Raw genomic sequence first — 72,089 nt, forward strand, 5'->3', positions numbered from 1 at the left:
ACCCAGAAATGGATATACCTAATGTAGTCCCGGTTTGGGTTCGCTTGCCCCATCTCCCTCTTCATTGCTGGGGAGATGAATCGGTCAAAGCCATTGGGAACACTGTCGGAAAATACATCGACAGATGCGAACCAAAGGACAACATGCACACATGTGCAAGGATCTGTGTTGAAGTCGACTTAGGAAAGGGCCTTCCGGAAGCAATCAAGATCAAAGTGGACCAATGGACCCATATTCAGCAGCTGGACTACGAACAAATCCCGTTCAAATGTAAGGTATGCCATGAATATGGTCATTTTGCTAATAGGTGTAGTAAACTAAAAGAAAATGAAATGAATGAAAATGCTGAAGCCAGTGAAGACACATGGGAACAAGTCAAAAAAAAGAAAGCAAACCCCAAACAGTCTGGCCCAAAACCAAAGCCTCCCCCAGAAATCCAAGCTGCATCCTTCTCCTCCCCTCCCATCTTGACTCAGCCATTACCCTCTACATCAAACCCCTTCAAATCTTTGGAGGAAGAAGACCCCTCATCCCCCCACTCTCCTCCTGATCCCCAGGAGCCCCCTCTCCCTGAAAGCCAATGCCAAGACACTATCGAATCCTCATTGCCTCTTACTATTTCCTCTCAGCCTCTTCTTGATCCTCCCCTCAACAGAATCACCAGAAGCTCATCTAAAGATCACGGGGGTTCTAGTGAACCCTCCAAGAAACCTGGCCTAGGCAGGAAATCTGCTAAGCAGCACAGGGATGAGAACGCGCAAAAGGACATAGCAATGGGAACGCAGACACCCATAGAAACTTATATCCTGGGGCAGCATGACAAAAAAGCAATCAACAAGGACCAAGGGGGGTGAGCACCTCCCCGCATACCACATATCCAATGATGAAAATATTATCTTGGAACATCAGGGGACTTGGGTACCCCTCTAAGGTAGCAGCCCTAAGGGATCTTATCATTTCTGAGAAGCCAAGAATTATTATGTTACAAGAAACAAAAAAAAACCACAAGGAAATGAATAAAGTCATTGAGCAGCAGAGACAGTATAGAGGAAGCATTAGTGAGGCAAGAGGAGCCTCAGGAGGAATAGCAACAATTTGGAATCAAGGTATATGGAACTGTATTTCGGAAACAATAAATCAACACTGGATCAAAACAACTCTGGAAAATAAAGCAGACCAGCAAGCCATTATCATATACAACATCTATGTGCCAAATCACTGTAGAGATAAGGATAGTTGTTAGCATGATCTAAAAGACAGTCTGGACAAGCGTCGCCTTTATCCTCCCAAAGTCTATAATCGAAGCCGCACTTGCCGTAAGCTGCCACAAAGGTTGTTGCATTAAGTGAAGTATGTGTTATATGTTCTGGATGGTCTATGTTGTATCGATAAGTTTTCAAGTGTGTGATCGTAGTGAAGTTTTATCACTATTCACATAAGTTCCATTGATCCCACACTTAGCTAAATTTCGGAGTTTCCTTAGAAACCTAGCCTCATCCAACTTCCCTGACCTACATGATGAGCCCCAATTTTTGGTACAATTTGGGCTCATTTGGCCTACTTGCTCTGCTCAAACGATTCATTTTTTATTTCTTATGCATTCATTTCTTGGTTTATTCGTGTTGTTAGTAGGAAGAAGGGTAGGCATTCTATCTACGTGACTAATACATGATGATTTCAGGTTTTTGGCATTAAAAGGGAGCAAAGACCACGAGAAAGGAGACATTAAGGTGGCACTGCTCGTTTTTAGGAGAGGATGTCCACGGTCTTGGGGACCTTCCTCGTGATTCCCACCATAGCTCCGAGCTCCAACCAATCTCCCCACCGAGCTTAGAGGCAGCCAACTGTTCTACAGGAACAACAGTTACAACTGTTCTACAGGATCAGCAGTTTAAACTTCAGTTGGAAAGCCGAGCTCCACAAATCAAGGAAACCCGTTGGACTATCATTTTGCATAAATACTGAGGCCGTAGCCTTTGATGGGAGCTTTTTGAACTTTTGCATTACTCTTGTAATTTGGAAGTACGAGCTACAGCTCGGTGTTGGTTCTTTTTGTAAGCCATTTTTGGCATGACATCAGATTTTTGGTTATGAATAAAGGCAGGCAGATTTTGATCTCATTCTGAGTTTCTAAGGGAGCTATAGCTCTCAAGTTAGGGCCCAACCTGAGAGCAATAGATCTCCTCGGTGTTGTAATGTTATTTGCCTTTCGTTCCAGCACTTTGTTTCTTTACTTTGACATGCAATTCGAATTTACGGTCTGTTGATTTAGTTTTTCTGTGATTGAGTAGGATTAGCTTATGGTTACTTTGCTTTCAGTTGCTTAGATTCGATAGGAGGTTTGTAATACAGAGGAGCTCCAGAAAAAGGTTGTTAGAGCTCACTGCCATCTCTGCTTAGGGATTGAGGTGCAGTCCATATCAACCACCAAAAAGAAACGCAGTTCTTCTCACGTTCATACAAGCTGCAACAGTTACTTTAGTCGTAGATCCATCCATGCACTTTGGTCTTGATCATTACTTCTCCATTCCACTTCCATGCACGAGTTTCTTTCACAAATTTCACTGCTGTTCATTGGTTCAAAATAGCACAGTTAACATAGGTTAAAGAGTTCTCGTTTTGGTGACATTCATAGACAATTTGTTTCATCTACACTGCTCCACACCATTCCATTACCTCCCTTGTCTTTTCAACCACACCTGAAGCCACTCAACCGACCTCTGCTCAGCTCGTTTACCTTCCAGCTCTCCCATTACTCACATGGCTCCATTTACTTAACCTTTCGTGATCCCATCCTTCCAGCCATCAACCCACTGCATGCACTCTTCCTCCATCTGACTTCTCTGCTCCTGAGCCATCACCAGTTCCATCTCCATCTCACCTATCCTCCCACACCACTCCAACACTTCACCATCTCCCAAAACTTCCACGGTCAAACATCCTGTAGAATTGCACAGACTTCCTGTAGAATCCCTGAGTTTCCTGTAGGATCCCCTGCAGACTTCCTGTAGAAGCCTGCAAACTCGGTTGCTGAGCATCCGAACGTGGTAGACTTCTGTGGACTGATGCTAGAGACCCTCTGGGACCTCCCCTAGCCATCCTGACCTTGCCCATGCTTTCCTTCCATTCAAACCGCTCCTGCACAACCAAACCCTAATCAAAAGCATCATCACAATAAATCCAACCACTTAATGAAAAAATACAAAAACATGTCTTTTCAGATGCAAGTAGCTTAGATGCATGTATTTCAGCTCACTACAAGTAATGGCATTATTGGTAGTAGTTTCATTCACAGTTTTGCATTGTAAGGGCCTAGCTAGTCAAATTAGGGTTTACTAGGGTTTTCATGCTTTGTTGGCTTTCAGTTTCTTTCTGCAAATAGACTAGTCTCCTTTGAGTTAGCTTTCGTCCATCATTCATAAAGCTTATTCTGTGAGCCTATAGAAGTTGGCTTGAGCCCTAGCGGACTTGTGCCAGCTGACCAAGTGACAGCTGCGACAAGAGCTAGTACTTGTGCATACAGCACCGTCGCTTCCAAGTTTGTACGAACTACCGGGTTGATAAAATTAGAGATAGGAAGCTCCAGGAGTTGTAGCATTATTGCTACAATACTAGAGCCCACCATATTTTTGGCGCCTTTGCCGGGGAAGCGGCAGAGTATTGGTGATTGTTGCTATTCTTCTATTTTCTACTACAACCTTCTGCTAAGTAGTTTACTTCATTTCCATTCTGCAAAAGTAGCATAGTCATTTCCTGCTTTCATAGATTAGCATTTCCTGCTTTCATAGATTAGCATTTCCTTTCTGCAAGCGTAGACTAGCATTTCCATTTTTGCAATTTCATTTGAGCAAAGTAGATTAGTTCTTTCCTGCTTTCAGTTTAATTCTGCATCTTTCATAGTTAGTTGTAGATCAATCTGTCTCAGTTTTGCAGGTACCAAAAGAAAAGCATAGCAAAAACAATCAAAAGAAAAAGAAAGTCTTTTCCATTTCATGCCTCGTAGGAACCGAGATAGATCAGGCAAATTCCTACCAAACACCCCCACCACATCACTGAGTCACCCTTCTCTCTTCTTTGGTGACAGTGAACCAGAGGAACCTATAGGTGAACATCCTGAGATATACAAAGATCCTATAGTAGAAGAAGAGTTAGAGACCACTCCATCTGAAGCTATGGCTGACAATAGAAGAGAAGATGAGAGAATAGAAGGTGCCTTCCCCATATGAGAGACCAATGGAGAGATGAAAATGAAGAACATTAGCCCCTCCGCCTTACCTCACTTCCATGGGCTGACCACTGAGGATTCAGATACCTTCCTGTTAGAGTTTGCTGTCCTTTGTAGAACCTATGACTATACTGAAGATGAGCAAAAGCTGAAACTTTTCCCTTCCACTCTTAAGGATGCAACATTACGCTGGTTCATGGGCTTACCTGGGAATAGTATCACCACTTGGGCTCAGATGCAGCAAGCTTTCAATACCAAGTACCGGGATTACTGTAGGTCCAAGGAAACAAAGGGGGAAATCTTTCAGATGACCATGGGAAATGATGAGTCCTTAGAGGATTATGAGGAGAGGTTCCAACTAAGGTATAAGCGGGCCAGGTGCACACTTGACCCTGAATCCCTCAAGTTGGTCCTGCTCCGAGGAGTCCCTGAAGACCTCTTAGATACCCTTCACATGTTAGCTGGGGGGGACATTTACCAACTGCCTTATGAGGACATCAAGACTGTGTTTAGAAACCACTCCAGGGCAGCTCGGAAACGAGGAAGAGGAAATCACCTCTCAACTAGTGTCCCTTTCTCCAAACATGAGCTTGCAAATCAATTAGAAGATCTTAAGAGTGAGGTGAGACAGACCATTGCTATGCAGCTTGACACATTCAGGATTCAGCAAAAGAAAGAAGAAGCTGAGAGAGCCTTGGCTGTCTTCTGCCCTAGGTGCACAAGGAGACACCCTAAGAACGAATGTCCATTGCATTCGATTGAAGTGTGTTTCGTTTGTGAGGAGGACCATCCCACAAATCAGTGTCCAACCTTGCCTGGGTTTAAAGCCATGTACCAAGGGGTAGAAGCTCCCACTGAACCTCTCTATTACCTCAACCAAAGGAGGCCACAAGGATCTAGACCTTATCAGCAGGGGATGCAAGGGGCATCTCAAGCTTATTACAGCCCCAACCAATCGACTCCTATGCCTTCTGGGGTCCCCCTGCTCATCCTTCATGGTCCATGCCTCCTCCATGGTCTTATCCACCTCAGTACCCCACTCAACCTACTTCTCATTCATATCACTCACATGCCCAGCCACAGCCTCAATGGAATGCACCTCAGTCGGGGTGGAGGCCCCAATACAACACTCCTCCTGCCATCTTGCCTCCACCACCAGTTTAACCTCAGCCATTACCTCCTGCTCCTCCAAGGCAACCTCAAATGCCTGCTCAACCGAACCCGAACCCCAACAATAGACAGGCCCAGCAGGTATACACTGGGGAAACCTCATGCCCTACCTATGTTGTGGAGATCCAGGAGATCAATCTTCGATCTGGAAAGACTCTACCAGATCGCCAACCTCCTCCCCTAGAGGATGAGGAAGATAAACAGGGAAGTGAACCGAAGGTTATTCCACCCTTCCTGAGAGACTAACAGCCACCACACAACCCAACCCAGAGGAGGATGAGCTTTTGGGTGAGCTCAAGCAGTTGTGTGTAAAAATACCACTTCTCCAAGCCATCAAGGATGTGCCAATATACAACAAACTGGTTAAGGAGAAGTGTTTCAAACACCCAGGCAGACAAAAGAAAGATGCTTCAACTATCAATGTCATAGGACAACTGTCTGACCTTATGTTAGGACAAGTCATCTGCCCAAAGTACCTAGATCCTGGAAGTCCTGTAGTAGATGTTCACATCAATGGCACCATTATACCTCACACCTTGATTGATCTGGGGGCTGCCATTAATGTGATGACCAGGGATACCATGCTTAAACTTAATCTTCAGGGTTCCTTGAGGAAGACCTCGACAGTACTGCAATTAGCAGATCGCTCCACCGTGACTCTCGAAGGGATTGTGGAGGATGTCTTGGTATCTATTGACTCTTGGGAATACCCTGCAGACTTCCTGGTTCTGCAACCAAAGGCAAAGCTTACTGGATATCCTCTCATTTTGGGAAGGCCTTGGTTAGCTACTGCAGATTCTTACATAAGTTTTCGTGCAGGAAACATGACCATCAAAAATGGTCCCATGTCCAAGAATCTAGTCCTATACCCTCCTGCCCAACCCTCCTTAGAGCATGACTTACCACTCTGGTTGGAAGAAGGAGAGGAAAACGAGGTGTACTCAGCACCTCTATGCACCTTAGATACCACTAGAAGAGACCCCCCAACCGAGGATGACTTGATCGAGACCTTGATCCAGAATCCACCTTCCAGTGCACTACCCTTAGAGAAATTGGTGGAGGATGCCCAAGCCAGCACCTTAGTGGATCTTTGTACAACCAACCCTGTTACTCCCAGAGTCAAGAATGTGGAGTTCGGCCCTGAGAAAGCATTGAAGATCAGCTCCTCCCTATCTCCTTCCTAGGAAAAGGAGCTGTGTAGTCTGTTGGCCAACCACCTAGATGCTTTTGCTTGGAGCTATAAGGAAATGAAAGGAGTCCATCCTTCGGTCTGTACCCATCATATATACATCAAAGAGGATTGTAAACCGGTTAGGCAACCTCAGAGGAGAATGAATCCAGCCCTTAAGGACATTGTCAAGGAAGAATTGCAAAAACTGTTGGATGCCGGGTTCATCTACCCCATCTCAGATAGTGAATGGGTGTCCCCTCTAGTGTTGGTTCCCAAGAAAAATGGGAAATGGAGAATCTGTGTGGACTACCGAGAACTGAAAAAAGCTACCAAGAAGGACCATTTCCCTCTACCTTTCATAGATCAAGTGTTGGATGGACTGGCAGGAAAGAAGTTCTTCTCTTTCCTGGATGGGTTTAGTAGGTACAACCAAATCCAAATCAGCCCGGAAGACCAAGATAAGACCACCTTCACTTGTCCTTGGGGTACCTTTTCCTACCGAGTCCTTCCCTTTGGGCTATGCAATGCTCCTGCTACCTTCCAGAGAGCTGTCTTGAGCATCTTCTCGGAGCTGGTCCATGATGCAGTAGAAATCTATATGGATGACTTTACTCCTTATGGGGCCAACTTCCAGGAAGCATTGTCCAACCTGGGAAAAGTCCTAACCAAATGCACCGAGATGAACTTGTCCCTTAGTCCTGAAAAATGTGAATTCCTAATGACTGAAGGGACCGTGCTAGGCCATACCATTTCTTGCCAAGGGTTGCAGGTGGATCCTAACAAAATTGCTCTCATCAAGAGGGTTCCACCTCCTCAAAAGGTAAGGGATGTCCGGAGTTTCTTGGGATTAGCAGGATACTACCGGAGATTCATTAAAGATTTCAGCAAGCTAGCCTCGCCATTGTTTGGCCTGTTGGCAAAAGATGTGGAGTTTAATTGGACTGACGATTGTCAGAGGGCTTTAAATGAATTGAAGGACAAGTTGGTGTCAGCCCCAATCCTGAGAGGTCCAAACTGGGCCCTACCTTTCCACATCCACACTGATGCCTCGAACAAAGCCATAGGTGCAGCTTTAGGACAAGTTGAGCAAAAACTTCCATATGCCATTTACTTTGTTAGCAAAAACTTGTCCAAAGCTGAGCTGAATTACACTGTAACCGAGAAAGAATTCTTGGCTGTGGTCCATGCACTGAACAAGTTCCGACATTATATTACTGGTTACCAGACCTTTGTACATACTGACCATGCTGCAATTAGATATTTAATGAATAAACCAGATGTGAATGCTCGTATTATTAGATGGTTACTTTTATTGCAGCAGTTTGATTTGACCATTGTTGACAAACCAGGTAGAGAAAATGTTGTTGCTGACTTTTTATCTAGATTGGATTTGTCTGCAGATGAGGATGGAACAGTGGATGACCAGATGCCCGATGAACATCTGTTTGCTATTTCAGTACTCTCTCCATGGTTTGCTGATATAGCAAACTATCTTGTTTCAGCACAGTTCCCTCCGCACCTATCTTCCAGAGAGAAGAGCAGAATCATCAGAAAAAGTGCCTCATTTACTTGGATCGGGGGCAATCTGTTCAAGCTTGGCCCCGATCAGATCTTAAGGCGTTGTGTAAGGGAGGAGGAAGTCTTTGATATCCTCCTCACTTGTCATGATGGGCCTTGTGGAGGACATTTTGCAGCAAAGAGAACTGCCTTCAAAATCCTGCAGGCAGGCTACTATTGGCCCACACTTCATCAAGATGTCAGAAGATATGTCAGTCAGTGTGACCAATGCCAAAGAATGGGGAAACCGACCCAAAGGGATGAGATGCCTCTCCAACCTCAAGTGACTCTTGAGCCATTTGAGAAGTGGGGCATGGACTTTGTGGGCCCAATCAACCCCTCTTCGAGGCAAAGGACTTACATCATTGTGTGTACTGACTATTTGACAAAGTGGGCAGAGACCAAAGCAATCAAAGCAGCAACAGAAGAAAAGGTGGCCGAGTTCCTAAGAGAAAACATCTTCTATAAGTTTGGCTATCCAAGAGAGCTGGTCACCGATCAAGGGAGCCAGTTCACCTCCAACCTGGTTGAAGATCTACTAGCTCATCACAAGATCAAGCATAGGACTTCCACCCCTTATCACCCTCAAGCAAATGGGCAGGTGGAAGTCACCAATAGAGCATTAGAAGGGATCTTGACTAAGGTGGTGAGCAGCAGCAGAAAGGACTGGGCAGATCGCCTGGTTGAAGCCACATGGGCTTACAACACCACTTGGAAGACCACCACCGGCTTCACACCGTATGAGCTGGTCTATGGGAAGAAAGCTTTGCTGTCCATTGAGTTTGAATACAACACTTTGAGGATGGCAGCTCAGCTGGACCTAGATCTCAGCCATGCACAACAAGAAAGGCTACTGCAGCTGAATGGCCTGGATGAGCACCGAATGCAGGCCCTCCTTCACTCAGAAGTGGTTCAACTTCAGAGAAAGGTGTGGCATGACCAACATCTCCATGACAAGCAATTTCAGCCAGGAGATTGGGCTTTGTTGTATGACTCCAGATACAAAGATTTCAAGGGGAAGCTGAGAACCAGATGGCTAGGACCATATGCAGTGGAAAAATGCCATGACAATGGATCTGTCCTCATTCGAACCATTGATGAGGAAGCCATTCCCATGCTTGTCAATGGGCATCGATTGAAGATCTACAGGAGACCTCTCTCAAGACAAGAGTTCATCAAAACTATGGAGAAATCTGTATTGGTCATAGAGAGGGTTCTGCCTCTGCTTCTGGCATACCCTGAGGTATATATAAAAAAAAAAAAAAAAAAAAAAAAAAAAAGAGAAAAATAATAAAGATCCTTGGGTGAAAACCTCTCTGAGGCGCCCAAGGCAGGTGGTAGGGGTGAAAACCTCATTGAGGCGCCCCTATTGTCTTTCAAAAAAAAAAAAAAAAAGAGAAAAGTTTGAAAAAGATCCTTGAGTGAAAACCTCTCTGAGGCGCTCAGGGCAGATGGCACGGGTGAAAACCTCTTTGAGGCGCCCCTGTTATCTTTCAAAAAAAAAAAAAGAAAAAAAAAACAATAAGCAAAATATGGTAAAATTGCATGCAGGTTGCAGATGTTCTATGGAGGAGAGGAAGCCCTTCAACTCAAAGCCAAGGGTCCTTATCATGCTGTCAAGAGACCTCACCAGCACCTCCTCCAAGGGTACCCATGTTTTTTCAAGGTATGTGCAATTTTATCATGGTTTGAGTCCTCTACAGGAAGATGCAGTCTTTCTACAGGAAGATGCAGTCTTTCTACAGGAAGATGCAGTCTTTCTACAGGAAGACGCGGATTTTCTACAGGAAAGTGCAGACTTTCTACAGGAAGCCCGAACTTTCTACAGGAAGCTCTGTGTTCTACAGGAAACTTCCTGTAGAAGTTTGGGACGGCCCAGAATTCATCTTAAAAGGAGATTTAGCGACTACGGATTGGTTTGGATGCATGCAAGCCTCTGTTGGCACCCTTGCACATTGCTGTCACCTTGCTCCACCATCCTTGTCGACATGCAACCGAGTTCCTTGCACCAACAAAGCAGATCGATGAGTTCTCGTGGGAAAAGCCATTTTCAAAGATAAACAAGTGCTGAGATCTCATACCACAGGCATCAGAAGCTCCGGGAACGTGATCGAAAGGCCAGATCCTCCGTCGTGCAGCATGCACCCAAGGAGGAAGAACTGTTACGAGACACCCCGCGGGGATCCTGTAACAGTTAAACCTGCTAGAGTGGATACCATTCACAGCACCGCCATCTGCAATGAAACGCGGGCGCATGCAACCAAAGCATCCACTCCATCGTCGGCAGCCTGTAACCACGAGCCTCCGGGTCTGTGTAAGTTCGCATGCAGCAGGTAGATCCACTCACCATCGTCCAATAACTGGAAAAATCGTGTGCAGCCACGCAGGTAAGTGTCTCGACCCTTCCTTCCATCAAATCGCATGAATTTTACTTTGAATTGTTTGCATAGCATAAAAGTGAATGGTTGAGCGGCCGTATGGCCAGTCGATTGGCCACGTCGGCTAGTTATGGTGTAATTGGATGTTTGGGTGGCGGCCACGACAAAGAGAATGAGCGGCACGCACGTGAGAACACTCCCGTCGGAAGCAATGAGTTTAACAGAAAAAGGCGGCGGAAGATCTGTGGGAATGGATGCGGCAGCAAGTGAATACGCAGGCGAATGATGGATGACGTCGCCCAACGGTCCGGCGGGGACAGCTCACCCCCCACGCCACGGATTGCGCCGATTCAAAATCTAATCGGCTAGATCATGCGCATGCATTTATCAACCACCACTTCAAACTCGGGTGGCTATTCTGATCTCCTCTTCACTTTGATACACCGAGCTTTTGGCTACCAGAACGCCAGTGAAGCACACCTCAAGCGCAAGCCAACTACAGTCCTCCCTGAAAATTGCGCACTGCTCCTACAGGAACACAGTTTCTACAGGAACGCAGTCTCTACAGGAACGCAGTCTCTACAGGAACGCAGTCTTCTACAGGGAAGCGGGTGCCTCACGAAAAAAGGTGGCCAATTAAAGAGGTAACCCTGAACTCTTCATGCAACTGGTTAGTAAGAGGGGCAAGATCCTCGTCCACAGTCTTGTCATAAAGATATCGGTGAAATTGTTGTTTGCTGTGCCTATACTGTCGTTCTACAGGATGTCAGTATAAGTAGACTGTGTTGAATTTTGTGGATTATGTGCATGCTCTGTCTCAATAGACCAAATCTCTTTCGCATTTTCCACCTTTAGTTAAAACAACCGTGTTCATCATGCCGGGTGGGTTTATAAGACGGGAACCCACTGATTCAACCAAATTAAGGGAAAACCAGGCAGTGGTAGAGCTCTTCACACGAGCACAATGGATGTCTTTTTGTGATAAGCTGCAGGGTTACGATGATGAAGTGGCCGAAGAATTCTTGCAGGCTCTGAAGCCGAAATCCCAGACACTGGCCACAGTGAACTTCAGAGGCCTAAGCCTCAAGCTCACCCCGCAACATATCAGTCGGATCACAGAACTTCCTATGGGTTTGCCGTGGGATAAGGAAGAAAGAAAGCTGAGCCAGCAAGCAAAGAAAGAATTCTTCCCACCTGAGGAAGAATTCTCGGAGGACAAAAATGGGGTGCGAAGAACGAGCCTGTTGCCACCATGGAATGAAGTCAGTTTGCAAATCATGAAATATATCACTTGTGAAGGCCGTTTTAGCATCGTGTATGCATATCACTTTCGGCTGCTCACTGAATTGAGGCACCGGATTGATCTTCCTGTAGAACAAAAACTGAGCATCCCCTATTTTCTATTGCAGTCTCTAATGGAGTGTGCCACAAAGCTAAAAGAGGGCATACCAGATCAGATAGCCCACCATGGGTTGATCAAGCTTCTTGTGGAGGATGCGCTGCATTCATATAAGGTTCCCCTCTCATGGGAATCCTTCCGAAATTTGACAAAAGATGGGGACATTAAAATGTTGATCGAAGAAACAGGTTCCTCCAGCGGTGAGGAACAAGAAGCAGTGGCCGAGGGACAGAGAGAAGAAAGCCAGAAGACCCCGACCACAGTACAGAAGAAAGAACAAAGGAAGAAGCATGAGGAAAAGGAGGACAAAGAAAAAGGTGGCACACCTATCTTGTCAGCAAGAGAAAAGAGGATGAAGAGCAGAATGGACAAAGCTGAGGTGGTCCACGTCAGCCCAAGTACCTCAACAGCACCTGCACCCAAAGCAAAAAGCAAAACTCAGGCAGGCAAGCAAGCAGAGGTGGAGACACCTGTGTCTACAGGAAAGCAGAAACAGGCTTCTACAGGAAGCCCGAAAACAAAAACAAAGGCTTCTACAGGAAGCCCGAAAATCATTGAGAAATAGGCTTCTACAAGAAGCCCAAAAACAAAGACAAAGGCTTCTACAGGAAGCCCGAAAATAATTGAGAAACAGGCTTCTACAGGAAGCCCGAAAACAGAGACAAAGGCTTCTACAGGAAGCCCAAAATTGCAGAAACAGGCTTCTACAGGAAGCCCCGAAAAGGCAAAACCCAAAGAGAAGAAGGTGGACATTCTGGCATGGGAGGCAGCAGCTGTATTAGCTGGCCTCAGCACGCCACCTAAGCCAAAAGAAAAGAGGAAGAGGGAGACCCCTCTATACTTTAAAGCTCGAAGAAGTTTTAGGATAAAGACGGGCAAGCCACTGCCTCAATCCAGTAGCCCGATCGTCATCGAAGATACACCTGCTTCTCCCAAGGAAAAGTCACCCTTCAGGATCACAGTTACCTACGAGAAGGGGAGTCCAAAGAAAAATACGTGGCAAGAAAGGTTAGACCTGTTGACCGAAAAAACTCGGCTACAGGAAGCTGAAAATGTTCTACAGGATACTCTGGCCCGGCTACAGGAAACGGAAAAGAGGGAAGGAGAAGGACTCTCATCACCACCAAGGGAGGGTGAGGTAGAACCACCTGAAGAGATAGAAAGGGAACATATACCAGAACCTAGCCCTTTGCCTAATCTGAATTCATACTATACCTTTTTAGAGGCGGGCAAAATCATACCGCAGAAATTTACTGTGCCTCAATTTTTTGCACTAGAGGAAGAAAGAGTCTGTTCCCACACCTGGATGCAGATCGCCAAATCAAAGGGTGTGGCGGACATAGGCCCTTTACAAGAGCAACTCAAGGAGGTCAGGAGTGAATTCACCATGGCTAAACATGTGGCTAATTGCCAACGTGTGCTTCTACAGGAAGAAAATCAGAAGCTGAGGTTGCAGCTACAAGAACTAAGGGCAGGGGCAGGAACATCCTCCAAGGACATCACAAATGAACAAAAAAGCAAAAAGGAGCTGACCACCAGCCTTGAAGAGCCAATGACACTTCTACAGGAAGCAGAACAGCAAACAAAAATTGAAGTGCAAGCCCTAAGAGAACAACTGCAACAAAAGGAAGCACAATTGGCCTGCATGGCCAGTTGGGCCATGGAGGCAATTCAGTGCAGACCACCTGCAAAATCCTATGGATTGTTCTTAAAAGATCAATGGCTGCAGTTCCAAATAAACACCTTGGCACAAAGAGGTATTTCACATATCCAAAACCCACAACAATTTTCTGAATTGTGTAGTACTAGTTCGTCAGAGGACAAAGCCAAATTAGCAGAGTTTTACCTCCACAATTTGGCTTTGCCTAATGAAGTCTCCTGGGATCCCAATATTGCCTTGGGTGATATGCAATTGATGGCGTTCGCCTCATGGTTAAACCATGAGGATCAAAGAGCAGCTGAAGCAAAATCGGTCATGAACCGAGAAGTGAGCGAGCCACTGTTCATTCGCCCAGAACTAGAGGATCCGGTGGCACTCATCTCAGCCCACCAACAGTTGGCTACAGATCCCACAGCTTCCTTGAGATTTATGGACCAACAGGCCCAAGCCATAGCTCACTTTGAAGAAATGGAAAGGTTGTTGGGAGAAAATGCTGCCCAAGCATGTGCACGCAGATGGAATACCCTAGCACACAGCTTGAAAATTAGAGAGTACCATACCCCCATTCGGATGAGGGAAGCTTTGGCAAGGGTTGAACTTTACAAGAAGTCCATGCAAAGCCTCCAGGCCAGCTGGATTGGCCTTAAACTCAGCCCACCACTACTGCTAGGATTGACTGAAGGCAATACCGAGGAGGATGACAGTCAACAATGGGAAGAGGTGAACAGGAAAGCAGGGTTTCATATCCACAGAGAAGACACTACCACAGAGCCTTGGGATGCAAGGGAAGCAGTGAAAGCAATGAAGGATGAAGATTTGGACTAAGTTGCTCAAGGATGAGCAAATAGTTTAGCTGGGGGGTGATGATGAGCCCCAATTTTTGGTACAATTTGGGCTCATTTGGCCTACTTGCTCTGCTCAAACCATTCATTTTTTATTGCTTATGCATTCATTTCTTGGTTTATTCGTGTTGTTTGTAGGAAGAAGGGTAGGCATTCTATCTACGTGACTAATACATGATGATTTCAGGTTTTTGGCATTAAAAGGGAGCAAAGACCACGAGAAAGGAGACATTAAGGTGGCACTGCTGGTTTTTAGGAGAGGATGTCCACGGTCTTGGGGACCTTCCTCGTGATTCCCACCATAGCTCCGAGCTCCAACCAATCTCCCCACCGAGCTTAGAGGCAGCCAACTGTTCTACAAGAACAACAGTTACAACTGTTCTACAGGATCAGCAGTTTAACCTTCAGTTGGACAGCCGAGCTCCACAAATCAAGGAAACCTGTTGGACTATCATTTTGCATAAATACTGAGGCTGTAGCCTTTGATGGGAGCTTTTTGAACTTTTTCATTACTCTTGTAATTTGGAAGTACGAGCTACAGCTCGGTGTTGGTTCTTTTTGTAAGCCAGTTTTGGCATGACATCAGATTTTTGGTTATGAATAAAGGCAGGCAGATTTTGATCTCATTCTGAGTTTCTAAGGGAGCTATAGCTCTCAGGTTAGGGCCCAACCTGAGAGCAATAGATCTCCTCGGTGTTGTAATGTTATTTGCCTTTCGTTCCAGCACTTTGTTTCTTTACTTTGACATGCAATTCGAATTTACAGTCTGCTGATTTAGTTTTTGTGTGATTGAGTAGGATTAGCTTATGGTTACTTTGCTTTCAGTTGCTTAGATTCGATAGGAGGTTTGTAATACACAGGAGCTCCAGAAAAAGGTTGTTAGAGCTCACTGCCATCTCTGCTTAGGGATTGGGGTGCAGTCCATATCAACCACCAAAAAGAAACGCAGTTCTTCTCACGTTCATACAAGCTGCAACAATTACTTTAGTCGTAGATCCATCCATGCACTTTGGTCTTGATCATTACTTCTCCATTCCACTTCCATGCACGATTTTCTTTCACAAATTGCACTGCTGTTCATTGGTTCAAAATAGCACAGTTAACATAGGTTAAAGAGTTCTCGTTTTGGTGACATTCATAGACAATTTGTTTCATCTACACTGCTCCACACCATTCCATTACCTCCCTTGTCTTTTCAACCACACCTGAAGCCACTCAACCGACCTCTGCTCAGCTCGTTTACCTTCCAGCTCTCCCATTACTCACATGGCTCCATTTACTTAACCTTTCGTGATCCCATCCTTCCCGCCATCAACCCACTGCATGCACTCTTCCTCCATCTGACTTCTCTGCTCCTCAGCCATCACCAGTTCCATCTCCATCTCACCTATCCTCCCACACCACTCCAACACTTCACCATCTCCCAAGACTTCCACGGTCAAACATCCTGTAGAATTGCACAGACTTCCTGTAGAATCCCTGAGTTTCCTGTAGGATCCCCTGCAGACTTCCTGTAGAAACCTGCAAACTCAGCTGCTGAGCATCCGAACGTGGTAGACTTCTGTGGACTGATGCTAGAGACCCTCTGGGACCTCCCCTAGCCATCCTGACCTTGCCCATGATTTCCTTCCATTCAAACCGCTCCTGTACAACCAAACCCTAATCAAAAGCATCATCACAATAAGTCCAACCACTTAATGAAAAAATACAAAAACATGTCTTTTCAGATGCAAGTAGCTTAGATGCATGTATTTCAGCTCACTACAAGTAATGGCATTATTGGTAGTAGTTTCATTCACAATTTTGCATTGTAAGGGCCTAGCTAGTCAAATTAGGGTTTACTAGGGTTTTCATGCTTTGTTGGCTTTCAGTTTCTTTCTGCAAATAGACTAGTCTCCTTTGAGTTAGCTTTCATCCATCATTCATAAAGCTTCTTCTGTGAGCCTATAGAAGTTGGCTTGAGCCCTAGCGGACTTGTGCCAGCTGACCAAGTGACAGCTACGACAAGAGCTAGTACTTGTGCATACAGCACCGTCGCTTCCAAGTTTGTACGAACTACCGGGTTGATAAAATTAGAGATAGGAAGCTCCAGGAGTTGTATCATTATTTCTACAATACTGGAGCCCACCACTACACACTTCACATATGTAGCCCTCAAGCTTTTCCGTTGCTTGTTCGAACCGTGCAATGTGCAGAAATCCCAACCTCCCTTACCATTAAAAAATGTGCAGTGGTTTCCTCCAGTGTCCTTCCCTCAGCCGGAACCCATTGTCTCCAAAAACTGTGCAGTTTTGTCCCTTGACTACCCAATGTGCCTTGCATCCTGAAATTTCATAGATGTGTCCTCCTAGGGCCTCGTCCCAAGTAGTGCCTTACATCCTAAAACTGTGTAAATGTGTCCTCCCAAGGGCTCATCCCGCAACAGTCACTTCTCGTTGAAAGTACACAATTATGTCTCTCACGGGCCACGAAGAAAGATGACATGATAGATGACTCTCAAGGAGCTGAGGAGAAAAATAAGCAGACCAAGAAACCCAAGGTATGATAGAATATTAGGACTGCATGAAGAGTCCATTTGATGCATAACCCTTTGGAGGCTTGGTATGGAAAACAAAGCACATCTTTTGAAATACACCTCTTAATGTAGCTTAAAAGTTTGCTTATCATTGTCGTATCATTCCGTCTTCAATGACATTCATGGTTGCAAGAACTGAAAGTCATTCCATGTGTTTGATCTACGTGTCTTGCTCCCTTTCACTTGTTTATTACATAGCTTAGAAGATGAAGAGTATTACCACTTGTTTATTTAAGCTACTGAGGTTGTGACCAACATGATCTTATGACTAACCAGGCACGATGCAAGGCATCTTAAGTGGGATGAAATATGTTTGATGATATGTATGTAGTCAGTACACTCCTCTACATTACTCCTTTGCATTAATCCTTGCTTTGTATCTTGCATGTACCCTCACCGCTTGTCAAATTTGGCTACCTACTGCCAATAGTCTCTTAGCTCTTTCCTGACAAAGTAGGTGAAGGAATTTCCTTCAACCTGATTTCTTCAAGGCTCTTCATAGAAATTATAGAGCTAAGAGAAGGAGATGTGGAATCTCACTATCAAACTCTTGAAAATACTTTGCATGTTCGAATATATCCAAACAATTAAGCTACCACTCAACAACATTGTCAATCTTGGAAGACTCAAGAAAGATCACATCTCTAGATATTATAAACTTCTTATTCACTTCATCATAGAGATGGTATGCTTTGGAGGTATGAGTACCCAAAGAAGATACATTTGTGATTCCTTGCACTGAGTTTTTTTATCTGTTCCTTAGGTATGAAGGCATAATATGAGGAACCAAAAACCCTGAGATGCCTCACTGAAGGAATGTGGCCATACCACATTTCATAGGGAGTCTTGTTTCTAATAGCAAGAGTTGGACACCTATTATTTATATACACAACACATAGAACCACATCAGCCCAAAACCTTATGAACTTAACATGTGAACTATGCCAAGTTCATAGTGAAAGTAATACATTCCAATGAACTATGTGTTGAAAAATGCAGCAAGAAATTCTCAATTTGATTTTTCCTTGATTAAATTGAAAAAATTCAAATTTCCACATCAACAGACAACTTGGATGATGTTAACTTGTGTGAATTAACTTCGAGAGAGCAACCTGACCAAGCTACGGTTAACCCAGCCAAGTCTTGCCTCGACAACAACAACCTGACCAAGCTACAGTTACTACAACTAGTTTGTGCCTTGTTCACCTAAGAACTAAATATAACTCATCTCAGGCTACTCATGTCCAATTTCAACTTATCCCACTTAACATGTTACAAGTTACCAAGTCAAGGCTCACATCCAACCGTGGCCATAAAACAACTAAGTAACATATTTTACATCTTGACAGGCCATAGCACCTGGCACATCTAACAATCCCTTTGCAACATAGTTTACATCCTCTTTACTTGGGCATTCTTCTTTTGTAAATGTGACCCTTGACTATGCGATGAAAACCCTCCAAAACATTCTTAAATTATGGGAACTCCTCTTCATGTGTGAAGCTAATGAAACGTCACAATTCATCCAAGATACCTCCAAATATTTGATTTGTGCCTTAGGGAATGTGAAAGATGCCCTTAATAGAAAACATGCATAAAAATTTGTAGCCAAGTACCCCAAATGTGAGATGTTTCCACTTGTGCAATTATTCTTCCAATTATGTGAACTCAAGAACAAAACACGTCTTAAAATACATGAATGTCTCTCAACATGTGAAAGAAAAAGTAACCCTTACCCTAGTCTCCCTCCGTTGGCAATTTGGGCCTTTTGTCACAAGGTACCTTCTCTTGTTTGGAAAGAGGACATAAACAAGCTTTTAGATGTTTCTAAATGGAGTACTCTTCACCTATGTCCTTCTCCTTTATTCCACATGATACAAATGGCAATTTTCATATTCTTAATTATGGTGTTCTTCTTTTATACATGTGACCCTTGACTATGCCATGAAATCCTCCAAAATATTCTTAAAGGATGGGAGGACCTCTTCATGCATGAAGTTAGTGGAATGTGACAAGTTATCCAAAATTCCTCCAAATATGTGATTTGTGCCTTGGGAAATGTTTAAGGTACCCTCAATGGAAAAACACATAAAGATTTGTAGCCAAGTGCCCTAAATGTGAGATGTTGCCACTTGTGCAATTATGCCTCCTTTTGATGCCCAAATTGTCACCCTAGTTGTGCAAGACTCACGAGTTGTCACTTTGGGTCAACTCAGGGTTGTTGGCATTGTCACCTTATCAACGAATCCTCTCACTTTGGATTACTTATTGAATCTTGGGGTTATCCCAAAGCACAAATTTATGGGGTCTTTTATGTGACTAGATCACTAACACTAAAAACCATCTTTACATTGAATGGTTCAACATCTTGATGATCCCTATCCTATTGACCACAAATTTTGTATTCATTATTGCTTTAATTGCAACACCTCCAGTAGATATTGATGGTCTTCATGAGCCTATTTCTCGTTCTCTCCTTTATGGAAACAATGTTATCTCCAATGCCATTATTCGATGAATGGCTACACAACAAGGATCCTATGAGCCAATCGTTCATGTTGTCGATGTAGTGCCCACATGACACAAATATTTTATGGTCTATCATAGACAAACACTCTATGATGGGTTTGAAAGATACCCAACCTATGAAAACGAGCTACATTCTATTGTCGAAGCCTGTAATTAGTCGAAGAAATATATTATACCAAAGGAAATGGCCATCCACACCAATTGTAGGCCTTTTCCTGCTCTATATAATTCTTGGGAGTTAGTGCACCTGGATTTTATGTCATGTTTTCCCTCAACCAAGCATGTTAACGGATGTGTTTTTGTTGTTGTTGATTGCTTCCTTAGGATGGGAATTTTGGCACCTTGTAAGAAGATTGTCGCAACAAAATCCACTCATAAGTTCTTCTTCGAGCATATTTTGGTTCACTTTGGGTTTCCAAAGACCATATTTCTTGATAGGGATAATAGGCTCCTTAGTATTTTTTGGTTTAACATTTGGTCCATGATGGACATCAAGCTTGACCAAATCCATTACCTTCCATCCCTAGATTTATAAATAAAAATTAGTAGTCAATAGGATTATTATAGATGTCTTTAGAGTATACAATTGCGAGCATCCATATACACGTGTTGAAAACCTCCATATTGTTAACATAAATTCGACATAGCTCTTCATATTTCTATTGGCCACAGGTCTTTTCAGGTGTGCTTGGGGTCCCAACAATTGGAACAAATTGATGTAGCTATATTCATGGTATAACACATAAAGATACCTCCTATACTTGGAACGAGATAAGTAAAACAACCAATTTTGAGGAATGTATCCAACAAATTCAACAATGAGTTCGTGATATTTTGTAGGAAGTTGCCAACTCCAAGTACAAGTAGATACACAATCCATTAGGTTCCATATAAGTTTCAGGTTGTTGACGAGTTATGGTTGGACTTGCATAAAGGGCAATTGAAAAACTCCCATAAGAAGCACATACCACTTTGACACAAGCCTTACACCATCACTAAGGCTATGGGTGATAATTCTTTTGAGGATAACCATAGGATGATTTATATTACTTCAAAAGTAGATATAAGTTAAGATGATTTAGGCTCGATGAAGTGCATGTCTAGAAAAAGTTTCTTTAAAAAAATAAAAAAAATGATCACACTTATACTTATAAAAATTAATCATATGAATCAATCACTTCACAAGTAAATTAATACTTATAAAAATTAATCATCTGAATCAATCACTTAACAATTAAATTAATAACCTAACATAAAATAATAAAATTAGAAAATAAACCTTAAAAAAACATAAAAACATTGAAAAAATTAACTTAAAAATCCATTAAAACTCTAAAATGACAAATTCTTAACACTAAACCTAACTATTATTTTAATATAAAACCAAAAAAATCAAGCTTAACAAGTTAATTATAGTTGCAACTTGCAATATTTGATCCTAAACTTACTAATGATGGTTTGGGACCATCCCATGACGAACCCTTGTTGAATGATAGCCTTATCCAAGCAATGATTGAATTTATAATCATTGTTATCCATTGTTTTTGCTTTGTGTGGATTAATGTCAAATCATTATGGCTTCTATGATTATGTGCCATGTGGTTTGTGTCATGTTTGTTGGGATTAGTGGCCTTGATGTATGCCCAAGAAATTATTCTAACTTTATGATTATGAACAAATATGATAGGATTATGGACAAATTTGATAGGATTATGGACAAATTTGATAGGTTATAGAGCTTTACCAACCTCCTTTTTCACTTAGGGCGGCTAATAAATGATTCACTTTGAAAGATCTATAATTGTGTTAAAAATGTTGAGGTGATTGGTATAAAAAATTGTAAAGGAAAACAAATTCATAATTTAGAAAACAAAAAAATTTGAAATAAATAAATTAACATAAATTTAATTTTACAATTTTTTTTTAAGTATAAGAGAAATTTATTCTATTTTTATGAATTTAATTATATACCATAAAGGTCTATGTAGGGTTAGCATCAACTAGTGCTTTAAAGCCCAAGTCAATTTCCCTTTGTTAGAAAGTGATCTATAGATAGGCGGGCATATTTTCGCGCCCCAATTTCAGCCATTCTTCTGTGGACACGTGTTCCATACTCTGTGAGCTGTGCAACGGTATTTTTGATAGACACACAACTACCTGGGAGACTAGTCAATATTGTGAGGGCGAAGCAAGACCCTATTTTCATTTGTGCTTGGGATTTATCATATCATTCGTTGACAAGGGTAGCAATTCTATTTCTTCTTCGTTCTTTGCTTTCTGTGCGACAGAAGCTGGGGGAGTTTCGTCTGTTTCAACAGCTTCACGGGAAAAAGGGACATTAAGGCTACGCTCTCAGCCATCTCATATATCCCGAAGATTTAAAAATTGTGAATAGTGGTAAGGTAATATTCTTTCCAATCTTTTTGCAGCATTTTGAAACCCTAAGGGGTTTTGAGTTTCCGAAGTAATGGTTTTTTGATCTGTTGTATCCATGGCAAATATTATGTTGGTTCTGTTTGTCTACAATGCTCAGAGTTTACTAAGTTTTGGAGCGAAAGTGGAGTCATTTCGATGGGGTTTTAATTTTTTGTTCCTATTGCTTTTGAGGGAAAATCTTTTGGGTTTTGGGTGCCTCAGATATTAAAGAAAATGGTAATATTTGGATACAGGGTTTGTGGAAAAGAAAGTTTTTCCCATTTGCGGAAAGTGTAGGATTCGAGGCACCAGGGTTTTCTTCTAAAGGTACGTTCGTTGTCTGATCCCCTCTCTTAAGATAACAGGGAATTTGTATTGAATGAAGCTCTGGATAGTTTACTTAATTAAGTTTCTTTATGGGAGGTATTGTGGTGTTAATTAAACAAAGTCAGTCTTGCAACGATTTTTAGAAGTCAGGGTTGGACAGTAAGGAGTAACTAGGAGGAATATGCAGGTAATGAAAATTTTGGAAATTTAAATATGATGCGATGGCTGGACATTCTACTGTAGGTTTTATGGCATTAATTAGATTTGTTCTGTAAAATGTGAGGGTTTTTAGAGGTAACGGTTTGGTAGCATTAAGTGGGTATTCGAAAGTAAGAAGTAATTACCAGGGGGTTTTTGAAAACAATGAAGATATCTGAAATACTAATACGAAGTTATGGATAGTCTACTGCACTAAAATTCTGTGCACAGGATTTTATTATGCTAGTAAGACTAATTCTACATAATGTGAGGGTTTTAATAATCCATGGTTGGAAAAATTTTAGATGGGTATGGGATAGTAATAAGCTATCGAGGAGGTATTTAGATTGCTAAAATATGAATTTGAAACATTCTGGGTTCGTGGTCCCAGCTAGTAAATCATCAGGAAATCGAATTTTGCAAATTGTGTTCTAAGGATAGAACCGTAACAGTGTATTTCATTTTAAATTCACGATTTCTGCTAGAAATTGATGCAAAATTTGTTGTTTTCTTATGCTTGGATTAAGGAAAACTGAACCAAGAGTGATTTATGAAACACAATTTATCACATTCTTCTATATTTGAAGGAATTAGAGGAGTCAAGGTTTTGTGTTTTGTAGCATTGAAAGAATATGGTTGCTTGGGCACCTGATGGATTTTCGTGTTTTTATTTCTTAACGTTGGATTTGGATTTTTGTAGAAAAAAGTGGATTTAAGTGGGAGCTAGACCAGTTGGAGCTGCTGCTACTCTATGTGTGTTTATTGTGGGATATTCCTCTACCGACTCCATTAGGTAAGTGTTGGATTGTAAGGTGAATGTTAAAAATGAGCGGTTGATATGCCATGTTTCATTAGTCTTTCAATAATTAAGAAAGATGTATTAACCTTTCAGTAAATTTGAAGTGCTTGTCTTTAATGGTTAAAGAAGTTCAGTGATCTGTTGAAGTGTTAAGCATTTTACAGGAAATTCAGGGCTGTCGATCCTACAATTTGAAGTCTTTTTTAGGTACACAACATTGCCTGCCATAGGAATTTGCAGTAAGTCAAATATTTTGAGATCAGAATGGAAAAATTTGCAAGGGACAGTTTATAATATGAAAAGTTTTAAGAAATCCTTTCCATGTGGTAGGCATTGCCTTGTCTAGGAATTTCAATTTACAATAATGTGGTCTCTCGATGATGAAATATAGGGGTCTTAGAATGGACCAGTTTATGTTGTACATGTAATGCATGTTTCTCCTCGATTGTTAATGTGGGTTGTGGGGTTTGTTTGGATTTAAAAGAAACACGAGTCGGAATTGAGAGGAGAAAGAGGTAGTGAACAAGGGCTTTGTGGAGATCTCACGTGAGAAAATGGAGCAGTAAGACCCAGGCCAACAGTAGCCAGTTATGGGGGTTGTCAGTGGTCCACCTCAGATGCACTATGGTACAACGCCTTATCAAACAGCTCAGTTGGTTGCACCTGTTTCTCCAGCCTCTGTTGTTGGAACTGTTCATTCTGTTGTCCAGCCTGCAGCTGCATATCCTGCCACGTTTCTGGAGCTGTTGCATTTCCTCAAGGAGTTGCTAATTTGGTTTCTAAAACCCCTGAATCTAAAACCCCTGTTTAGATAAAGACCATTCAGGTATGGAAATTGCAACAAGTAATCCATAGAGTCCAATTTTAAATACCATTCAAAAATTGCAACTGAAGACCATAAGCATAATGTTATTCAGATTTTGTGATAAATCATTTTTGCTTCACGTATTACTCCTTAAGAGAGTGATCTTATTCACAAAAATGCAGTGAATTTGAGTCATATCCAATATCTCTAGAACCAGTGGGTATTGACACGCTCAAATAGCGCTTATCAAAGTGTTAGGTTGTAAGCAGTTGTGGTTATCAATTTGAAACGTTGTCTTAGTACGTGTGTATGATCACAATATAAGCAATGAGATAATATTTCAAAGTATGGCATATATCAGTGTTATCATAAGAAATAGTGATTGCAAATGAATGAAAACAAAAAAATCTAAAATGCTATACAAATAATTCCAAGTGAAGTATTACTCTCTTGATTCTGCCTTAAACTGAATCTGCCCTTAAATAGTATAGCCTTAAGAAAATATTCCAACCATTAAACTGTCGACTGAAAATTTTGAATGAAGTCATTTGGCCCACTCCTTGTAATTCGTCTCAAAGTAAAAACATCCATTCCTTTTTTAGCAATATTAAACCGGATCTGATATAATCGTTGCAAGTGCAAGTGCTGTGATATGCTAAAGCAAGGTCTAGAATTATTGCCAGTATTTAAGATATTTTCCATTAGCAAAACCTAAACCCTAACGTCCTCTTATTGGAGCAAGACTGCCCTTCTTCAAAGCTTATATCAGTTGGAAAAACAATGGCAATCCTTGCAAAAAACCTAGTCATCGATAAAAGAGAAACATAGAGGGAAAACCTCACATTGAATTTGTCCCTTAATTGCATTCTCCCAAAGGATTTTCAACTAAGCTTGGAGAGGAACTGCCACAACTCCAACCGTGACTTTAGCAAGTGAATCCTCTTTTCTATTTATAACATTCAAATTAAAACCTGATTAATAAAATAATATTTCGTTACAAAAGACCCTAGTATCCTCCTTTTTTCCCTTTGAGTGAATAAAATAGGCCCACAATGCCACTTGTCATCTCCATAAGGAAAGAGCTAGCCTCTAAATCTGTAGAGAAGACCTCAACATTGTGTCCTTATCCCAAAACACCTCAAAAGGTGACATATGCCTTTAAATATGTGACAATGGATTAAATAATGTGTCCTCTTTAGTTGGTGGTTTCTGCACTCATATAAGCTATATTCTCTTCTGGAAGCATTCCAGTTTTGTCCCTCAACATTCTTGTAGATGTTTTCTTCCAAATTGTAGGATGTAATTTCAGGTGTAATTTCCAGCATTATTTCTCAGTGTGCCCATAAATCAATACTGCAATGATTGCAGTGATTCCTGGTGTTGTCTTTTGAGTCACTGAGCAGTGGTGAAAGTCCTATTTCTGTTCGTTTGCTTGGGAGGATTTTGATGTTAGGTACCTTTCCTTGGTTTTCCATTTCCCCACTTACTGCTGGTTTTCTGTTCTTGTACTCAATAAATAGAGCCTTCTTACCAGCATCATTGAGGTTCTTTACTTCAAATGGGGTAAATTCCTTTCTGATGTAGCCATGTAGTTCTCCTCAATTTTTTATCAACGTTTGAGGAACTTCTACTTTGAGATCTAGCAAGATTGCTGATTTCTTATATTCAGTGGTGTAGTCCTGAACAATTTTTCTTCTGTTTGTGAAAATATCACAATTAAATGGATCTTCTTGATATCCAATATCATAGAACTGATCCTTCAACAGCATTTTGAATGTCTCCCATGATACTATCGAGGGTCTCCTTTGCTGCTTCAAAGATTGCATATAGCTGTCTCACCTTAAAGCATGGTGGAAGATAACGAGGAAGTTCTGAAATTCAGAACTGGGTCTACCATTTATAAAGGAAAATCTCCTGGGGAATTGAACTAGCAACCAGGAAAAACCTCTGTGTTCAGCCACCTGCTTTTTCGATCTTCCTGCCTAGTATTCTGTTTTTCTGGGCATGTTTAATTTGTTGCTCTTTGTTTTCATTTCACGGGACTCATTCTGTTCTCTATTTTCTGTGAGCCCAAGCATGGAATCTCACTCTTTAATTTTCCCATTTTGATTCCAGCAATTCCAAGCAGATGATATTGTTGTTAAGGCAGGAGCCAAAGCAGAGGCAAAGGCAGTCCGGGGAAACAAACAGAGGCGGATTGTCAGAAGGAAGGCTGAGAATGACACTGCTAGAAAGAAGGATAATGTAGTTTCTATCAGTGATAGCGTAGACTCAAGTGCACAAGATGGGGGATTACAAACATCTAGCCAACTCAAAGCAATGAAACCCATAGCACAGTCACAGACTGCGGTGCTAACAGCTCGAAGTGAGGTCTGTCTTATTGATTAAGTTTATTAGTTTTCTGATACTTTTCTTGTTTTATGCACTGGCTCAAATCCAAATATATATCAGCCAAAGGTACCTGTTAGTGTCAGTCTTTCCAGCCTTCCTCCAGTGATCAAATATGCTCTTACAAAGTGATTTTGAAGTGTCAAGGTCAAATTTTGTCATTTCAAAGAGTTTTCAAGCAAAATTTGGTCACTAGGCATTAGGTCTAGGGTTTGCTTTAACTCCTTCTAAAGTTGTCCAAATGCCAATCTATGTCACTATTCAGCTGATTCTATCATCATTCATAGGGTTGTCATTATCATGTCAGTGTCTAATGAGTCATTTTACATCTTGTTCATGCTTCAGTTGTGCTTTGGCAAGTTCATTTCCCTCTCCTAGGGTTTTGAAGCCAATTTCTCTTGGACGGTCAAATCATCGGCAAAACATGTATCCAGATGTTCATACACCTTCCCCTATCCTTAAAATACCTTATCAAACACTTCCCATCCCTTAGATCCACCAAATTCCTCATTTTTGCACAAACCCTAGTTTCTAGCTACAACCTGGCAATTTTCTAGGTTGGGACTGTGTTTTGCCCTTTTGGACCCCTTCCCCTTGCTCAATCTCTGAGATTCCACTTTCCCCTGCTTCCTAACATCCCTCCCCACTCCCAAAAATTTCCTCAAGAATTTAGAAGCCCCCTATCCCCTTCATTTCGCTTCATTTCGACAGAATTCCTTGTTTCACACATCGAGACAAGTTTCACTCAAATGATGTTTCAGAGCAATCAATGATGAATTTTGGGAAACTGAGAGATTTTTTTGTCCAGAACATGCCAAAGAAGAAAAACCTCCTTCACTTTTTTCACAGGTGTCATTGTTTGAGAGAGATGTCAAGAATACCGTTTCCTCAGGAGAATCAAAGACACCTCTGAAGTGACCTTGGTAAAATCAAGCTTTCTCCTAGCTTGGTTGGCCAAATGATTTTCTTGATGGGTAAAATGATAACTAGACACAAAGATATTTCTAATGAGCTATCATGAGCTCAATTTGGGGTTGAGGAAGGCATTCAAAAGCTGACTGCAACAACACTCTTCCTTGATGCAGCCTCATTTGGCACTTTTTGACCAGTCTTGGGAGATTTGATTCTTGTCAGGTCAAATGAACTCCAAATTGAAAAATTCCAATTGGGTTGGAAATTAGACTCAAAGACCTTTCCAACGAGCTATCTTGCACCCGATTCTGACATCCAGAAGGCCTCCAAAAACCTCCTGCAAAACACGACCCGTTGAGCCAGGTGCGCGACCCGTTGGGTGGTGCGCGACCCGTTGAGAGCTCTTCTGCAGTTCAGAAAAACAACGTGCGCGACCCGTTGGGTGGTGCACGACCCGTTGGGCGGCCTGCGCGACCCGTTGAACCGCCTTGCTGCAAAATTCAAACCAATTACCTCAAACTCTTTCCAAGCTATCAATTTGCTCGAGGTAGCTGCTCTAAACATGGATTAATTGCCGGTTATGATGGTGGGTGTCATGAACATGTTAAAATGATTAAAATTTTGCAAGTGGAACTCCTTATACGGCTGCAATGTTAATGAGCAAATGGTGCTAGGGTTTATGTTGTTTCAAGTCATTTTTCCCTTTGGTTTGTTTCCCTCCTTTCCCTTTCACTCACATTTATATGTTCTTCTCTTTTCCCATTGTATTTTACAAATAAAATGCAAATCTTTCCCCATCCTTAATGACTAAAAATGTAAACCCTACCCCTTTCCCAAAGCATACAAAATCCTAATTTCCCTCTACCATATACATGTGTAAAAATTCATGTGAAAACAAAAGAAAATGTTGATGAATATATCAGCAGGTTTTGTGTATGGTTTCCCTACTTCCCCTATTAATACATGTATGCATATTCCCATGTTCACTTTCATACATGTTTTTTCCCATATGTAATGATCTTTGCAAATGATTTCCCAATTACAAATATGTGTTCCTATATGCATAATGATTTGCAAAATTTCCCTTAAAATTTCCCTGTAATATTTATATATTCCCATTCCTTGTTAAAAGATCCCTCCCCTAACATTTCCCTCATGTCTTTTTCCCCTTGAAACATCATAGATTGCAGCACTTTTTGTAGGCAGAGACAGCAGTTCAGTTTGTCCACTTTGCTCCTAAACCATGTCAGAAACTAAAACTTATGAGCAAAGTGATGACCATTCATCATCTACAGAGGCTGAGGTACAGAGGAGGCCTCGTAGGGGAGGTAAGGGTGGACATCATAAGCGAGAGGAGCCCACCTCTTTGGCAGAATTACAGGCTTGTCCCATGGCAGTGACTTGTTTTCAGTACATGTCTTGTTATGAGTTCTGTGAGAGGATGTCTCGGATTCAGCACCATAGAGAGTTGGCCCGCTTGTTTGTTTTACACCTCCATGATGGACATGTCACTCTGGCAGGGGTGAACTTTACATTGACACCTGAGGTGATCTCACAGGCTACAGGGATACCGAATGTGGGTGAGGTGTGGCCTAAGCGCAGGTTGCTATATTTTATTCACTTTGAGCCCTATGTCCGACCACCATTCGTGAGACATTTGGCGGGTGTTTTTCCATTCAGATTTCTCCGGAGCGAGTATGCTCACATCATGAGGCTTATTATGCATTATTTTACCTGTGAGGGCAGATTTTCACAGGTGTACTCATATCACATTCGCCTTTTGATGCATTTCACCCGAGTGAGGATGATGAACATCCCGGTCTTCTTCTTTCATAACATTCAGAGGATGGTGCCCATGTTGCAGAAGAAGACCCCGGCCCAGCAGTACAGGAGCTTATGTCATTATGGTTTGATTCAGCTCATAGTCTCACATCAGTTGACACAGCAGGGCATCTCATGGGAGGAGTTCATCTCCCGTGAGTTTTTCATAGTGCCACCTCAGCCACATCAGGAGGTCATTCATGAGGAGGGAGGACCATCTCAGCAGCCTGATGCTCCCGTCACCCGACATGTTAGCTTCACTCCTTTGGTCACTTATCAGAAAGGCCCAAGGGCCTTATTTGCAGCAGCTAGGCGAGTACTATCTCCACAGCAGGTGGAAGGGGTCTCGCCTTCATCTTCAGCTCAGCGAGTGTTATCTCCACATCAAGTGGAAGGGGCCTTGCTTTCTTCACCAGCACAGGTACTGCAGAGGGGCAAAGAGCCCATGATTCATGAGGATCCGTTGATTGATCTCGAGGCCAGTTCTCCTAGCCAAGAGGTGAAGGAGATCATTCAGCATCTTAGGGCTGAAAATGATGTTTTACAGAGGAGACTTGAGGGTGCCCAATGGACCATCACCTACCTGGAGCAGCGGAACACACAGCTAGAGGAGGAGAAGGCACTTGATGAGCTATGGAGGATTCGTAGTGACCGAGTCTTGAACCGTAGGAGGCCCGGTGATCCATTGCCTGCTGACCGAGAGTCACTGCTCATTCAGGAGAATGCTCACTTGGAGAGGCTGTTGGCTAAGGCCAGCCAAGAGAAAAATCTGTTGAGAAACATGAAGAATCACTATTGGGCAAGAATGCATGTATGCAAAGCCAAGATGAAAATGTTCCAAAGGAGGTTGTCTGAGGCTCTTAGGCGGAGGAAGAAGACCAATCCACTCCGTATCTTGGCTGAGGCATCCCTCAAATATCATGGCACTCACTAGCATCAGCTACAGCACAAATCCCAAAAATTTTTGAGAATTTTGGGTAATTTTGATATTTTTGGGAAATTTACAGGTTTTGGCTTCTCAACGGGTCTCACCCCCGATGAGACCCTTTGTCATCGTAGCTCCGTTTTGCAAAAACTCAACATTTCTAGATTTTTCATGCAAAGTTACACATGCCTATGGATGGACTTGAGTTTTTATGGGGATTTGGGCCTCCAGAAGGTCAAAATACAGGCAAAATTTGACTTTCTGCCCCTTTTTTGAGTTGCAGAAGCAGTCTTGGGAGAATTGCCTTTGTACTGAGCAAATGATCTCCAAATCCAAAAATTCTAGTTGGGTTGGAAAGTAGACTTAGAGACCTTTCCAACGAGCTATCCTGCACCTAATTGATGAAGAAGATGTTAGTATAAGGCTTTTTGCTCTTTCTTTGCAAGCCAAAGTGAAGAGTTGGTTCAAAGCCCTGCCTGATGCGAGCATCTCAGATTTCCAGCAGTTCGTCAAAGTTTTTCTCGATAGGTGGATGATCGGGCAGAACCTTTTCTTGATTGTAGAAGAATATAACCAGCTAAAAAGATTGCCAGGGGAGACAGTACAACAATTTTCAGCCAGATTTAACCAAGTTTATTATTCAATGCCAGTTGATATAAGGCCTACTCCTAGATCTGCTCTTTTGCACTATCCGGGTGCCTTTGATCCGGAGATGGAGTTTCAGCTGAGAGAAAGGGATATTGCAACACTTCACGAGATGCAAAACAGTGCAGTAAGTGTAGAGGCACATCTGCTGATCCGAAGGGCAAGGATGAAGGAAGAAGAGATGAAAAACATAGATCTGGCCGAATCAACATCTCTAGAGGTAAAGCTTGACATTTTGGTAAGTGCAGTGGAAAAGATGATGGACAAGATCAACTCAAGGAATGATTATGATGTTCATGGTGCGCTGATTGAAGAAGAACAAGTTGCTGATCCAAAACATTTTGTTTCTTACCCTAGTTGTCGTAGTGATTGTTTTATAGATCATTGTGAAGAAGAGAGAGCTATTGATATGATGTGTATGTTTGATGATGATTTGCCTCATTATGATCAGTATGATGATGATTATGTTCTCCAAACAAACGCTAATCTTGCAGACGAACCAGCAGCTAGTTTGTGGGAGGAAAAAGTTCATTTTCAGCAGCTTGAATACAATGTTCAACCATCACATATCAGCTATGACATCGATGAGGAAAGTGCAGAAAATTGGGAAGTAAGTGAAGGATCTTTGCCTCTTTGTTTTGATTCATTTCAGTTCATCAGAGACAACTTCCATGAAATTAGGAATCAGCTGTCAACAAGTCTTGATCTAGACCATCTTGAAGGCAATAAAAACCTTGTTCAAGACTTCTCATATTCAGATTTGCAGCCCCCAAATGCCATTGGTTGTCAAATTGCAGATGAAGGCATGGAAGTTGACATATTTGATCAAATGATACAAGAAGGTTCCCTACCTTTTTGTTTCGAATCATTTCAGTTTTTGAAGGGTAGGTTGTATAGTAAATCTTTAAATGGACAGCCTATAACAAATCAGCAATCTCTCAGTGTTAATGTTGAGGATGAGACAGATAACCAAATTCTTGAGCAGCCACCAAATGAAATTGAAGGTCATATTACAGACGAAGGTGTGGCAGATGAAATACATGATTTGATGATGCAGGAAGATTCTATACCCTTTTGTTTCGAAGCATTTCAGTTTATAAGGCAGAATCTTCATAAAATCTCTCAAGAAAAAGATGAACAGCTAGAAGGATGTCATACATTTTCAATGGATACATTGCAGCAGTCTTTTCAAGTTTTTCATGATCCAATAGCTGATGTTTTGGATGAGGTTTGCAGTCAAAGTCTTTCTCCATTAAGTACATGTGAGCTTGAAGCATGTGCTGATATGAATTTGATCCGACAGCCAGTTTCTATGTCATTTTTAGCAGAGGTCTCGTCACAAGACTCAGATCAAAGTTTGCATTCATGGTATGAGGAAACGAGAAGTAATCCATTGGATGAGCTAAGTTCCAGTGTGCTTGAATTTCATGATCCTTATGCAGTGTTTTTGGAGGCGGATAGAGGATTCATATCATTCAAAGGATCTGTTTCTAAGTTGTCATGGGAGTTGCCTTTCAGTAGTTCTCTCTTGTTGGTCATAAGTGAGAACTTGCGGAGATTTCGAACAGCAGATGAGATACTTACTTGGTTGCATTGGTTGTTTCATTTCACTTGATCAGGTGATGAATGAAACTGTTAGAGTAGGTTGTGATGAATAAGCTCCACTTTGAGCATCATTTTCAGTTGGTCGATTGTGTTTAAGTATTGAGTCAGTTTTTAGTTGAGTCATGAGTCCTTTGTTAGTCCATTTTCAGTCTTGTTGTTAAGTTAGTTTTAGTCGGTTTTCAGTCATGCATTTCAGCTTGAGTTTTTGACTCCATTGCCCAATGGCTGAAAGCACTGGTCTGCTCTCCCAGAGGTCTAAGGTTCCTGGTACCTCCAAGGAGCTACCACCCCCATTGGAGCCAATGTTAGTGTCAGTCTTTCCAGCCTTCCTCCAGTGATCAAATATGCTCTTACAAAGTGATTTTGAAGTGTCAAGGTCAAATTTTGTCATTTCAAAGAGTTTTCAAGCAAAATTTGGTCACTAGGCATTAGGTCTAGGGTTTGCTTTAACTCCTTCTAAAGTTGTCCAAATGCCAATATATGTCACTATTCAGCTGAGTCTATCATCATTCATAGGGTTTTCATTATCATGTCAGTGTCTAATGAGTCATTTTACATCTTGTTCATGCTTCAGTTGTGCTTTGGCAAGTTCATTTCCCTCTCCTAGGGTTTTGAAGCCAATTTCTCTTGGACGGTCAAATCATCGGCAAAACTTGTATCCAGATGTTCATACACCTTCCCCTATCCTTAAAATACCTTATCAAACACTTCCCATCCCTTAGATCCGCCAAATTCCTCATTTTTGCACAAACCCTAGTTTCTAGCTACAACCTGGCAATTTTCTAGGTTGGGACTGTGTTTTGCCCTTTTGGACCCCTTCCCCTCACTCAATCTCTGCGATTCCACTTTCCCCTGCTTCCTAACATCCCTCCCCACTCCCAAAAATTTCCTCAAGAATTTAGAAGCCCCTTATCCCCTTCATTTCGCTTCATTTCGACAGAATTCCTTGTTTCACACATCGGGACAAGTTTCACTCAAATGATGTTTCAGAGCAATCAAAGATGAATTTTGGGAAACTGAGAGAGGTTTTTTTCTAGAACATGCCACAGAAGAAAAACCTCCTTCACTTTTTGCACAGGTTTCATTTTTTGAGAGAAATGTCAAGAATACCGTTGCCTCAGGAGAATCAAAGACACCTCTGAAGTGACCTTGGGAAAATCAAGTTTTCTCCTAGCTTTGTTGGCCAAATTATTTTCTTGATGGGTAAAATGATAACTATACATAAATAGCTTTCTAATGAGCTATCATGAGCTCAATTTGGGGTTGAGGAAGGCATTCAAAAGCCGACTGCAACAACACTCTTCCTTGATGCAGCCTCATTTGGCACTTTTTGACCAGTATTGGGAGATTTGATTTTTGACAGGTCAAATGAACTCCAAATTGAACAATTCAAATTGGGTTGGAAAGTAGACTCAAAGACCTTTCCAACGAGCTATCTTGTATCCAATTCTGACATCAGGAAGGCCTCCAAAAGCCTCCTGCAAAACGCGACCCGTTGAGCCAGGTGCGCGACCCGTTGGGTGGTGCGCGACCCGTTGAGAGCTCTTCTGCAGTTCAGAAAAGCAACGTGCGCGACCCGTTGGGTGGCCTGCGCGACCCGTTGAACCGCCTTGCTGCAAACTTCAAACCAATTACCTCAAACTCTTTCCAAGCTATCAATTTGCTCGAGGTAGGTGCTCTAAACATGGATTAATTGCTGGTTATGATGGTGGGTGTCATGAACATGTTAAAATGATTAAAATTTTGCAAGTGGAACTCCTTATATGGCTGCAATGTTAATGAGAAAATGGTGCTAGGGTTTATGTTGTTTCAAGTCATTTTTCCCTTTGGTTTGTTTCCCTCCTTTCCCTTTCACTCACATTTATATGTTCTTCTCTTTTCCCATTGTATTTTACAAATAAAATGCAAATCTTTCCCCATCCTTAATGACTAAAAATGTAAACCCTACCCCTTTCCCAAAGCATACAAAATCCTAATTTCCCTCTACCATATACATGTGTAAAAATTCATGTGAAAACAAAAGACAATGTTGATGAATATATCAGCAGTTTTTGTGTATGGTTTCCCTACTTCCCCTATTAATACATGTATGCATATTCCCATGTTCACTTTCATACATGTTTTTTCCCATATGTAATGATCTTCACAAATGATTTCCCAATTACAAATATGTGTTCCTATATGCATAATCATTTGCAAAATTACCCTTAAAAATTCCCTGTAATATTTATATATTCCCATTCCTTGTTAAAAGATCCCTCCCCTAACATTTCCCTCATGTCTTTTTCCCCTTGAAACAGCATAGATTTCAGCACTTTTTGCAGGCAGAGACAACAATTCAGTTTGTCCACTTTGCTCCTAAACCATGTCAGAAACTAAAACTTATGAGCAAAGTGATGACCATTCATCATCTACAGAGGCTGAGGTACAGAGGAGGCCTCGTAGGGGAGGTAAGGGTGGACATCATAAGCGAGAGGAGCCCACCTCTTTGGCAGAATTACAGGCTTGTCCCATGGCAGTGACTTGTTTTCAGTACATGTCTTGTTATGAGTTCTGTGAGAGGATGTCTCGAATTCAGCACCATAGAGAGTTGGCCCGCTTGTTTGTTTTATACCTCCATGATGGACATGTCACTCTGGCAGGGGTGAACTTTACATTGACACCTGAGGTGATCTCACAGGCTACAGGGATACCGAATGTGGGTGAGGTGTGGCCTAAGCGCAGGTTGCTAGATTTTATTCACTTTGAGCCCTATGTCTGACCACCATTCGTGAGACATTTGGCGGGTGTTTTTCCATTCAGATTTCTCCGGAGCGAGTATGCTCCCATCATGAGGCTTATTATGCATTATTTTACCTGTGAGGGCAGATTTTCACAGGTGTACTCATATCACATTCGCCTTTTGATGCATTTCACCCGAGTGAGGATGATGAACATCTCGGTCTTCTTCTTTCATAACATTCAGAGGATGGTTCCCATGTTGCAGAAGAAGACCCCGGCCCAGCAGTACAGGAGCTTATGTCATTATGGTTTGATTCAGCTCATAGTCTCACATCAGTTAACACAGCAGGGCATCTCATGGGAGGAGTTCATCTCCCGTGAGTTTTTCACAGTGCCACCTCAGCCACATCAGGAGGTCATTCATGAGGAGGGAGGACCATCTCAGCAGCCTGATGCTCCCGTCACCCGACATGTCAGCTTCACTCCTTTGGTCACTTATCAGAAAGGCCCAAGGGCCTTATTTGCAGCAGCTAGGCGAGTACTATCTCCACAGCAGGTGGAAGGGGTCTCGCCTTCATCTTCAGCTCAGCGAGTGTTATCTCCACATCAGGTGGAAGGGGCCTCGCTTTCTTCACCAGCACAGGTACTGCAGAGGGGCAAAGAGCCCATGATTCATGAGGATCCGGTGATTGATCTCGAGGCCAGTTCTCCTAGCCAAGAGGTGAAGGAGATCATTCAGCATCTTAGGGCTGAAAATGATGTTTTACAGAGGAGACTTGAGGGTGCCCAATGGACCATCACCTACCTGGAGCAGCGGAACACACAGCTAGAGGAGGAGAAGGCACTTGATGAGCTATGGAGGATTCGTAGCGACCGAGTCTTGAACCGTAGGAGGCCCGGTGATCCATTGCCTGCTGACCGAGAGTCACTGCTCATTCAGGAGAATGCCCACTTGGAGAGGCTGTTGGCTAAGGCCAACCAAGAGAAAAAGCTGTTGAGAAACATGAAGAATCACTATTGGGCAAGAATGCATGTATGCAAAGCCAAGATGAAAATGTTCCAAAGGAGGTTGTCCGAGGCTCTTAGGCGGAGGAAGAAGACCAATCCACTCCGTATCTTGGCTGAGGCATCCCTCAAAGATCATGGCACTCACTAGCATCAGCTACAGCACAAATCCCAAAATTTTTTGAGAATTTTGGGTAATTTTGATATTTTTGGGAAATTTACAGGTTTTGGCTTCTCAACGGGTCTCACCCCCGGTGAGACCCTTTGTCATCGTAGCTCCGTTTTGCAAAAAATCAACATTTCTAGATTTTTCATGCAAAATTACACATGCCTATGGATGGACTTGAGTTTTTATGGGGATTTGGGCCTCCAGAAGGTCAAAATACAGGCAAAATTTGACTTTCTGCTCCTTTTTTGAGTTGCAGAAGCAGTCTTGGGAGAATTGACTTTTGACTAGGAAAATGACCTCCAAATCCCAAAATTCTAGTTGGGTTGGAAAGTAGACTCAGAGACCTTTCCAACGAGCTATCTTGCACCTAATTCTGACACCGGGAAGGCCTCCAAACAGAGCTTCAAAGTGCGCAACCCGTTGAGGAAATGTGGGCGACCCGTTGAGGAAACTTTGCCAGATTTGACCTGTTCAGCCCAGAAAACGCAGTTTGGCTCTAGTTTGACTTTTTGAGGTGGATGGTGGTCCTCTTGGATGTAATTGTGACAATTTTTGGATACTTTTACTCTTGTTTAACTCTTCTAGAAGTTGCTTTCATGTAAAGGGTAAAAATTGAATGTATGAACTGGTTTCCAAGTTTATAGAGGCAAGTTGTTTTGACTGCCTATTTTGTAGTGCTTAGTTTAGAAGCGGTTCAAACAGCTCCTAGGATAGTGAGCTCGACCCATGGAGGCAGGGAAAGAGGTTAGATCATCTATATTATGTACTTTCTTGCTCATTTTCATGGTTGGACTCTTGAGGGAGAAGCTATCACTGTATTATTTCACTTATATCTCTGCAATTTTTGGCTAAGGAAGACCAGGGTTTTGCAGTCATCTTTGGGATTCTTGTGGACTCATGTGTTGATGATGTGTTTCTCCATGTTATAGTAAGCTTTGTTATGTGATTCATTTCCTTTCTATACTGCTGCATATTAAACAAATGAAGTGTTAAAGTAAGAATTCATGCTTGCCATGCTCTGCTTTTAAATTTGTTTAATTTCTATGTTTTCTACTGTCTAAAGAGAATTCAAATTCATTGTTTGCTCTCTTTAGCCTTCTTATCTTTCTTTCCTAATCATCCACTTCAGCTAAAGACATCAATACAGGCTCCTACCTTGCCCCAAAGACCCCCCTGCAGAAACTGTGTCCAATCCCCGCACCCTAAATTGCAGCTCCTCAATTTGCCACCAAAAACCCCAAAAACCCCCAAATCAACCTTTATAATCATTTTACTAGCCTAATATCAGTGTTACCTTGTTGGTCATCTCATCCTATTGAAAATCTACCGAGATTGACCGGAGAGAGCCTTCTCCTGCCCCGTAGGGCTAGCTACGAGGCTGAATGGTTTGATGTAGCTTTGAGGTTTGCCTTTTTCAGCCTGAGGTGAAATTTCAAGCGCTAACAGTACCCACATCCACGCCCAATTACTAAGAGGTTTTATAGCTGTAAGATTGATTTCTGTTTATCTATTATGTAGTTTGGATAAAAATGATTAATAATTTTGATGGGGGTATTTCAGGACGTTCAAGAGGTTCTCCCTAGCATTGATGATGGAGACCTCGGAAACCAATTGGCAGTTGCGGAATATGTTGGAGACATATACAAGTCCTATCAGAAGATTGAGGTATGTTTCTCTATCAATGATTGGAGATTTGTGTGAATGTGAAGGTAAATTTTTAATTTTCATTTAGTAATCATTGGCAGTCCCGTATGTCCAGAACATGAGCCGTGTACCTCTAGATTATATGAAAAGGCAGGATGAAATCAATGAGACAATGAGGGCAACCCTGATTGATTGGTTGATACAGGTACAAATTAGTTCCTATCCTAACTTCGTTTGCTGCCAATGTTGGATCTAGAAGAACTTTATGTGGGCAATTTCTTAGGCTTTACCTCGAAATATTAAATTTTGCAGGTGCATCACAAATGTGAACTAATGCCAGAAACATTGTATCTCACTGTAAACATTATGGATAGATACCTTTCTATTTATATTGCTAGGAAGTGGGAATTACAATTAGTGGGTATCGCTGCGATGTTTATAGCTTGCAAATTTCAAGATACCTGCACTCCTCAGGTAGGATGACTTACTGACATCCATAAGCATGACTGTAAGGAAACCTTTTGCATATATCTAATTGATAGAATACCTGGTTGGCTGTTGAATATTGACATAAGAAGAATCAATTCATATTTGGTTACAGGTCAATGAATTGATCTGCATCTCAGGATACCAATACACATCCAAAATGATAGTAGCCATGGTAATTATCTCTAGCTGATATCTTTCTGTTTCATTTAATTACAATAGATTTTAAAGATTCAGTGTGAGTGATACATTGATAATGATACTTGGCAGGAGCATACAATATTAAATCGATTGGAATTCAATCTTACTGTTCCCACTCCATATGTATTCCTTGTCAGGTTTCTCAAGGCAGCTGGTCCTGACAGAGTGGTAAAGTGATGAACTCCACTGTTTCTTTTGTATTGTCAGAATAATCTTCTGATGTATTGATCAAATTGACTTTCAAAATGCTTCTGGAAAATTGAGATTTTGGTTTAAATGTCTTTTCTTCATTGTATTTCCTAATAATCCTCTCCTTTACTGTTAAAAATTAAATGTATTATCGCATGGTTCAGATAGAAAATCTAGCATTTTACTTGGTTGAGCTGTGTTTGCTTCATTACAAAATGATCAAATACAGTCCATCAATCCTTGCTGCTGCTGCTGTCTACACTGCTCAATGCACTTTGAAGAAGGATCCATGTTGGAGTAAAACACTTGCTCTTCACACAGGCTACTCAAAAGAAGATCTCAAGTAAGTCTTCTAGTTCTCAAGGCACCATGCTTTTAATGAGTTTAACCTTCCAAAGGATACTTACTCCTAAATATCTTAGGAATTTCCATGAATTACGCAATCTGTAGATTATATATCCAAAACCTAGTGGACCTGCTACAACACTAATTTACTGGCAACCTGTCTGAAATTGTATCTAATTCTACATATGAGAAAGATTGACAAATGTGCACATCAAACTGTCTGGGGTGTGTGCACATTTAGTTAACCCTGTACGTTGTTAAGGAATAACATTTGATTTACTTGTTCCAGGGAATGTGCAAACTTCATGGTTGACTTCCACCTAAGTGCAGGAAGAAATGAGCTGAGATATGTTCAAGAGAAGTATTCAGATCCATGTCATGGCTATGTTGCTTTTTTATGCCTTGCCAACTTACTCAATGATGACAGTTGCACCACCAGCAATGACGCTGTCATTTGTATTAGTGATAACATCGACTCAAGTGCACAAGAAGGGGGATTAGAAAGACCTAGCCAACTGAAAGCCAGGAAACACACTGCACCATCATTGACTGCAATGCTAACATCTCAAAGTGAGGTCTGTGTCACTCTCTTATACTTTTCTTGTTCTTGTTCAACAAATATACACAAACCAAAGACTGCAATGCTAACATCTCAAAGTGAGGTTTGTGTCACTCTCCTATACTTTTCTTGTTCTTGTTCAACAAATATACACAAACCAAAGAGTATCCATGTCCACTCCAAATTACTAGCAAGTTTTATAACCTTAAGATAGCTTTGTCTTTAGTCATGTTGTAAGTTGGATGAAAATGATTAGTTATCTTGATAGCCTCAAGTCAGTGTTGTGTTTATTTATGATGTAAGTCAGTTGAAAATGAATAATAATCTTGATGAATGTATTTCAGGATGCATTCATGGATTCCCATGAGGTGCTTCCTAGCATTGATGATGGAAACATTGAAAACCAATTGGCAGTTGTTGAATACGTCGAAGATATATACAAATTCTACAGGACAATTGAGGTATGTTTCTCTGTCAATGATTGCAGTTTCTTGTTAGGGTGAAGGTAAAGTTTTATTTTCCTTAACTAAAATTTGGCATTCATGTATGCCCAGGACGTGAGTTGCGTACCTCCAGATTATATGACAAACCAGGTTAAAATCAACGCAAAGATGAGGGCAGTCGTGACTGATTGGTTGGTGGAGGTACAACTTTGTTCCTATGCTAGTTCCAACTTCCATTTGCTGTCAAACTTAGATCTAAAAGAGATTTATATGGTCTATCTCTTAGGCCTGACATCAAAATCTTAAAATTTTCATGTGCATCTCGAATTGGAATTAATGCCAGAGACGTTGTATCTCACTGTGAACATCATTGACAGATACCTTTCTATTCAGAGTATTGCAAGGAAGAATTTGCCATTACTTGCTATCGCTGCAATTTTTATAGCTAGCAAATATGAAGAAGTCTATCCTCCACAGGTAGGATGACTTGTTGACATCTGTAAGAAAGGATGTGTATATATCTAATTAAAAGAACACTTTGTTGGCTGTATAAAAGTACATACACCAGCAATATCTACTCCTACAGAAGATTACGCTTTATGCTGGAATCAACACAAAAATTATATTATAATAGGTAACAAAATATTGATAAGAGCTGGTTTATACTTGGCTACAGGTCAATGACTTCATCCGCATCTTCCCAAATGAATGCACATCAGAACAGATAGTGGCCATGGTAATTAGCTCTAACTGATAATTCTTCGTCATTGATTGCAACATAGTCTCCAAACATTCAGATTGACTGATCAATTGATAATAACTCTTCGCAGGAGTCTACGATATTAAAGCAACTGAACTTCAAGCTTACAGTTCCCACTCGGCCATATGTATTCCTCCTCAGGTTTCTAAAGGCCGTTGATTCCAACAAAGTGGTAAAGTTTTGAATGACACCACTTTTTATATTGTTGAAAGTAGCCTATGTGGCATTGATCAAATCTACTTTCGAAAATGCCTCATAAAATCTAGCATTCATGTTTTAAATTACTTTTCTTTATTGTATTCCTAATAATACCCTGCTGTACTGACAAGTCGTACTATCTATAATTCAGATGGAAAATCTATCATTCTTCTTGGTTGAACTGTGTTTGCTTCAGTACATAATGAGCAAGTACAATCCATAAAATTTGTGTTAAGGGCTTTGAACACTTATCCGCTATGGAAGGCTTGTTTGTTGATGTGGTTTTTGAAATATTCAATGTAATTTTTAAGTTGTTTGTGCAAGCGTTTTCCATAACAGTAGTGAAGGCTTATTTGGATCTCAAAATATTGTGCATAGGTGATGCTTTTCCCTCCTCTAGTTAGTTCATTCTTGTTTATTGTGTGTTTTTACAAACATTTTGCAGTATGGTCCACTTTTTATCGTTTTTTATAATATATCTCATGTATTTGATACTTGTAGACCTTTAATCCATAAAAAACAGCCCAAAAATCTCAGAAATAGACACCTATAAATATAAACTAGTCATCAAATTTCAAGGAATATTTTTTCATGGGGCTGAAATCCTATTAAAATTTGGAACAAAATGCATATTTTCATATTTATGAGATGTATACTTTGTTTACTGAACTAGATTTGTATGTGTTCATATTGAAATCTTGTTACTATGTTTTAAATTGTGAGAAGCTTGATGGCTAAATGTTGTTTGCTTTATGATCCTTAGTTACCATTTGTGAAGTGTTTTAAGTAACTGGTTACGGCTGATCTTATGCTGGATCCTTTATCGAAGGTTCTTAATGTAGGTTCTGATTATAGCCGGTGTGATAACTTGCCAGGTACCAAAGGGACTGTCACATGCTTTGCATCATACTTGGTGTGCACCTCAATTTTCAATTCCATTATGGCATTAGCTGGGAATATCAATGTAAGACTTAAATTCTAAATACTGGACAGCCAGACATTATGTTTATTTTATCAGCATTTTGTATCTTAAAATGTAGTTTGTCATCGTTGTTTTATATATCTTACGGTATTAGTTTTCATTATTTTGTTTTATATTTTGCAGTACTATGATGTTCGGAAGGAGTGCAATGGTGGCCTGTGCTATGATTTTTCAAATATGGAGAATTACTTAAACCAGGGTTCCGTTAGGGATGCCCCGGGGGTTGGCAGCCGAAAATTTGTCTCCTGTAGCCCCTTGGTTTATGAAGCTATGCTTACTGACTGGATGCGGAATATGGAAGTTGGCATTCCAACACTCTTGGAGGATGGTGTTAAGTTGCTAGTTTATGCATGAGAATATGATCTCATTTGCAATTGGTTAGGTAATGATACTGTATACATATAACATATTGTTTTTGTTTTGGACAATGACTTTATGATTTAGGTGTTAAGTCTGTTATTAACTTATTTGCAGTTGTGTTTTTCAGGCTTGTCAGTCTAATCTTCAAAATTGAAAAGTTAATTGTTCAAATTATGTGTCTTTCAAGCAATTCAAGATGGGTGAATTCCATGGATTGGTCTGGAAGTGAGAATTTCAAGAAGGCACCTACAAAATCCTTCCTTGTAGACGATAAGGAAGCATGTTTAATAACCAGTTATGGACCACTCAGTTTTCTCAAGGTAAAAGGCACTCGATGATCATCTTTGATTTCGTTGTACAAGTAGATAATTTCTTCCTTATGGAATCTTCTATTTTGCTGCACCAGGTTCATGATGCAGGTCATATGGTCCCAATGGATCAGCCAAAAGTAGCTTTGGAGATGTTAAAACGCTGGACACAAGGAAGTATTACTGACGACAATTCTCAAATTTTAAAGACAGTGACGAAGATGCCAGAGAAGAATTTCGAGAGTTAGTTATCTGCTTAACTAGGAGAATTGCTCTCTTCACCTAGATTAATGTAAATATTTCTAGATTTGCAGTAGTGTGCATCCCCAAAGATGTGTATTTTCTGATTTGGCAAAATAATTGTGCATTGGGACCATCAGTCTTGCTAACTTGTGTCAAATCTTTTTATGGCCACTTTTTAACTGTATAGAAATAGTGCTTCTTATTGCTTACCAAGCCTTGTGGAATTATGATTATACATGGTGTTAAATTTATATTCAAGAACATGAATAGTATGTCTTGTGTTCTTATTCCAGCATGTTCTGATGTCCTAATGGATGAAAGAAATTGTAAATTGGATGAAAGAAATTGTAAATTCAACAAAAATATTTGGTTAGAGTCTCGGGGAATTCAAAGCATGATGCTCTTAGCCTACATTCAATTTTATTGACAATGACATGAAAACATTTATGTTGTTTGCAATCATACAACGGATGCCAGTATTGTCTACTTATATTTGAATTGGAGGCTATGTGGTTTCGCTGTGTTTCACTTCTCGTTCGTTCTATTATTTTATTGTTGAATATGCCTATTTCCTCTTTTTGCCTCTTATCCCTTTTTAAGCCTCTTGGACATTAAGTGCTTGGCATGGCAAGATATTTCCATAAAGCGCATGGACTATCTACAGTCCATCAATGCTTGCTGCTGCTGCTGTCTACACTGCTCGATGCACTTTGAGGAAGGATCCATGTTGGAACAAAACACATACCCTTCATACAGGCTACTCTGAAGCAGACCTGAAGTAAGCCTTAAAATTTTTAAAGCATCATGCTTTTAGTGATTTTACCCTTCTAAAGAAATCCTACTCCTGGACATTTTAGATTTCTTCATCAATTATAGGTAGGCATTGTTGTTCAGCTACGGCCAGAACATTGTGTCTTGATCAACTATATGTTGGAACTCAGCTACTAACACCCTGTCTGAATTGAATCTTTATCTAATACTAACGCACATACTAAGCATCTGGAGGCGTACGCACATTTTGTTAACTCTATACATTGAGGTAATAACGTTTATGTGCATTGTTCCAGGGAATCTGCGTATTTCATTGTTGATTTTCACCTAAATGCGGGAGGAAATAAGCTGAGAGCTGTTCATAAGAAGTATTCAGATCGTTGTAGCAAGTCTATCTTTTAGCAACTCTCAAAATTTCAGAATGAGATTGCATCACATGACATCGGCTGACATAATACATTTTAAATGGTCTTTTTTGGATTGCAGAACTGATGCTTATGGGATTCATCTCGTTTCTACTAACCAATGGAGAGAAGCCCATTTCTAAGATTTGTATACCGAAAGGATTGGCTTATAGTATGCTTCCATGTCAAAAGGAATAATCAATGGCTCCTGCTATCGATCATTTTTCTGAGGTGGACCCCAAACTCTATGTTGCGTATTCGAATTTCCCAATGCTATTAGATGTTACTTAGATCGTGTTAGTCCATTTGATATGATTCAAGATATTTATGATAGTTTGATAATTATTCATTCCCTCTTGATTCAAGGGTAAGTATCCTCTGGTCTCCCTCACTGGCATGAACCAGCTCCACTACTTCATCTTTACGTTGGCAACTGTCCATGCGTTATATAGTGTCCTAACAATCGCCCTAGCAAGAGCAAAAGTAAGTGCCATGGGAAATAACTGATCTTCTCCCATGTCATTCAGTTTAAATTTTTTCTCGGTTTGAATTTGCTTTCATATCTTCATGCGTTCGAAACATCTTTAACTCAAAATACAAGTCATTTTCGGTCATAGATGAGGCGTTGGAAAGCATGGGAAAAGGAGATAGTAACAATGGATTATCCATGTTCACATGGTGAGTTCTTTTCAATTTTCTTCTCTAAATGGCCTCGTCTCGCAGTCTGTCATGTTTGAAAAATGGCACCTAACCTAGGTTACGAATCTGGAAATTTCAACGGGGACACCTGTGAAATGATTTTAGGTTCAAACATCAAGAATATTTACGATTGGATAACGTTTTGAGGAATTTTAGAAAGATTGTTCTCAAGTACAAGCAGCTACGTGCTTGCTGTTTGTTTCATGCAGATCCTTCAAGGTTCAGGTTAACCCAACAAACTACATTTGTAACGCGTCATATGAATTTCTGGAGCAGAACACCCATTATTAAATGGGTGGTAAGTAATTCATACTCCAAATTTTCAAGGGATTTATCTTGCTTGAATCCATTTTACATGTAATATTAATATTCATTGCAGGTTTTCTTCTTCAGACAATTCTTTCGGTCAATAAGGAAAGTTGATTACCTAACCTTGCGGCATGGCTTCATCATTGTATGTCTCCATAACTTGAAACCTTCGTTTAGATTTCAACTTGGTTATGTAAACAACCATTTCATTCACGTGATTTATCTGATTTGCCTTGTGAATTTTCTTCCTTGGTACTGTATAGGCCCATCTCTCTGCAAATAACAAGAAGTTTGATTTTCATAAATATATAAAGAGATCATTGGATGACGACTTCAAGAGGGTGATTGGAATCAGGTTCTATTAACTTTTTGTGCGTAAAAACTTTGGTCTCTAGCAATAATAATTGATTTTCCTCCTGCAATGCTTCTCAGTCCTCCTTTTGTTTTGTTTCTCTGGGAAACCTCCCCTTGCTTTTTACCTAACACTACAACAGTTATTGCGTTATCTGCAGTGTTCCCCTGTGGACTTTTGCCATGGGCTTTTTGCTTATCCACTTGCATAGTAAGACTTCACAACTCTCTGTCTTACTCCAATGTTTAGTTTTGTTTCTGTTACTAGCGAATCTGACGTTGTCTCTTTCACTCGCTGCATTACTGGGTGAGCAGATTGGCATTCATACTTTTGGTTCTCCTTCGTTCCCTTAGCTGTAAGTCCCTGTAAATGTTCGGAAGTAGAATTACTAATGATATAAGTTAATGATATAGAAAAGTTGTCAACTATTGACTTCTGCGTGTTTATTGCTGCATTACTTGTGCAGATAGTTTTGATAGTTGGAGTGAAGCTGCAACTTATAATATTAGAAATGGCCTTAGCAATTCAAGGGAGACATTTTGTAGTTAAAAGGAATTCCAATGGTGCAGCCAACCGATAAGTTGTTTTGGTTCGATTGCCCTGAACTTATTATATTCTTGATCCATTTCACTTTGTTCCAAGTATCGAAATAATTGCGTTGTAAATTTTATTTCCTTAATTGTGTCTATTATATTTATGACAATGACATAAAGGCTTGATGGTTCCTGCAGAATGCTTTCCAGCTTGCTTTCCTTTCGTGGACATGCGTAAGCCACTTTTATTTTTAATTATAATAAATTATAATATCAGCAGAGACTTTGAATCTGCACAGTTAACAATAGGATCACAATGATGATTGCAGTGGCAATTTGGCTTAAACTCCTGTTTCCACGATAGGCTTTATATGGTCATATTGTGAATAGTCATTGGGTAAGTATGTCGATCATTATATAAAAGCATATTCCCGTCATAAAGATCTTTTCTTCGGTTAATTTTAACAATTGCTTTGTATTTAATCGTTATAGATCAAAATTAACTGATAACCTTGTTTCTTGTTAAAATTTATAATCAACCTAAGTTCAAATTTAGCATAATATTTTTAAATTCTAATTTAATTTTTTTTTAGCACACATTCTTTGTTTACTAAAATTTAAGTCTTTGGAAATTGCAAAAATGTATTATAAATGTAAGTCCCAACTCTAGCCTGAATTTTAATGTTTGGAATAGATTTGCAAATATTCTCACCCTTGTTTTATACTTCCCCTTTAAAGATCATTAATGGGGAACTGAAATTATATGTATGTATTGTGTGGAAGATTCCTGCTTATTATCTTACGAATCTGTTCCAGGTGAGAACGATACAGGCCAGCAGACATTCAAAATGATTTTATTTATTTTTTTTTTAAATAATTTTTTATATTGTCTCTAGAGAGACAATAGTTTGAATTACGGACATTTATTTTTTTAAAAATAATTTTTTATATTGTCTCTAGAGAGACAATAGTTTGAATTATGGACATTTATTTTTTTTTAAATAATTTTTTATATTGTCTCTAGAGAGACAATAGTTTGAATTATGGAATTGTCTCTAAAAAGACAAAAGTGTAATTGTCTCTAGAGAGACACAAATGAAATTGTCTCTAGAGAGACAAATGAAATTGTCTTTATAAAGACAATAATAATATGTGTTCTATATTGTCTTTATAGAGACAAATTTTTGAGACATTATATTTTGAGACACCTGCTTAGAGACAATATTTAAGACAAAATTTGAGTTTCTTTTTGTCTTAAGTTAAGACAATTGACTCAAATATTGTCTTTAAACCCCCCTACATGTAGTAGTGTATGGTTAATGATCTTCCATTTTTAACATGGTATTAGGAAGCATTTAGTCAGTGGATTGAGGAAAGCATCGTATGGACTAAAACAGGTACCCAAGTCATGGTATGATAAAATTGATTCATTTTTCCTACAACATAGCTATAAAAGAAGCAAAAATGACCCTAATCTGTATATTGTGTTTGATTTTTAACATAAGGGTAAATCCATTATGTTCCAATACCGTTTTTTCAATGAACTAGTTACTATTACACTAAGGGCACTTTTAAGATGTTTTTTTTAAGACAAGAAATATTTTGTCTTAAAAGGTCATCTTTTATTTTAATTATTTTACATTAAAATTTAATATAAATTAAATTGTCTTAAATATAAAATTTAAGAGAAAAACAATTTGAGACAAAAACAATTTAAGAAAAAACTCTATATTTGGACAAAAATATCTTAAGACAAAACTAAGACAAAAATAATTTGAGACAAAAATATTTTAAGACAACTTTATATTTAAGACAAAAACAATTTAAGACAAAAATATTTTAAGACAAAAACAGTTTGAGATAACAAAACTTTACATTTAAGACAATGGCCACTTAAGACAATGACAATTAAGACGAAACCTATTTAAGACAATTAAAAATTAAGGAAAAACCATATCAATTTAAAACAATATTATCTAACAATTGCAAAATTAACTCTGACAGTGCGCCCTAAGTCCACCAGCTTGCAGGCTACTATTGTCTCGCACATATACCGATGCTGCTGTTTCACTTACCATTCACGTTATCTTATATAAAGACAATGACCTTTTGTGCTCTTCGTTTTGTGGGGGTAACCAACTCTGGAGAATGCAACAACTTTCCCCGGCAAGATTTCCCAAACATCAATTCCTCTTATGTCCCTTCGATCTCTATTGATACGATTAGAGACAACTTGTTTGTCGTTGGATTCAACACTACTACACAGAGGGGGATTTTAAGATAATTTTTTAATATAAAAGAAATCGTTTGTCTTAAAATTTTCAATACAAGGCACTCGTAAAAAAGGTAAAGGTAAAGGATTAGGGGTTTGTCTTTGCACTATTGATGGGTTATTCAGGAAGCAGAGCGATGGAGGCCGACAACTGATGGGATTTAGGGCGATGGAAATCACAACAGATGTGTGCTTAGTGAGAGGAGAAATGGAGGCACTTTCGTTGAATGCGGATACGCAGTAACAAAGTTGGAGTATTTTTCAGGGTCTCCATTGATTGTGTTGTAATTTGTGTTTTTGATCGTTTCATTTATTTTGAATGCTACTTCTATCCACTCGTTGTTGTTATCAACACATTGTTATGTTGGAACTCTTGATTGTCATCGATAACATGGATTAGATTCACTTGAAGGATTGTTGAAAAATGCAACAAGAAATTCTCAATTTGATTTTGCCTTGATTAAATTGAGAAAATTTGAATTTCCACTTCAGTAGACAATTTGAATGCAGTTAAGTTGTGTGACATGACTTGTGTCACCAGCTTACTCAATAAATTTGAGTTGGAGGAGTTAGAGTTCAGTTAAGCATGTGTGATTGCTAATTTGTCGCATTTAAAGTCAATTATCTCAAGTTGTTTTTAGTTAAACTAGTTCCAATTGTTGGAAGAACTAGTGGAAGGTGAATTGTGCAGTGAGACTTTAGTCAAACTCAATGATCATTTAGTTAATTGATAAATCAACCCAAAATAACTAGTGCATGAAGAGAATTCGAGTTCCCCAGCTATGGTGGAGATTCCATGGGAGTGTAACATCAGTTGTAGACTAGTCTTGAGTGTACAGGTCTTGCATGCAGTCAGATGAACAACCTTGGGAATTGCGGAATCCATTTTGGAAAAATTCCTAAATAATAGGGGCAAATTTCTCAAGGAATTTCGCAAGGAAATAGGGGCTCAAGTAGAGGCATAAATTGACTAAGTCTAGGTCATAGCTTCTCAGTGAGAAGACAGGTAGGTTATTCACTTGCAGTTTGTGCTCAATTGAGCAAAGAAATTGTAATACACCTCTATTCATCATATTAATCCAAGCAGGAATTAGGGTTTTTAGTAGATTGCTTTCCCCATGAAAAATATTGTGTGCATGTGTGTTATTTCTTATTGCATGTTTGAAATTTTTGTTCTAAATTGTGAATTAACTTCCGCAGAGCAGTAGAGTAGGTTTGTGTCTTGTGATTTTGATTAAAACTTCATGAGTAGTTGCAAATCTACACCATAATTTCTACAAGGACGGTGGAGGAAAATTACAAAATATCCGTTGGCAGACAATATGGCTACTTCAAAATCTCTACGACAACTTTTGCGAGAAGCAGACGTTCAGGATAAAATATTGGATTGTGGAATCATTAGTCACAAAATTCACAAGGACGGTAATTTTGGCTACATGTGTGGAGGTAGATTGATTAAATGTAGCCTTCACTGGTGCAGTTGCTAGTGTTGTTGGGTGCAATATGTCTAAGCACAATTATCTGAGCTAGATTTAGTTTCTATCATGATTCTAGATGATATCAGAGATCCCTATTGGTTTTTTTGTTTCAAGTTACACTAATAACAATTTGTTTTACACTCTAGTTTTTGTTCTACTATGTGGTCTATCAGAGACGCACTAGTTGGTTGTTTTCATGGTCTTTCTTCTAAACCTTTGCTCCTGTGTATCTTCCTTCTCCTTCTCTAGTTTGGGATTGATCGATGATGGGATTTTTTGGGATCTTAGCTGCTACCTATTGGTCTTCTCTGTGGTTTATCTTAGACGAACTAGCTGGTCATTTTACGTGGTCTTTCTTCTAAACCTTTTCTCCTGTGGATATTCCTACTCCTCTTTGGTTTTGAATTGGTTGATTGGGGGATTTCAGATGATCTTTACAGCTACATAAGTGCATTCATTTTGGTTGGTGGAGTTGGTAACATATTTGAATTTTGCATTCTATCAAGAAGGAGTCTCTTGGGGTCATTAATTGGTCCGAGGAAATATTTATTTTCCAAGTTGGCCATTAATTATGAGGGACAATCCATTAATGGTTTGGGTCATCATTGAAGATATTTGTCGATTGTGTGCTTGATGAGATTTTCTTACGACATTGGTTGGTGGTGATTGGTCAGCTTATTTTACTTGAAGGGGTGTGTTACACTAAAAAATGTCACCTTGACTACTTACAGTTAGTATGGCTCAAATCAACAGTCATGCTACCCTCTTAGGCAAGTCTCATGCCTCTGTTATCCATCTCAAACTCAAAGAAGAGAGAAAGTCTTGTAAAAACTATGTTTATCTCTGGGGTCGTAGGTTCTCTCTAGCCTTACCTGCGGGGACGCTGACCATGTTCACAAAATCTGCGTCCATGGACGCTCTGTATGTTAAGGGACAGGTGCGTCCCTCTGTAAAAGGCAAAATGCGCGAGTTTTATCTTGAAAAAGTTACTTGTGGTTACTTCTAGAACATTCTAGAGGTCGGTTTGATGAAATGGATGCGCCTCCAGTTGGTTCATGTATCTCTATTAAGGGGGAACTTATCCCATCAATAAGGGAGCTATCCCACCCAAAGAGGGGGATGATCCCATTGATAGTGGACCTGAATAACCTCTTTACAGCACTATAAATAAAGACATTGAGCCAGAGGGAGAAGAGGTTGGAGCTATACATTTTCTTTGGGTAAATGCTGCAGGATTTAGGTCTTCCATTAGAGCCTTTGTGAGGAGAGATTGTCTTCACTTGATTCTACTTGGGAGAGGGTGAGCTTTGTCAAAGTAGAGGAAAACCCTTGATGGACCCTGGGAGGAACTTGCACAACACCAAGGCCAGGTTGTAAGAGTTTCTTTGTTTCGTTATTAATACAAACTGGTTTATTTTTCTCAATAGCTTGTGTTAATGAGTTATTTCATGTGTTCCTTGGTCTGCATGTTGAATATATGTTTTATTATATGAAATGCAAGTGCTTGGTAATTGTTTGATTGTTTGTGGTTGCAGGAATTGACTTGAAGGAGGAGCTCATCCGGATCGTCAAGAACGGACTTCAACAACAGCGTTTTGGAATAAGGTAAGCCTAAACACTTGTAGTTTTCATGTTGTAAAAGGTGTATTTAGAGAAAGATCACTCCATTTTGTCTTGTTTGTCATTAGAATGTCTTAGACTTCTAGGAAGGTCAGTCGTGTCCGCACCCTTGACCAATTCCGTGTGACAAATTGGCGACTCCGCTGGGGATATCCATTAATGTGAAAGTCTTTTCTTTTGTGTGAACTTTGCTCTGAGAAAATCATTTTTATTTTCTGGTTTTTGACTGTGAGAATTAGTATTTGGGTGGCTTAGCTTTAGATTTAGTTAGATTTGGTTTTTCTTAACTTTTCCAGAAGGACGCACCCTCTGAGTACTGCACAGTGCGTCTTTGGACGCGCTGTTGCCGTTTGCATAGAGCGGGCCCGCGCCTGTTCTAACGGGTTGCCTGCGTCTTCCTGTAAAAATTTAGGAAAACTCCATTTTTGCTTTAATTGCTTTTAGATTTTGGTTTTTCTTAGTGTTTTCTGCCCAGATCCTTTAGTACCCTGTCAAAAATTTTCACCTGAACTTGTTTCATTAGCATTCCTGCTTTTAGCTTTCATCAATTGGGTGTTTTGAGTCTCTTTTTTGAGAAATTCTTAATTTGATTTCCTTTGGTCATTACTTGGAGGTTTCTCTCAGTCTTTTCACAATTTTGCATCTTTTTGCTTTTGTTTTTGCAAAAAATTTCCCCCTCATTCGCCGGGGGGGGTTAAATTGTGTATGAGTGTTAATCGCCTTTGAGTGTTTTTATGTTTTGGTCTTTGGAACTCTCACCCAATTTTCTCGACTTGCACTTGATTGGTTCTTAGATTACATTAGAATCATCTTGTGTTTGAGAATTCTCTTGCATAGATCACATTTGCATAATTAGAGTTCTCAGTTTCAGAATATGAATGAAAAATGTGCATAGATTACATTTGCATACTTTTCATGTGAATTGTGCATAGATTACAATTGCATAGTTTACATTCTGAAAAATCAATCGTAGATTTAGATCAGTTTTCTTTGGTTTGAATTTACACAAAATAAAAAATAAAAAAAATGGTTTGGAATTGATTTGCATTAGTTTTTCTTGATAAAATTAGTGCATTAGAGGATTTGTTATATTTTCTCTTAGTGATCAATTTTTTGCATTGTTGGAAGTGAATGGAAACTCTCTCCTTACTCTAGTTAGGATTCATCGAATTGAAAGGATTGCATTATCATATTCGATTGCATTCAGTTGAGTCGGGTCATAACACCATTGGTTTCATCTCCATTTACCCATTTGAGTAATAACAGCCTTAATAACACAGCGCTTAATTAAAATTCATCTAGTAATTTTTTACATTTCTAGGGCTCTGAAACACCAACATAGCTTAGGCTAGGGTCTTGGAGTAGGTGAGTACTTAACTCTCCAAGACTACAAAACCAAACAGATAGTTTATCTTGAGTAGAATAAATCCAATTGTTTCAATTGCACTCTGGGAAAGCTCCTCTTAAAGGAGAAGCACGAGCTCGTGTCCGAACCAGTGAGGGGATCATTCTCCCCTCGTTGGGAACGACGCCAGACAGTACGTATTACAAACGGTAAACCTCGGATTAACCATTGTCGAGGAGCCAGGGGTCACTTATCGGTAAACCTTGGATTGTTGTCAAGGAGCCGGTAAGGGGATTGAGCTTGCTACTTTGCCCTTGCGTGCTGTCGGAGTTTAGACTGTTCCCCCAGGTGTATTTGTTACTGTTGGTGACCTTAGTGACCATAATTTTTAGGGTTCTACCGAGGTGACGGTGGAGGGAAGGTCCCACTGTACCTGGAGCAGACGTCGGTTATACTCACTTGGATTTTCCGGGGGGTTCACTTCACTTCGAGACGGTTAAAGTGGAGGAACTTGTGCCGGTCTATTCATTAAGCAGGTTGCCGGGGTAACTGTTCCACCCGCCATTTCTGTACTGAATTCTGCGAGGTTGGGCTTCATCACCAACTAGTGTTTTCGGTCCGGAGAGCTTACTGTTTGTGTGTAGTTTGACTCCTAGATTTGATAGCGCGTGTTAATTTGTTTGTTTTTACTTTTAGAGACCATAGGTGTGAATTGTGAATTTTAGTTGTTAAGTGTGAATTGTGAATTGTTAATTTTAGTTTTAAATTGTTAATAAAATTCACTGAAGTTGAATATAATGGCAAATGTTCCGGAATTTATCAACCTAGGAACCCCTCCTAATGAGAATCCTAGTACTTTTCCTTACTTTGGAAATGTTGGTCCTCCTTATATGGCTACTTTCTCATTACCTGGATTTACAATAGGTTTACCAATATGGTTATTTTCAACTTCGTTGGCCCAAAATACTCCAATTGTTCCATCTCAACCGGATGCTTCACCTCAACAGAGTTCACCATCTCAACATCACCAACCTTCCGTTGACCCTTTACCTTCTTCGCCTAATTTTTCTTCCTCCATTTCTTCCTCTTCGCCTGGTAAAAGCCTTGATGCTAGTAACCAGGAGGCTAAGAAGAAGAAGAAAGGGAAGAAGAAAAAGAAGAAGAAGAAGCAAGATAAGAAAGAAGTCAACCAACCAACCATGGCTGTAAGTGTTAGTTGTGTTGAGGAAAATTCCGACATGCATCGTAAACCCAAATACCCTTGCAGGCTTTGTAAGGGTGACCACTTCCTTGTCAATTGTCCTGGTATTCCAAAGGTCTTGGAAGTATGGTCAGAAAAATCCCATCAACTTTCCGTTGATCCATCAACCAGTGATAGTCAGGTTCCTGGGAAAAAAGGTAAAGTTAGGTTTCCTTGTAAGTTATGCAAAGGGAGTCATCAAACTCACATTTGCCCTCACATGGATGAAGCCTCAACATTATTGGAAAACCTTACTGTTCCACAGCAAGAAGTTCCAACTGGTTACCGTAAACTTTCTCCCAACCTACCGTCAACTGACGGAGTGATTGATTCAAATTCAAATACAGTCGGTCACACTCTCCCATTGGAGAGTGAAACTCATGTCACTCAGGTTGATGATCCATTAGTTGATCAAGTGGTCGATTCAATTTCACATTCGGTCGATCCCACTTTCCATTTAGAGAGTGAACTTCATACCGCTCAGGTTCTTCTTGTTACTTCAGATTCTTCTATGCCGGGGGGCATTTCACCTGTTTCTACAGAACCCCCTCCAAGTACTGAGGTCTTTTCCTTTGATTGGAATAGACTGACAGAACCTTGTCTTCCTTCCTCCATCCCTTTCCAAATCATTGTCAAGGCTGGTGGTAGGGACATACATCGTACTCAGGTAGATGAAGGTGCTTCTGTTAGTATTCTATCCTCAGCTGTTTGGAAAGCTTTGGGTTCCCCTCAGCTTGCGCCTATTACGCAGAATCTGAAAGCTTTTAACAGAACAATTAGTGAACCTTTAGGGATCCTTCCTAAGTTTTCTATTACCTTGGAAGGTAAAACTGTTTGTGTTGATCTTATGGTAGTTCGAGGTCCCTTGGATTTCAATTTACTCCTTGGGCGAGACTATGTTTATGCAATGAAAGCTGTCGTATCAACACTCTTTCGCGTGATGTCTTTCCCTCACAATGGCAGTATTGTGACTGTAGACCAGCTTTCGTTCCCTAGTCTTTTTTCAACTACCAATAATATGACACCCCTAAATGTTCCTGATTCTAAAGTGGTATCTACCCTGCCACGGGTTAATTATGTGGCAACCGGTCCCATGATTTCAGTTACCGATGTAAGTGAGCCTCTCACTGTTTGCTCATCTTCCTTTGACTTAGCTCCAGTAATTGACATGGAAAACTCTATGGGATTACTTGAACACGATGTTCTTATCCCTTTTGAGTCCCTTGACATGTGTTCCTTCCCAAGAAGCATTCTTCCTTCGGATGAAGACCTCTTGGAAGCCATGATCAAGGTGTGTCCATTGACATGTCTTTCCTCCAGTTGGAAGCCATGATCAATGTTACGAGGATAGTTTTTTCCTGTATCAACCTCGTTAAAAAATGAAATAGGCTAGCATGAGGACAGTTCTTTTACTGAGTCAACCTCATTAAAAAATGAATCAGCTAGATTTTAGGATATGTAGGTAGATTGTAGAAAGTAGGGTTTGAGGATAGTTCCTGTTACTGAGTCAACCTCGTTAAAAAATGAATCAGGTATGAGGATAGTTCTTTTCTTGTGTCAACCTTTTTAAAAATGAAACAACTCCCTTTTCAAGTTAAATATTGAAAGTAAACCTTCATTTCATCCAGCCGGTTGAATGCAATGAAGCCTGGGGGGCATGTACCTCATTTTGCATCATTATGCTGGGGGCATGCGAACTTTTTGAGCATAGTTCCTTGTCTTGTGTCAAGCTCGTTAAAAAATGAAACAAGGGTAGGTTAAGTAGGTAGATTGTAGAGAGTAGTCATGAGCATAGTTCCTTGTCTTGTGTCAAGCTCATTAAAAAATGAATCAAGGATTTTAGAGCATCGTTCCTTGTCTTGTGTCAAGCTCGTTAAAAAATGGATCAAGGTTTTTAGAGTTAAGTTTTTGTTAGGTAGATTGTAGAGAGTAGTTATGAGCATAGTTCCTTGTCTTGTGTCAAGCTCACTAAAAAATGAAACAACTCCCACAATTCTTTCCAAGATCTTGAAAGTAAAGCTTCATTCCATCCACCTCATTGAATGCAATGAAGCTTGGGGGGCATGTACCTTGGTTTGCATCTTTATGCTGGGGGCATGTGAACTTATAACAAGCATAGTTTTTCGTTTCAAGCTTGCATAAACATGAAACCGAATCCGAGCATAGTTCTTTTCCTGTGTCAAGCTCGTTAAAAAATGAAACAAATCCTCCTCTACTTGAGTCGAGAGATTGACTAGACCTCATAGATGTTAAGTATTTAGGTTAGTTATTTCAGTTTTTGCATAATTTTCTTACAGTTTTAGGTCGAGTCTTTCAAATGATCTCGTAACTGAACCTTCATTTCATCCAACTGGTTGAATGAAATGAAGCTGGGGGGCATGCGCTCTAGCAGTTATGCTTAGGGGGCATCAAGCACAGTTTTATCTCTGTTTCAAGCTTGTGTAAAAATGAAACTAATTTGAAGCATAGTTTTTATCTGTTTCAAGCTTTTGTAAAAATGAAACCTATCTTGAGTCAATTTCAGTTATTTTCAAGACTCGTTAAACTCATGAAAATCCCGAGAATATTTTGCTATCTTTCATTCTCACAAAACAAATGAAAATGCCGAGATCTTTCTGTCTTTTCCTACTCGTAAATTAAATTGAAAGTCGGCCACATGAGTACATTTTTATCATTTTTTCGAACTCGTTAAAACTTACGAAAAAGTGAAAACCATGAGTACATTTTTATCCCTTTTTCGAACTCGTTAAAACTTACGAAAAAGTGAAACCTCAGAGTCATCTTTTAAGCCCTTTTCTGACTCCTAAAAGATGAAAAGATCGCCGAGCGTTTCTTTTACACTCGTTAAAACGGAATTAAAAGACGGTCCCCTTTTAGCTCTTTTCTGACCGTAAAATCAGGAAAAGATTGTCGGGTTTTTGTCGTTTCAAACTCGATAAGGAAATAAAACGACGTGTCCTTGATCGCTTTTTACTTTTCAGGTCAACGACACTATTATGAAAGTACTCCATGGTCGCAAGATCAAGCGGTTCCCCCAGGTATTATTTTATACTTTTTCGGGCTTGAGGGACACAAATGTACGAAAAAGTTCAACGTGGAGTCTCCTTTTGTTTTTTCAGACTCTCTAAAAATGAAAAACGCCGAGTTTCTCCTATACTGGGCTCGTTAAACTTTTACAGTAAAGGACCTGTTCAATTACAAACAGGAACGAACCACTCCTTCCTAGGGTTCGAATTTAAACTAGGTTGGACTCGTCCGAAGGATGATCTTATAATCAAGCATATGTTATCCTCCTCAAGCTTGTTAAAAATAAAGAGGTACTTGCCAGAAATGGTGGGGGAAAAGAGAGAAGAATGAACCTGTTTGTTACCTTTTGTCTCAAAAGAAACTTTATTACCACTCTTGAACACGACACTTTTCATTCACCTGGGTTGGGAAATCTTTTACCTCACAGTTGACCAAACCACTTTGAAAGTCTTTAACCAGGTTCTGGGGATTAACTTTGAGTTATTCGTCACCAAGCCATCTGTCGTGTCGTTATGTGTTCAAGAGGTCTGCAAGAAAAACTTTCATCTGCAAAATACTTGTCATCCATTTGACCATCCCTGAGTCAGTCCTTACAGCAACATTTCTTCAACTTGAACAATGATTTCGTGTTGTGGGCTTGCCTGCAACGGGTCGCTTTCTATCGACATCGACACATTATCTAGAAAGATGACTTAGGAATCGACAGTACCTTGAAGTCTGCATGCATCAATGGCAAGTTTCTCGCCTTTGACGTCAGTTTACATCATTGACTTTCGATCAAAGGATTCCGTGAAGTGTTCGACATCAAAACATCTATTCACATTTCACGGGTTGTGCTTGGTACTTTGAGAACCATTGACATTACCGGTGGTCTCTCTCACGCTTGTTAACAGTTTACATCATTGACTGGTAATCAAGTGGTTTCTAACATGTTCGACATCAACTCATTTAAATCACATGGCTAGAATCGTACCAATTCGGGAAGTAGAAGTGAAGACCCTGGATCTAGTTTCTACCATCCAGGCTGCGAGGAGTTTTGTATTCATTATCTATGTAGACTAATCATAAACAGATGGCTGTGTCCATACTGTGTCTACAAAAGTCTATAAAAATGATGTACTGCAAGATCATTCCTGTATCAGAGTAGTTAGTCCATTAGTTAAAGTTTTGAATCTGAGTATGGGAATGCCTACCTCAGTGATGATATAATCTTATACATGTATTTTGTGTTGAAAATTGCAGGTTCCAACCAGGCCATCCACAAGACAATCCTTGAAATGATAAAGCGCTTCACCCTTCCTAGAATTACAAAACCCTACTCTATTCCAGGCTTCGCACTTTAGGGGGCAATCTGTTACACTAAAAAATGTCACCTTGACTACTTACAGTTAGTATGGCTCAAATCAACAGTCATGCTACCCTCTTAGGCAAGTCTCATGCCTCTATTATCCATCTCAAACTCAAAGAAGAGAGAAAGTCTTGTAAAAACTATGTTTATCTCTGGGGTCGCAGGTTCTCTCTAGCCTTACCTGCGGGGACGCTGACCATGTTCACAAAATCTGCGTCCATGGACGCTCTGTATGTTAAGGGACAGGTGCGTCCCTCTGTAAAAGGCAAAATGCGCGAGTTTTATCTTGAAAAAGTTACTTGTGGTTACTTCTAGAACATTCTAGAGGTCGGTTTGATGAAATGGATGCGCCTCCAGTTGGTTCATGTATCTCTATTAAGGGGGAACTTATCCCATCAATAAGGGAGCTATCCCACCCAAAGAGGGGGATGATCCCATTGATAGTGGACCTGAATAACCTCTTTACAGCACTATAAATAAAGACATTGAGCCAGAGGGAGAAGAGGTTGGAGCTATACATTTTCTTTGGGTAAATGCTGCAGGATTTAGGTCTTCCATTAGAGCCTTTGTGAGGAGAGATTGTCTTCACTTGATTCTACTTGGGAGAGGGTGAGCTTTGTCAAAGTAGAGGAAAACCCTTGATGGACCCTGGGAGGAACTTGCACAACACCAAGGCCAGGTTGTAAGAGTTTCTTTGTTTCGTTATTAATACAAACTGGTTTATTTTTCTCAATAGCTTGTGTTAATGAGTTATTTCATGTGTTCCTTGGTCTGCATGTTGAATATATGTTTTATTATATGAAATGCAAGTGCTTGGTAATTGTTTGATTGTTTGTGGTTGCAGGAATTGACTTGAAGGAGGAGCTCATCCGGATCGTCAAGAACGGACTTCAACAACAGCGTTTTGGAATAAGGTAAGCCTAAACACTTGTAGTTTTCATGTTGTAAAAGGTGTATTTAGAGAAAGATCACTCCATTTTGTCTTGTTTGTCATTAGAATGTCTTAGACTTCTAGGAAGGTCAGTCGTGTCCGCACCCTTGACCAATTCCGTGTGACAAGGTGTCCTAGTGGATTAAGTTGGTGGTGAACTACATTGAGTGACGCCTATAATTGATAATTGACATTAATTTACCTTGTCTACATATTTTTATCGAGGTTTTTTCAGACACTTCTGCATAAGGTATTTTTAGTAATGCTCTTTACTTTGGTACACATATAGGTGGGGTTGCAGAGTGTCGACGGTGTCAGCTATACAATTGGCCTTTACATCTATCGGGAGGATGTCACTTGATACTAAAGGCAACTGGGGTGATCACATGCCATTACTCAATGCGTTGGTACATGAGACTATTGAGGCAGAGAGTTGTGGCTACCCCAAGTCGGGAGTCCAACCCTCTGGGATATCTCTTGTACATGGAGCTATACACGTGGATTCAAATGTTTTGGTATCCCCACCGGCTATTGAACTTGAATGTGGTAATCCATGGCAAAAAAATTCCATCATTCACGGAAAAAGAAGGCAGTTAAGGTTGATCTGGATTATCAGAAACTCGTTTTCGGTTCTGATGTTTTTTGGGACCTGGTGGTAGGATTACAACAATGGGCTTTGGTGGGTAAGTGGCATTATCTATGAATGGATGACTCTCAGATGACGTCTTGTGTTAAAGAACACAAGTACCCTATTCTTAAGTGCTCTCCTCTTTTTGGCATTTTATACAATCAATGGTTTTGTTTCCACTTTATTAATGATGACGAAGATGAAAAGATTTTGGGATCGTATTGGGTTAATGGCCATGGTTTCCTCTCTTTACATCAGTGGTGTGTGGGATTTGATCTATACCTGGAATTACCATGAAAGAAATTGGTTTGGTATAAACTCCCTAGTTTACCCCTCGTATTCTAGTCATGTGAATCACTCATGATGATTGCTAATTCCATTGGTAAATTTGTTTTCCTAGAGGAAGCAATCATGATACAGAGAGCTAAATGTATCGAATGGATTTCGGTGGAGGTGGAATTTGTTGTTGGCCTTAGCACAAAGGTGGAGCTCAATTGCGGTGGCTTCTCTACTAGGCAATGAATTGACTATTGGCCAATTCCTTTTTTCTACCTAGGTTATCATAATGTTGGGCATATTATTGTTGAGCGCCCGCGTAGATTTAGAAATTAGCGACATAGAATATCAGAGACCACTTGTGATGGGGGTCGTCCATTCACATTTGTAGACTCTCCGACGGCTCAGGAGATTGGTCAGCACTCTCTCTCGGGTAAGCTTAAAATCACACCACCTATGACATGTCCTGAGCAACATATTCGTAATGATTTGGTAGCGAGTGTTGTTTCCCTTAGTGATTCTACATTCCATCATTTACGTATTGTTTCTTTGCATATTCAGCTGCCACATTCTGATTGTATTGAACATTCTTCATTGTTATCTGTACCAGAAATTGCTCCATGTTCGGACAATTTGGAATCTACCCACACTCTATCTTTTGATGTGAATGGGACAACCTCCACTATTGATGACTCATTGATTGTTAGCCCTGACCCTACTCACATTCAATTTGGGACTTTTTCTAGAGACCTTTCTCCTACTAATTTGGTGGGGAGTTATGTCGAGTTTTTCTGCCTTCACCCTCCTATCCATCTGGAGACCTTGCTAATTCGTTCACCCTCCTCTCCTAAGATCTCTATCAGTCCCAATTCTCATCATAATGTGACCATTAGGAAGGAATATTTTTTGAAACCTTCAAATTGTTCGAATGGGGCTGATAGTGATCTTCACAATCTTTATAGAACATTGTATCTTTGTATGTCATATTTTGTTTCTACTTTCTCTCTTATTCGGGCCCTTAGAGATTATTTGCCAAATTATGAGGGATTACCATGATAATCACGTCCTTAAACGTGAGGGGCTTTGGGAGTGTCGAAAAAATCATCATACTTTGGCACTTGATTGGGGTTAATCACCCTTCTATTATCCTTTTACAAGAGGCGATGATGATTGGAGACAAAATTTCGTCCAATCTCCTCCACATTTGTCTTAGGTGGTGGGTATGTGTTGTGGATTTTTTGAGTTTATCTGGCAGTCTTACAGATTTTTGGGATCCTAAGGTCGTGAATTTTCTTGCCTAAAAATCCTTTGCAGGTATCCTTCTATCTGGTTTCATCAGGGGCTTGAAGGACATATTTAATATTCTTAATACATATGCGCCATATTCTTCCAGAAGATACTTTTGGGATAAATTGGAATCCTGCGACCTGTTAAAGATGGTATCCATTATTTTGGCAGGGTATTTGAACCTCACCATTAAAGATAATGAGGTATGGGGGGGTCACTACAGACTGGACCCATTGGCAGGGTACTTCATCGATTTTTTTGGCAGGATCCACTTGGTGGATATTTTTTCGGCTCCCTTTATTCTAACCTGGAGAAATGGCTGGGCTGGGTCCACAAGCATCGCTAAGAGACTTGACCATTTCATGCTTGACGATGTTAGAATTAAAATTTTTTTCATCTTCATCTCCTTCTCCAGGATAAACACTTTTCAAATATATAATAAAATCAGCTATATCATGTCACTCACCATTTATATAGGTCTTCAATGGAAGATAGGAAAACGGTTCTCTCTGATTCATAGTATTTTACATCACTGTAGACTGTCAGAAGGACTGGTCGTTCATTTTCTATAGCAATAGGTCTCTCCCAAAGCCCACCGATGCTTATCAGCATTAATTTTAGCTAGAAAACCAAATGAGTGAATGAAACAAAGAGGTAAGCAAAACATGTATCGAAAATGACCATATATCAAGAAAATGAAACAAAGAAAACAAGAGAAAAATATGCTACAACTCAAAAATAGTTAGTGATTCCAATATTCTTCCATCAAATTGGAAGCAACGACCAAACTTGGAATATACGAAACTTCATGTTGCCAAATCAAGGTTTACATACGTGAGAATTAGATTGAAGGTAAAATCACACACTATTGTGATATATGACCTAGTAAATGATGTTTTTTAGATGACATAATCCTGGATGACGAGAAATCGGAGACTCCTAAACCCCACATGCATAACGCCCTGATTGGCCCCCGCATTTGAGTGGTCTCCAAAATGACAACAATGGTTTCATGATAAAATCTGATGCAAATTAATTGGATGATAACTTCGATCTGCATATAACTGCAATTACGTTATTTGTGGAAAATCGAATACCTGAGAATTTTTGCAAACCTTGTTGTGGCGATACCAATTTCCTCACCATCAATCAACGATCTTTCTATCGACAATGCACATTTAATCATGTAACATACGCTTTAGAATTTCTCCAATTCTCTTTCACTTATGAATCTCTACGCTTCTCTTTTTGATTAACAAATTAAATTTAACAGTTGTTGTTTTACACAATTGATGGAGCGTTGTGTTTTTTGGTTTATCTTATATTTGGTTCGCGACCTTCACTCCAATTATGGATATGATGAACAATGGGAAAGAGGGGCCATGCCCTACATCTCTGTTTGTTGATTTTCATGATCATTTCAAGATGGACCAAAAGGAATACTTGGAAATCTTCTGTTGACGTTGGAATCAAATATTACACAATATCTTAATTCTCATATTGTTTTATTTCTTCCAACTTTCTAATGTGGTGCCAATATTCCATTATGTTATTTTTGATTATGTTTTAGAAATGACCATTAACAGCAAAATTATTTGCATGCGGTCTTTGCCCTTACAGGGTTTTTTACTGAATCACGACTATGATTTTTTTCATATTTGAGTGCTTTAATTCTCATTTTCTTATCAACTGCTTCCACTGAAGAGCCATATGAGTGGTACCTCAGGGATGCTCGCAATCCCCTCCAATCGCAATGTTGTTATGGGATCACAGAAACCCACAGATGGACCGAACTGTTCCTCTACATAAAATTTTGGGACAAAGGAAACCCTGTTTTGGGGCCCAATTGTAGTCTAGATTGTGGGGGTGGTGCCTCCCCAAGGTAACATCAAAACTCAAGTACATCATTCCCAATAATCAACTAAAGGAATCATGGAAGTTTATGAAGGACCATGCCTTGATTTATAAGTTGATGGACATTCAGTTGAAGGAGCAAGATACAGTAAAATGGATCCAAAAGAAATAGAGGTTGATGGGTCCAACAAAACTTCAAATGAGGGCCAAGGGTTTCTTTACATTGATCTTTGCAGATCTGAAAGACCACAAGAGAATGTTTGAAAATGGCTCTTATTTCATGAACAAAGTTCTTATTCTTTTGCATGCTTTCACAATGTTTGAAATTGTTGAATTGGTTTTGAGTATCAACCACATCAATGACTTTTGCTCCAAATGTTGCAATTGATGCTTTCATTGTCATCATGGAAGAGTAACAATTTAATGCTACTCTTTCCTACGCTATTGCCTTACAACTTTTCCTTTGCAACATGTGGTGCAATTTCTAGTTAATAATCTCAAATAATATGTCATAACATATATTAACCAAACTTCATTACTTATAGTTGTGAACATAGGAGCAAGATTATTAATAATGTAGTATGTAGCATTATATACCTTTTACCTGCTCTATGAAAAGTTGGGATATCTTCTTTGTCATTGGAATTGAGTGGGTGCTTCTTACAACACTTTAGAGCTATTCATTTGTCACCTTATTCCGTTTGCACAGGAATTCTATAGTGAGATGTGCTTTTCATTCCCTAGAATAGTTGGCCTTGTGGACAAAAATATTTTTAAAAACTAACCAACCTATTAATAGATTAATTTCTGTCAAATCCTTGTTTTGTTCTTTACATGTTGTTTTGGCTTTTTCTTCTTGCATTGGATGCCTTTTTGGTACGTAAATACAAGGTGAGTTGCCTCTCTAACAAAATTTTTTATTTAACAACATGAAACAATGTCTTCATCTGTTAGGTAGTTTCATTTTTATTGAACCTAAATTCATTTTCATGTTTAACCTCTATTTGGCATTAGACAAAAATGCAAAAGGGATCATTTTTTTTCCTTACCATGATGTCTAGGCAGAAAAGGTGCAGAATTTCTAAACTAAAGGAGCATATCCACTTCATTTCAAGGTCTATAGGATGCTTGAGTTTAACTGTGGGTATGAATGGTAGAACACGGAAGAACCCTTGGAGGTATGGGCTCACTATGTGGAGCATAGTTTGATCTATGCATACACAAGAGTTCACATGCAGGGTCTTACATGAAATATTTTGTTATACCGGACTTTCCCTTTCATCTGTACTAAACTACAACTTCAATCAAAATTTAAAAATAAACTTAGTACAAATTGTATGGAAGCTTGACATTAGGCAAACTTCTATATAATTTTTGCAAATCTTGTCTAAGATAAGCGAGTAATAACTACAATTATTTCACCAAAGTGAGTACATGGAAGATTTGAACAAACGACATTGCTTATCTATTTTTTGATGCTTTCTTTTTTAGTTTCCCAGGGATAATTCCATAGATAAATAAGATAAATTTAACGTCCAGTGAATGACCACAAAGTAGGTCAATGTGACTCAAAAATATGATGCAGTAGTGACACACTGAATGTGTGGAATGAACTCCCAGAATCTGAAATATAGAACACTAAACTTCCCAAATAACCAAAGGCATAAACATATATGACATGAAAACCGCTACTCATCGTCATCAAAAGAAGAAGCCCCTGATCTCACAACAGAAACAACAATGGCCGTAGAGGAGGAAGATAGAAAGAATGAAAATTGTGTTTTGAGTGAATAGTTTTCTTGTGATGCACTATCATGCTATGACTTACTCACCTAGATAATATCATTGAAATTCCCCAGTAGGTACATCAGATATCAAATTACTACCTCAATTATTCATCAAGAGAAACGAAGGCATCAATTCTCATTCAGAAACTTCTACCTGAACTCCACTTGATTGTAATCCGCTGAAATCTTTGATTTCATATTGAGTCATGATCGAAGCAGATGCAGGCTTTAAATACATTTCAATGTCTCACTGTATATCATGTTCATATTTATTACATGTAGCCCCTTAACTTTTAATGAGAATGACTGGGCTAGACTCGTGTTGTGATCCTCCTTGATCATCTTCCCCATTTTGAGAGAAAAGAAGGGAGGCTCCTTGCTAAAATATTCTCATGTTTGAAATCAAAGAAACACCCTAAAGTTATGTTATCCATAAAAATATTTTTCTACCCTTTAGTATGGAATTGGTAGTAGTTGCTCTGCACATGGACTTTTCACATTCGCATGCTTATTATTTTGGAAGATCTCACACTTACTATCTATCTTTGAATTTCTTTTTTTATATACCTGTTCAACAGAAACATTTCTTTCTTTACAAGCCTAATCATGAGTACATTATGAATAAGTGTAACACCATATCTCATGATTCCAGAGCCCGTTTGAGGTGAAATTTTACATCACCAAAATCATCTCGTTGAAATGAACCTGATGAGAGGTTGCCTTACGTATATTTTGTCTTATTGTATATAGTCATGGAACATTGAAGACAGTGTTCCCCTCACAGGGGAGAGGTTGTAACAACCCTAATTCCCTTGCACGTACATTTTCTTATTGGTTAGTGTGGTCATGTCATCATTTTATACTATAAAAGTTAGTAAACATGTTATTAGTCCCTGCCCCTTCGATATTGCAGGGACTATTTTTGCATTATTCCCGCACAAAAACCAAAATTAATCCATTCAATTTAACCTAATGTTTTAGATTTATATTTTATAAAGCACTTTTTCATCTACCTATGAACATTATACAATGGTTATTTCAACCAATGCATAACTTGGAGGTCTTATTTGGCCTCATATTGAAATTTAGGGTAAATGTCGATTAATACAAAGAGTCTCAAAGAGTTTTCAGTTTATGTTAACTAACGCTAACATTAGTTAGAAACATAACCCATATCTTGTTTACCGACATGCAGACACGACAATGTTATGTCATGACATGGCTTAGAATAATTTTTTTTTTTTGAAGTCCATACCTTGTTCCCTGTTCAAAGCTCAACCCTTTCTTTGTAGGAAAGGGACTGCCTGGAACTGCCGAGGAAATCTTGGCTTGGATCTGGTCTAACCCTTACCCCTAGAATGGGTCAAGGTCTTTCTCTATTCTAATTCAAACACATAATTGCAATTCGATTCTTTTGGTTTATATTACAAGATTTTCCAGTTTTCATTATAATCTCTATGTCTCCACACTGTTTTGTGACTTTGGACCCTCGAATCCTTGATGACTATAAGAGTTGGACTGTGTTAAAGTTTAATATTTACAGGTTTGGATATCGGGAAAGAAAGCAACATACTTTTTGCTCATTTATATGTATATACTTCGCCTACCATTAATTCCTTTAAAAACACACAACTATTTTAAGAGACAACTTCTTTGTAGTTTGACTTACTCATAAATAACAGACAAAATACTTATCTGTTCTTTTCAAGAAATAACCTCTTACTTAATATGTTTATACATATACATGCATATTTTCTTGTATTGTTTTCCATTCACAAAATCACATCTGCATCTACCATCATACTAGTTTTAGCAGATTATCATAACAAATTTGCAAATCACATAACAACCAGTGGCTTTCAAGCGAGTTACTCACAATAGCTTTATAAAAGGAAAAATCCTTAATTAGTTAAACATTTATTTGCTATTTTGACGTCCAATTTCTCCCTCGATCTCCCTCGAGTTCCTCAATCTCACTCAGGCACCAGTTTTGAATTCACTGGCATCAGGACCTCCAAGTCCAACCTAGAATTTTACTTTCTTTCAACAAAGGAAATCAATCAACTGAAGTCCCCCACTGGCTCTCTCAGCTCAAGGGAAAAATACTTCACAAACATGGTCCTGAGATTTTATTTTCTCTCCTCCCCTTCCCCTCATCTTTTGGGAAATGAAGAAAATATATAAATGTTCCTGACTCTTAAGTGTCTTGTATCATATATATATATATATATATAGAGATATATATATATATATATATATATATATATATATATATATATATATATATATATATATATATATATATATATATATATATATATATATATATATATATATATATATATATATATATATATATATATATATATATATATATATATATATATATATAATATATATATATATATATATATATATTTATTTATTTATTTATTTATTTATTTATTTTTGTTTTAGAGGCCCCATTGGTAAATTCTAGGACTACTTATAGGGATAATGTTTTTTTTTTAAATAATAACTAATTACCATTTCAAAAAACTAGTCAAGAGTCCATCATTTCTTCTACTTAGTAAATTACTGAGTTCACGACAGTAAAAGTAACTAATAAATATTTACAACACCTGGGGTGTCATAGAAAGAGTTTAAATTAATTTTAACAAAATTTATATAATCAATTCAACCTTGAAAATTCATTGTGTCTAGCTCAAATGGTTGAAAGGATAAATTTTTATGATCTCTATCCAAGCTCATATCTTATTTATGACATAATTAATCTTCATGATGACCTCATAAATTAAAAATTTAATAGATTGAGAATTAAAAACATTAAAGAAAAAGAATTATTGGAATTGCAAATAACAATTATTGAGATACCTTGTAGCTGAAAGGATAAATTATTATGATCTTTATCCAAGTTCAAATCTTAATTATGGCATGATTACTTTTCATGATGACGACCTAAATTAATAATTTAAAAGATTGAAAATTAAAAATATTAAAAGAAAATGAATTATTGGAATTGCATATATCAATTGTCTAGATACATTCAATTGCAAATTTCACCAAAAATTATATAATTAGATGTTGATAATAATTTGTTAGAAAAACTAAAACTTTAAATATTCATTAAATTAAATATTATGTTCAGGTCCCTGCAAAATGCCCATACTTTCATTAGTGGACAAGTGGAAGTAATATATTATTTTTATCATCCTATATTAGTAAACTTTCCAAAAGAAATCAGAGGGAAAAAAACAGCCAGAAACTAACCTTATAACCCTTCGGAGCAAAAATGAATACACAAACTGCAAGGTATCCATTGGAGGAACCGAGCACAATACATAGGAACAACATCCAACCTTGGGTACCATATTTTGCAGTAAAATAGAAACAAGGAATCAATCCTAATCGAGAAAGCGTTGCAACTGTTAACCAGGGTCTGCTTTCCAACTTTATAGTGTCGATTAAGGGAAGGTATCTCCCAATAAGATCTCCAACATTAAACATTGCTATCAAAACAACGACATACCTGTGATAATACAAAGTCATTACGAAAATCTTAAAACCAGATACACAAACCTGCATTTCAAAACTCTGCCATCCATTACAAATTTTTGTATCTGATCCACATAGAATATTTGATATTGTCATTAACATGTGGTTATTCAATTTAGTTGGGTAATGCACAATCCAGGCACCAAATGATAGGCAGAACCTTCTATCAGTTTTAGTTGTCTTGTTAGTGTAAAAAGAAGTTTCTTATTAAAAGAAGATAGAGACGATTGCAGCGGGTGGTTTTCACCCACATTGGGTTTCCACCTTATATCTTGTGTTCATGTGTGTGATTATTTGTTATGTTTTTACTGCACCTCGTTACTGTTATATGGTTTTGATGCATAGATTAAAGATCAACATATGATGAATTAACTGAATCATAAGTTTGCAGTATATATGCTAGTTGCCTTAAATATAGTTGCGTATACACGCAAGTTTCATTAACTGAAGTAGCGTATATGAATCTGATTATGGAAATGAAATATTATTGACTTGCTAATACTGATTCACCCCCCCCCCCCCCTCTCAGAATTATTTCCAGCAATTTGGAATCAGAGCCAGGGCTTTCAGAAGAAGCTTGATCACTTGAAGGAAGATCTATCAGCATGAGTAACTACGAAAGAGAGGGATCCATTAGACCACCAATCTTTGATGGGAGAAACTTCATTTTTTGGAAGGTAAGAACCACAACCTATCTTCAATCTCTTGGAATATATGTCTGGGAAATCGTGGAAGGAGGATATACATTTCCATCGGTAATTCCTACAGATAGGGCAGGTAAAAAGCAATATGAAACCAATGCCAAAGCTATCAATAAATTATTGGGGAGTCTATCACAATCAGAATTTGTCAAAGTTATGCAGCTCAAAACTGCGAGAGAAATATGGGACAAGATCGTTCTAAGTTATGAAGGAGACAATTAGGTAAAACATGCAAAACTGCAAACTCTCATAATTCAATATGAAACTCTTAAAATGCACAATGATGAAAGTATAGCTAGTTACTTCTTACGTATAGATGAGATTGTTAATTGCATGAAGAACTTGGGTGAAGAGATAAAAGAAGTTACTTTAGTTGAAAAGGTTTTAAGATCCTTGTCTACTAAGTTTGAATCAAAAGTATCTGCCATAGAAGAAAAGTAGGATCTTCATACTATTACTATGACACTGCTACACAGAATCTTAACTGCTTTCGAAATGAGAAAAGGAGGTCCATCAGATATGAGAGAAGCCGCATTCAAAGCTTCAGGAAGAGAAGAACTCAATGAATCAGGACATGTTTCAGAAGGAGAGGAAGAAGCAAACTTTGTCAAGAACCTTCAATGGGGTTTCGAAAGATTTAGAGGTAAACTACCTTTCAAATGTTTTGCTTGTGGAAGAGTCAGTCATTATGCTACCAAATGTCCTCATAAATATAAGCTTGATAAAGGTAAGGAATCAACAAAATGGAATAGAAAACAAAGTGTAAGTAAGAAGAGCCACTATACACATGAAGATAGTGATGGTTTATCAATTAGTGATGAAGATGAAAATAGTAATGACTATAGACTTCTGATGGCTTTTGAAGATGATGATTTATTGGATGCTTTAGATGAAGATGACCTTTATGAAGAAATCTCTAAACTCAAAATTTGTTTAGAAGAAAAGAATATGACTATAGATACTCTGACATTCCAACTTGCTGAAAGAGAAAAACACAGTGAAAAACTAGAATGTGAAATTGTGGGTCTAAGAAAGGATATTGAGAAAACAAATGCTCTCAATATTAATTTTGCTAAAGGATCAGAAACCCTCAATGAAATTATCAAAGTGCAACGTTCTCCTCTAATAAAGACAGGTCTTGGATATACTGAAGAAGCATCCCAAGCACAGAAGCTGTCAACCTCCACTAAAATCTATCTTGATGCAGCAAAGAGCAGTGAACAGTTTGACAATCGACAGCAAAGGCATAAAGCAGATCACTAGGTAAATCAGGCTCAATTTACTTCAAGGATAAACAGAAGCTACAACCAACCTCAGGTAAATCATACTCAATCTGTTTCAAGAATGAATAGCAACTACAATCACCAGGTCAGTAGATTCGATAATCACAGGAACTTCTTCAATGGCCAATGTTTTTCATGTCATAACTTTGGACACAAAGCTGCTCAATGTGTTGCTTACAAGACCATCATGACTAGAGAAGCATGAAATCAAAGGAATGTGACGGGGATCATGAAACGGACCTACAATAACTTTTCTCTTCTTGAAAATGAAATAGAATGCTCTATCTGCAACAACTTCGGTCATGAAGAATCTGAATGCAGGAGTAAATTTCGGCAAACATTTCAGAAGGAGAAAACTTCATTAAATCCCAAAATATGGAGAAAGAAAGAACCACAAATAGAAAGATGTAGTATAGCCTTGTATGCAGAAGGACAACAAAATCAGTGGTACATCGACAGTGGATGCTCGAAACACATGACACTTGATAAAGAAAAACTTCAGCCATATAATGCCTTAGAAAAGAAAAAGAAGGTCTCATTTGGAAATGACACTCTTGCTGTCATAAAAGGTAAAGGTTCTGTTCTCTTAAAAGAAAAAGTTAAAGCTGGGAATGTTATGTATGTTGATGGTCTAAAGCATAACCTATTGAGTGTCAGTCAAATGTGTGATCAAGGAAATGAAGTAGTATTTCGATCAAATGGATGTGTTGTTTGTGAGATTGATACAGGAGAAACCGTGATCAAAGGTATAAGAACTCCAAAAAACTTATACATATTCAAGGGAGGACAACAACAGTGTTATCTAAGCAAAAATGATGAACAATGGCTATGGCACAAAAGATTGGGGCATCTAAGCTTCTCTCAAATAAGAAAAGCATGCAGATTCCAGGCTGTTCGTGATCTTCCTGATATCAGCATCCCAAAAAATACAATATGCAAATCATGTCAATTTGGTAAGCAAACCAGAGCGCACTTCCCTAAAAAGGAAGGATCAACTAGCAAGCCTCTTGAACTTGTTCATACTGATTTATGTGGACCATCAAGGAAAAAGTCACCTCATGGAGAGAAATACTTTATATTTTTCATTGATTATTATTCCAGAATGTGTTGGATAGGGCTTCTAAAGCATAAAGATGAAGCTTTTGAAAAATTCAAAGCCTTCAAAGCCTTGGTTGAAAATGAATCAGATCGCAAAATCAAATGCCTCATATTTGATCGAGGAGGGGAATTTACCTCGGATGAATTCTTTGAATTTTGTGAAGAACATGGAATAAAAAGACAATTCTCCACTGCAAGGACTCCTCAACAAAATGGAGTGGTAGAAAGGATGAATAGAACTGTTCAACAAATGGCTCGTGCTATGCTAGATGAGTCTGGAACTCTTGCAACCTTCTGGGGTGAAGTTGCATTCACTGCCGTCACTATTCTCA

General features: G+C 39.3%; 4 protein-coding genes and 1 long non-coding RNA gene across 5 annotated transcripts; all 5 read left to right on the forward strand.

Annotated features, from left to right (window-relative positions):
* The first annotated feature begins 22,116 nt into the window (after window positions 1-22,116).
* LOC149200806 (uncharacterized) lies at window positions 22,117-23,972 on the forward strand. Its single transcript, XR_016253383.1, has 3 exons — window positions 22,117-22,248; window positions 23,147-23,239; window positions 23,730-23,972. It is a non-coding gene; the product is annotated as an uncharacterized LOC149200806 (long non-coding RNA).
* Window positions 23,973-25,897: 1,925 nt separating this feature from the next.
* On the forward strand, window positions 25,898-39,935 carry LOC149200807 (G2/mitotic-specific cyclin S13-7-like). Its single transcript, XM_089401079.1, has 9 exons — window positions 25,898-25,918; window positions 26,166-26,420; window positions 37,802-37,906; window positions 38,001-38,090; window positions 38,198-38,359; window positions 38,487-38,546; window positions 38,642-38,740; window positions 38,926-39,104; window positions 39,396-39,935. The coding sequence occupies exons 1-9, from the start codon at window positions 25,898-25,900 to the stop codon at window positions 39,877-39,879; spliced, it is 1,455 nt and encodes a 484-aa protein (XP_089257205.1). The 3' UTR covers window positions 39,880-39,935.
* A 73-nt stretch (window positions 39,936-40,008) lies between these two features.
* LOC149200808 (cyclin-B1-5-like) lies at window positions 40,009-41,052 on the forward strand. Its single transcript, XM_089401080.1, has 5 exons — window positions 40,009-40,126; window positions 40,220-40,381; window positions 40,502-40,585; window positions 40,785-40,844; window positions 40,939-41,052. Exons 1-5 carry the CDS (start codon window positions 40,019-40,021, stop codon window positions 41,050-41,052), a joined length of 528 nt encoding a protein of 175 aa, XP_089257206.1. The 5' UTR covers window positions 40,009-40,018.
* A 232-nt stretch (window positions 41,053-41,284) lies between these two features.
* On the forward strand, window positions 41,285-42,422 carry LOC149200809 (serine carboxypeptidase-like). The gene is made up of 2 exons (XM_089399638.1): window positions 41,285-42,030; window positions 42,172-42,422. Exons 1-2 carry the CDS (start codon window positions 41,875-41,877, stop codon window positions 42,400-42,402), a joined length of 387 nt encoding a protein of 128 aa, XP_089255764.1. The 5' UTR covers window positions 41,285-41,874; the 3' UTR covers window positions 42,403-42,422.
* An 11-nt stretch (window positions 42,423-42,433) lies between these two features.
* LOC149200810 (serine carboxypeptidase-like) lies at window positions 42,434-43,168 on the forward strand. The gene is made up of 3 exons (XM_089401081.1): window positions 42,434-42,441; window positions 42,536-42,728; window positions 42,815-43,168. The coding sequence occupies exons 1-3, from the start codon at window positions 42,434-42,436 to the stop codon at window positions 42,962-42,964; spliced, it is 351 nt and encodes a 116-aa protein (XP_089257207.1). The 3' UTR covers window positions 42,965-43,168.
* Window positions 43,169-72,089: the final 28,921 nt, after the last annotated feature.

The sequence above is a fragment of the Pinus tabuliformis genome, chromosome 2_1 (assembly GCF_031772625.1).
Source record: "Pinus tabuliformis cultivar Carrire ecotype Pingquan chromosome 2_1, CPIR1, whole genome shotgun sequence".
Classification (NCBI taxonomy): domain Eukaryota; kingdom Viridiplantae; phylum Streptophyta; class Pinopsida; order Pinales; family Pinaceae; genus Pinus; species Pinus tabuliformis.

Excerpts from the sequence above, each read along its gene's own strand:
- LOC149200807 (XM_089401079.1), top strand. The coding sequence starts at position 25,898 with ATGGTGGAAGATAACGAGGAA. Across the intron at positions 38,741-38,925 it reads CAGCTGGTCCTGACAGAGTG|ATAGAAAATCTAGCATTTTA; the intron begins GTAAAGTGATGA and ends CGCATGGTTCAG. Across the intron at positions 39,105-39,395 it reads TACTCAAAAGAAGATCTCAA|GGAATGTGCAAACTTCATGG; the intron begins GTAAGTCTTCTA and ends TACTTGTTCCAG.
- LOC149200810 (XM_089401081.1), top strand. Across the intron at positions 42,729-42,814 it reads GACCACTCAGTTTTCTCAAG|GTTCATGATGCAGGTCATAT; the intron begins GTAAAAGGCACT and ends TTGCTGCACCAG.
- LOC149200808 (XM_089401080.1), top strand. The coding sequence starts at position 40,019 with ATGGATTCCCATGAGGTGCTTCCTAGCATTGATGATGGAAACATTGAA. Across the intron at positions 40,586-40,784 it reads AAGAAGTCTATCCTCCACAG|GTCAATGACTTCATCCGCAT; the intron begins GTAGGATGACTT and ends ACTTGGCTACAG. Across the intron at positions 40,845-40,938 it reads CAGAACAGATAGTGGCCATG|GAGTCTACGATATTAAAGCA; the intron begins GTAATTAGCTCT and ends AACTCTTCGCAG.
- LOC149200809 (XM_089399638.1), top strand. The coding sequence starts at position 41,875 with ATGCTGGATCCTTTATCGAAGGTTCTTAATGTAGGTTCTGATTATAGC. Across the intron at positions 42,031-42,171 it reads CATTAGCTGGGAATATCAAT|TACTATGATGTTCGGAAGGA; the intron begins GTAAGACTTAAA and ends TATATTTTGCAG.